At 36.0% G+C, this 72,089-nt stretch overlaps 1 protein-coding gene across 1 annotated transcript; it reads left to right on the top strand.

The window, feature by feature from the left end:
• The first annotated feature begins 17,797 nt into the window (after positions 1-17,797).
• LOC143710383 (uncharacterized) lies at positions 17,798-45,649 on the top strand. The gene is made up of 10 exons (XM_077201335.1): positions 17,798-17,813; positions 18,161-18,244; positions 18,388-18,426; positions 20,070-20,123; positions 22,902-23,285; positions 23,370-23,426; positions 38,148-38,522; positions 38,606-38,662; positions 40,900-41,010; positions 42,893-45,649. Exons 2-10 carry the CDS (start codon positions 18,226-18,228, stop codon positions 42,922-42,924), a joined length of 1,128 nt encoding a protein of 375 aa, XP_077057450.1. The 5' UTR covers positions 17,798-17,813; positions 18,161-18,225; the 3' UTR covers positions 42,925-45,649.
• The last annotated feature ends 26,440 nt before the right edge of the window (positions 45,650-72,089 follow it).

Genomic DNA, 72,089 nt, shown 5'->3' with positions numbered 1-72,089 from the left:
ATTATTATGATCAAATACCTTCATTGTAAAAAAATCGTTAAAAAAGGGTCAAATGACTGGCAGCTACGGCTGCCAAACAAAAACCATAAATTAAAGTAAAATATGCTAATTCAAATAAAGTGTAAAAAACTTTAAAATAAATTTGATGTCACCATGATTGGGATCAGTGTCTGCTTTACTTGGGGTCATGACCCTTGAAATTTAACATGTTTTTCTCTGGCTGCTTTAACTGTGTATTTCATACATGTTTATTATACATGCTGGAGAAAATATCAGATGATCTCGATCATTATTTGATGATGTTGTAGTCATCATATGATGATCTGATTCACTGATATGATAGTCGAATCTCTGTATATGATACATTATTATTCAGAGTATATAGGTGCAGAGTTACCAACTTAGCGACTTTGTCGTTACATTTAGCGAGTATTTAGAACTCTGTAGCGACACAAATAAAAAAAGCGACTAGCGACAAATCTATCGACTTTTTCTGGTACTTCTGGAGACTCTCTGACGGGAAAGCACATATCTTTCTTACTCTTCTCAACGAGCAGCGGGTGTTGCCGTGGGTCCCACCACCATCCCAAAGCACTCAAAGGCGGCCCAGTCCTTGCGCAGCAGCCCCACCCAGCTGCAGTTAGAGCACCCCTCCGCGTACAGACTGCAAAAGAATCGCGCAAATGAGTCGCTATTTTAGCGACTTTTCAAACGTCACTCACTCTAGCTACGTCTACCATGTTCAGTAAATGACTGAGGGGAGCAGCAGCACATTCATCTGTTGAGCGCACGGCCGCTGAGAGACGTGAATGAGCAGTGTTTTTCCACGGATTTATTATCTGCTTTTCTTTTTTATTTTAATTAAATAATTTAGTTTCCTTCCTTTTCTTGTGCTTACGGTATTACTTGTAATACTCACTATCACAAAGCTTTTGTTCATGCGGCTCCCGAACTCTCTCAATTCAGATAATTTTCCACATTGGCCTATAAAAAAAGTTAGTCATTCACTAGGCCTATATCATAGCTACTCGTTCTATTGTCTGACAAAACATGTATAGGAAATGAGAACAGCTTTATTTTACATTCGGCTATATTATATTATAATATATTAAATACAGTATGTGAGCTGAGCATTAATTTATAGAGAAAACACATTAGACAAGCAGAACGCAAGTACAACGCGATGACGTCACGAATATGCTAATTGACGAATGACGTCATCTAGCGACATTTAGCGACTTTTAGGTAAGGCGTTAGCTACTTTACTTTGAAAATAGTTGGCAACACTGTGTAGGTGGAATTTAGCTTTATACAAAGTCTTTAATTAATGTCATTAGTTTTCACATGACCCTTGAATATTGTGGTATCAGTATTATAACAACCTGCATTTAAAAAAAAAAATATATATATACTACACAAAAAAGTTTTGTCATTTTTTTAGTTGTATAGAGACATCAAGTATCAACATATGAATCTCAACAATGGTGACAACCAAAAAAGATTTTTTTTTTCATTGTCACCATTGTTGTGATTCATATGCTGATTCTTGATGTCTGAGTGAGTCTATAGGATCCTGACAAATATTATCTGTATAATAACTTCATAAGATTTGAGTATCATATCCCTGGAGAATGTTTTATAGAAGCTTTGTCATTCAAAATGAATAACTAATATTTAATGACATAATCAGATATTATACTCCAGATGGTATCAATGGAGCCTGACTATACATGATGACTATTCTCACTACAAAGTGACCAACATTATCTGATCTGATTTTCTCTTAGACTCTTACCATAACAAATATGCATCAGAGACACACAGTTAATGCAGCCAGAGAAACATTCAATTTCTGTGAAGCTCGTATCGAGCCGCCTGTACCACGTGACTGCTTCAGGAAGTGGTTCGCGGTTTGGCGGTCTATTTGAAATATAAGGGCCAAGAAAATGCAATGGATTCCCCCTCACATTTTGTGGACTTGGGACTTTGCGAGTTTGTTAGCGATCTTTTGTTTTGCGATGGAACCATGCAATGTCATTATAATCACACTGCACGTTTTACATTTATTGTCCACTTGATGGCACAATAGAGCAAATGAAGCACCATGAAGCTTCGGTACATGAGTGAACCAATTGGATGGAACACTTCAATGCTTTATGAAGCTTCATCTTGCCATCACTACCTTGTGGAACTGTAATATTGGCACCAAAAGCATTAAAATGATAACATTTTTAGAAGTATATTAAATGGATGTGCACACAATGTTTTGAACAATTTTATAATGTAGTCACACACAGACATCAAGAATTTGCATATGATTCACAACAATGGTGGCAATAAAAAAAGCTTCATGCTGCAATGCATGATGGGTAGCTTTCAGAGTACAAAACCCATCCTTGATTACAAAGTTTTTTTTTTGTTTTGATCGTCACCGTTGTTGTGAATCATATCCAAAATCTTGATGTCTGTGTGTGACCAAATGATGCTTCTGCCCAAAACATCATGTGTACATACTTTTTATAAACCTTCAAATAAATTATCAGTTTAATGCTATTGATGCCAATCTTGCAGTTCACTAAGTTGATGGTTATAAATGTCAAATATAAACACAAAACTTTAAACACAACATAAGATACTTTTTGAGATGAGTATCGTTTCTTGGCTTTTCTGCCACAACCATTGTGATTTACAAACACACAGTTAAAGCACCCAAAGAACAGTTAACTTTAAAAAGAAAAGAGGGGATCAAGACCCCAACTAATGCAAACACTGATCACCACAATGGTGACTTCAAATGAAACCAATATCAACATCTAAACCTCTGTTAATTCTCACTAAGATATTCTGTAGATGTCTGACAAACACAAACTGTCTGTGAGTTGCTTTGCAATTACATTGAAATAAACATGAGTTTTAATTTAATGCACCCTGAGAGTGTTTATTTGGTCCAGAAACAGTATAAATTATATATAAATGAGGCCATAAATGATGTTGAAAATATGTCCACAATGGCCACATTTATACTAGTTTTTAACTTGTACGAAGAGGGTCCATGAACGTCTATATCAGACGTGCAGAACACGTCAAAAAAAGTACGTACGACTTTTGTGACAAAGACATTGAAAAGACATCTTTTGGACATAATTTTGCTCAGTGGGTTGCAACATATCCTCTGATGAACACATTTTCTCTTCCTGCATGAAATTCTTGATATTGCATCTTCTTTTTGAAGGGTGGCCATGTGTAGTGATATTTTCTCTTTTTTTAATTTACGTTTCGCACAATCGCTAAGCTGATGCTGCCTATCCATTTTGAATTTAACATTACAAATTGGCGGGCTCGACTTTGACTGGGAGGTGGAGGCAAATACACTGTGACCTGACCCAATCGCAATTCTTTACATGCATATATTTTTTATTCTCTCTGTACATATCGTCTCACTAACTGTTCATTTTGTATCTGCATCTCTTCCAGCAAAATAATATACAAAACATGAAATGTTTTAACAGTCTAGTCATTATCTTAATCAATTCGTGCCCCCCTATTGGCTGGTGCCCAGGGAACTCCCCCAATCCTGTTTATGGATAATCCGGCCTGAGGGAACAGAGATCATTACTCACTGATCTTGTCTAAAGTTAAACAACTTTTGTAGCTTAAATGAGGATTCATCTATATTTCATTTATAATTTATGGAGTGCAGACTGTTTGATAACTCTATTCAATTTCAGTATATTTCCTTCCTGTTAAACAGGTACACAGAAAAAACGCCAGCATTAAATTAACTCTTCTGGGAGTTTATTTGACTCCACAATCAAGAGTCTTAAAGTGTTAAAACATCTAGATGTTCAGTTGGGCTTCACTCTTCACTCACCCTACAGAAGACTATTTGTTTTTTGTGAATTTAAAAATTATTAATTCACATAGTTGGATCAGATGGACAAAGTAATGATACATGACCTACTGTAGAATTTATTGTTTTTAAACTGTTTATATATAGGAGACTTAGTGATATATGTTGTTGTGAATTTATATAAAGTTACATTTAGATATTAACCATATTTAACCCATTACACTACAGTACAGTGTAATCATATGGATCCTCAATGAAATATCTGCTGTACTATTCTCTATTGGTCATCATACAGCTACAAAACAGTGTCCTACACAGCATTTTATGACGATAAACAGAATTGAACCCTTTTCTAAAACTCCAAGGGCCATTTAAAGGAAACAGACAATATTGTTGTTCACAAAAAAGTTATGTATTAACACCATGTATAGGATGACTCACGTAGATGACTCTCTTATGGCTTGCCATTGTTCTTTAACTGTTTTTCTATCCTCCCCAGCAGGCACAGTACGTCAATGTGATGTCAGGAAGACGTTGGACTCCAACTAATCCAACGTCAGCCAGATGTCATATTTTGGTTGAAAATGAAAGTCAGATTGACATCTAAACCCAACGTTTGTTTGGCGTCAAGCTCCAACGTCAGACAGATGGACTCAAGCACTTACATGATGATGACTTCATCATCAATAAACTGCCAACATCACCTGACCTCATTTTCTCTAGTTTTTTTTGCCACAAAAAATTTGCTTTATAAACACACAATTATAGCAGCCAGAGAAAATTTTATAATAAAGAGTCAAGGGTCAAGAGTCCGACTAAAGCAAACGCTAACCACCATCATGGTGAATTTAAAATACCACTATTGATTTCATTAAACCGGAAGTGAAATAAAGTCAGTCTGGTTAGTATTAAGTGAAGCTGGTAATGCTGTTTGAGTTGTTTACTCCTCTTCTGCTGAGATCTTCACAGATTTAATGTGCTGCCATGCATGTCACATTTTTTTGCGGTGCTTATTCCAGCCAAAATTCAACATCTGTCTGACGTTGGACTTGACGCCAAACAAACGTTGGGTTTAGATGTCAACCTGACTTTCATTTTCAACCAAAATATGACGTCTGGCTGACGTTGGATTAGTTGGAGTCCAACGTCTTCCTGACGTCACATTGACGTACTGTGCCTGCTGGGAGAGCACATCTAACACACAAGACCTACCTCTGGAAAAGGAACATCCGTAATGAATTTGATCTTGTCACTGTGGGTGTGTGTGGGTGTGCTGTCCTGGTGAGTGTAGATAACATCAATTTGCTCCTGATCTTCAATGAACAATGGCACAGCCACTGTCTTGATGGAAGACTGTGAAAAAATGTCAAGCCACTTTGTTTTTTGTTTTTTTTGTCCATTTATGGACTGTGCAGAGACAATTGAAAATGACATTAAAAACATTTCCATGTATGTGTAAGTTGTTTGTTTACTAGACAAGCTATTGTTAAAAAATGCATTCTTGCATGTACCTGAATGTGGTTATCAGTTCCTCTTGCCACAATGAAGTCCACCATAGCCTGGTTGGACAACATTTGGTTCCTCTTGGCAACAACATGTTGTGGCAAGTCATGTGTTAATCCTGGAAAACACCTGTAAAGTGGTGTAATGTCCCTTCAGTCAGGCATCTTGGCTCCTGGGTCCAGTGGGTGAATTTTTTCCCTTGCCTTTTAAAAAGAAAGAAAAAAATCTACTTTGTTGGCCCCCAATTGGACAACTCTTGTTATGGACAATAAACAGGCTGCATTGATCATTTAAATGTTTAAATATCATTTAAATTGTTTAAATGTAGGTTTTCGTGAATAGAAATACTATTCTATGCTTCGTCTGTTTTTCATCATTGAAATAAAGTTGATTATTCATCAGGTTTGCACCCTAAAATAATGTTAAGTTTCAACCTTGATTCAATGTAGATTCAATGTTTGTCTGCTATCAGGGAGAGGCTGTTCCGACAGAATTCAGACACTGATGAACACGTGATAAGCAGAATCAATTAATGTTACAATCCTGGTCTGGGTCAAAGGGAGTAACATATATGACACTTCAGAATGTGGGCGGAAGCAGTAGGTGATCCGGAAACTTTTCACCCACTGTTTTATGAATACTGAGTTTTCGGACATACTCTTCACTCAAAAAAATGATGTGTTGGCATTACTAAACTTTTTTATGTAAAAAGGTTTCACCGGTTCCACATAACTGAAAGACATGAAAGGCTAAAAATGGTATGCTTTACATCAGTAGTGCTGCTATAATCCATGAGGTAAACTTAACTCAGAATGGAGTTCTATATGAGATCAGTAATTCAGGTCAAATGATTGTGATATAATGATTATATTAAAACACAACTAACATCTACAGATCACATTATCTATTTGATAATCTGTCTGTTATAACTCATGTACAGCAGCAAAACTTAATTTAAAGTTAATGATATGAGGGTCAAGAGCCCAACTAAAACAAACACTCATCTCCATAATGGTGTCATGAAATTCTGGTTTTCTCCTTGAGTGATTCTGCTTGTTAACATCAGGTGTCTTCAATAATGCTCAATCATCACTCAATTATTCACTTAATTATCTCATTAACTTTAACACTGCTTCAGTGTTCATTTAAGACTCAGCTCAGAGTTTCATTGGGTCGCTTAAAATGACTTCCATGATGTTGAAGTTACATGAACAAATTATGTTTGTTTAACGAAACCCAGTTATGTGGAACCGGTGGAACCTTTTTACATAAAAAGTTTAGTAAAGCCAACACATCATTTTTTGGAGTGTTTTTATTTGTATTATCTTTTTCTCTAAATTGTTTTCATAGTGATATTTGTGGTTTTAACAAAACAATTTCTTAAATAAAAAAGAGAAATTAGAAACAACAACCAAACAGTTTGTAAGCAAAAACTTCATGGTGAGCTAATGCCTAAAACAATAAACCAACAGAAACTAACTTCCCTACAAATACAAAAACAGGACAAAAAAACAATGAACTCAAACCCTAAGGCTTCTCAAATAATGAAGAAGTTATACAGATTGGATCAATAGGGAACTGATGTTATTACATAAACATCAAACTGTAGCAAAAGTGACTAACAGCACTCTGTTAACCCTTTAACTATTAAACACACCTGATTCAACTCATCAGCTCATTAACCGATGTGATAATGAGCTGGTGAGTTGAATCAGGTGTGTTTGATTAGGGAGACAAAGAAAACGTGCAGTGTTGGTGGTCCTCCAGGACAGGTTTGAGAACCACTGGTCTAGACCAGTGGTTCTTAACTCCAGTCCTCGGGATCCGCTGCTCTGCACATTTTGTATGTCTCTCTTATCTGACACACTCAGTTCAGATCAAGGAGTCTCTCCTAACGAGCTGGTGATCTGAATCAGGTGTGTTAAATAAGGAGACATAAAAAATGTGCAGAGCAGTGGGTCCCGAGGACTGGATTTGAGAACCACTGGTCTAGACCATTTGAGATGGGCTCAGGCTTAGAGAACTCGGTGGCATCTCTGTGTTCAACTGATGTATAGCTTTCTCCGTGCGTAACAGAAATTCAAGTGGAATTTCTTGATGCAGTGGCAGAGTTTGTTCAGTGAAAACCCTTTTCCAAAGTACTCCTGAGTAAATGTGACTGTATTTAACAGAGTAGTATGTAGAGGTGGGTAATCCAGGGGCCAAAGAGTAAAAGTCCTGCCATATGCAGAGCTGGATAATCCGGGGCCAAAGAGTAAGTTCATTCCACCCATGAACTCAGTCAGCTGATTTCACTAATTAGTTCTATCTCCTGTCTGAATTAGCAAATCCAGGTGATTGGAACAAAATACTGAGGAGGACTTTTACTTTCTGAACCTGGACTTTACACCTCTGACTACAACTGACTTCAGACACAGCCTTAGATGAAATCAACTGAAGAGAAAAGAAGACATTCAATCTGTGAAGATCTCAGCAGAGGAGTATTAAACAACTCCACAAACAGCATTACCAGCTTCTCTTATTACTAACGAGACTGACTTTATTTCTGTCAGACGTCTACAGAAGTTCTTATTGAGAATTAACAGAGGTTTAACTCTAATGTTTCATTTGAAGTCACCATAACAGTGATTAGTGTTTCTATTAGTTGGCCTCTTAACTCTTAAAGCTTATTTTGTCTTTTTTGGCTGCTGTGACAGTGGCTGCGTTCCAAACCGCATACTCAATGAGTAGGTACTTAATTTCAATGAGTACTTACTTAACGAGCGCTAAAAGAGTAGGTACTTTATAGCCAAATCTCGTTGAGTATGAATGCGATCCGGACATCATCCGCCATGTTGACGTATCATGTGACCTACGACACGTTATCACAAACGCAACAACTTAAAAGATGAACGACACGTTTAATTAATCTATCTGTAAATATCTTGATATTGATGAAACTTGCTCATTTTGTGGTATTGTTGAAGAAACAGCTGCCAATTTATTTTGTGAATACATTTAGGGTTGATTTAAGTTGTTATATTTTAAACCCTTCTAATGTGACCCACAGTTCCTTATAACGATTTTTTAAGAAACCCCAAAATCGTTATCTCTTGAATATGTTGTTAATTTCTTTATTTTATACCCAAAAAGTTTCTCCTTCAAGTTTTCCTCTTTTCTTGATGAATTTACCTCTCGTTTCATCCCTCAGACAATAACAACAAAACTATTTTTTATGTATTATGAAGAACTATTTATATTTAAAGATATTTAGCCTTGTTATTGTTCTTTTTTCCTGTGTATAAATATCATATTATGATGTACACAAACCAATGATCTTTATGTTTTCTGTTTTGTCATTATGATTGTTCATTGTTAGATACAACTAGTATCTTTCCATGATCTTTATGTAATAAGTTTATAAGTTTAAATTATATGAGCGACAGGTGCACTAACACTTCATAACATCAGTAACTCGACAGCACAACCTAGAACAGTTTTCCTCTGCATTTACTGTCTGCAGTGCACAAGGAGACGGGCCGCTGCTCGAAGATCTCCTTTGGAGAAACTGTTGACTTTATACTCAAAAAATGCAAGTATCGCTCATAAAAAATTAATATTACCTCAGAATGAATTGCATTGTTAGCCCACCCCAAAACTTAAACAAAATAATATTAAATGCTGACCAATACTTAATTATATTACTTTTTTTTATATACTAAAAATGATATAATTTAATGAAACAAGCAAAATGTAATTTGTTTTGTCATATGAGTTATGCATGAATACACGTGAACATCTCAATTGTCAGTCAAGCAATGAATTAATGCATACATTAAATAATTATATTTATATACTGACAACAATAAGAAACATGAATAAATGAGTAAAAGAACAAATAAAAGTAACCATCACACAATAAATAAATGCATGCACATAAAACAAATCTTTATTCAAACTAAAAGCATGTATTTGGGCGCTGAAGCCCACATCCTACTGCCATCTCAACACAGCGGTTCCCATTCTGCGGCTTTATTCTGATGAATTCACCAGAGGTGACCGTGCATTCGTGCCGGAGCTTGTTGCTGCGCTGCGCTTCACAATCTGAGGCGATAAGGGCAGATGGAGAGATCTTATGACAGTCTCATCCATGGCACCGTTTCCAGGATTCAGCTCTGGGCTCCTCATCCTCAGTGCTCACACCAGTCTGAATAAAAACATGTTTAGTTACTTTATAGATTTGTTTATTTACCTTATTTACAGCACATGTGTCTAATGTCAACAGTGTTGACAACAGTGAATTAACGTTATCCTATCCTATGATAATGCCACACATAAACGTTACATCACTCAGATGTCTTTTTCATGTTGTGATGTGCTCATCTGCAATATGTCAATACTTACAATATTTTCCTTTCAGATGTAAATAGACATTTTAAATAAGCGTGTTTAAGATGTATATGGTTATGTAAATCCACTTTAGAGACGTTACGTGTGCTTAGAGCTCCCCTGTTAGCTAGTTAAACATGTTTTACAGCAAAATCACAACTATACTATACTGTCTAACTACTTTACACCTTCAACAGTTAAAACGTCTACTCTATTGTAGTTTAACACATAAGGAACCGTGTTTACTCACATTTGAAAACCCCCGGCGTCGCTGATCTCCGTGATGTTTGATAATGACGTATGCTCTCGCGTGGCCTCCTGGGATAGAAGAGTATCCATCGGTTGAGCACTCAAAAATCGGGCCGGAAGCAGTAAGCCATCCGGGAACTTCTCCCCTACTCTTTTATGAATACTGATGTTTCGAACGTACTGCTTCCTTCACGTACTGTTTTCGCCTACTATATAGTAGGAAAGTAGGCACATTCGAACGCACTTAAGTCCAAATCTCGCGATAATTGGTACGTCACCCAGGTAATTCTCGCCTACTCTTTTGGATTAATACATACTTTTTCGCTCGCCTACTCTTTTCCCATACTAAATAGTAGGGAAGTATGCGGTTTGGAACGCAGCAAGAGTGTTTGTCAAATACATTTGCAACAGCAATGGAAGCTAAATTGAAGTGAGATCAGGTGATGACGGTATCCTGTTGATGGATTTATAATCATTGTGAAACAGCCTGATTCACTGAGGTTTTTATAATCTAACAATTATCTTGTTCCACTAATATATTCACATCACAAAACCTGTGTTACTGCAGCATGAGATCCAGCAATATAACACTCGATTTAAATCTTTTAACAAACATGAAAAAAAAAATTGGCCTATGCTGACACACACAGATAACAACAATCAGCACATGAATCTCAACAATGGTGACAATCACAAATATTTAGATAAACATAAAATATTTAGATTAATTCAGAACATCACTGAAAAGTTACTAATTCATAACAAAAACAGCAGCAAAAAATAAAAGCAAATATTTAGAATCAAACAAAATTATAGGACAATTCAGCATGCATTGCAGCATAGTACTTTTAATTGTCACCATTGTTGAGATTCATACGCTGATTGTTGATGTCTGTGTGTGTCATCATCTACGGTGGCACTGACTTTTTTGTGCGCATGTTTGTTGAAGTCTCCTAACTTATTGTTATAATGTTGCTGGGGTGGAAGGCTTTGAGATGAGGATTAGCAGGTTTCTGCGCAGGTGGTTGGGACTGCCTCGAAGCCTGAGCAGCATCGCACTATATGGGCAGAACAACAAGCTGAAGCTTCCCATAAGCAGCCTGAGCGAGGAGTTCATGGTGACACGGTCCAGGGAGGTCCTACAGTATCGGGATTCCAGTGATCCAAAGGTTGCCCAGGCTGGGATTGAGGTCAGGACAGGGCGGAAGTGGAGGGCTGCCGTGGCAGTGGACGACGCAGAGTCAAGGCTACGGCAAAGGGTTTTGGTGGGTGCAGTGGCACATGGTAGAGCTGGCCTGGGAAGCAGAAGAACTCCTCGTTACGACAAGGCAGAAGGGAAAGAGAGGAGGTCCCTGATCCTGGAGAAAGTGCGTGCAGGAGTTGAGGAGAAGTGAGCTTGCCAGATGGCTGGGATGCGGCAACAGGGCGCCTGGACAAGATGGGAGCGAACAGTGGAGTGCAAAGTCACATGGACTGAGCTTTGGAAGGCTGAACCCTACAGGATAAAATTCCTGATCCAGGCGGTCTATGACGTGTTGCCAAGTCCATCCAACCTCTTCTCCTGGGGAAAAGTGGAGACACCAGCATGCCCCCTCTGCCAGAGGAGAGGAACGTTTGAACACATCCTGAGCTGCTGTCCAAAAGCCCTGGGTGAAGGGTGTTACCGCTGGCGGAATGACCAGGTCCTAAAAGCCGTAGCGGATTCTATCTGCAGTGGAATTAGCCACAGCAAGAGCCTTCGCCCAGTGAAGACCACAGCCTTTGTCAGAGCTAGGGAGAAGTCAACACCAGCTGCCTGGGGCACCTCCTCTGGCCTGTTGGTAACAGCGCGCGACTGGGAGCTGGCAGTTGATCTGGGTAAGCAGCTGAAGTTTCCTGAAGCAGTTGCCATAACAACATTAAGGCCTGACATTATACTCACCTAAGAGGCCTCCAAGCAGGTAATCCTCTTAGAGTTAACAGTGCCTTGGGAGGACCGTATGGAGGAGGCCAACGAAATAAAGAGGACTAAGTACTCCCAGCTTGTGGAGGGTTGCCGGAGCAATGGGTGGCAGGCAATATGCCAACCTGTCGAAGTGGGATGTCGAGGGTTTGTGGGCCATTCCCTTTGCAGGGCCTACAAAATGCTTGGCATCACAGGGGCGAGTCAGCGAAGGGCCATCAAGTTGGCCACTGATGCTGCAGAAGTAGCATCAAGGTGGCTGTGGATCAGGAGAGGAGAGGCATGGCGTGTAGGGTAGTAGCGCTACCTGGACATAAGCTGGGAATTGATCACCCCGACTGGGTCGCCTAGGGGAGGGGGTCTGATTGTTGAAAGACCCGAAACCCCCCGTGATCCTAGGTTACATCACTGATGATATGTCCAGGTGCACCAGACGGTGTATCAATAACCTGGATCTCATGTTGCAGTAAAACAGGGTTTGTATTTTGAAAAAAAAATATTAACCTCACAAACTAGATGTTACATTAAAATACCACAGTGAATCAGTCTATTTCATGATGATCATAACACCATCATCACCTGACCTCATTTCACTTATGCTTTCTTTTCTGCTGCAAATGTGCTTAACAGACACACTATCACAGCAGCCAAAAAAGACTAAATATATAATAAGAGTTAAGACCCCAACCAATGGAAACACTAATCACTGTCATGGTGACAGGTAAACCTCTGTTAATTCTCAATAAGAACTTCTGTAGACGTCTGACAGAAATAAAGTCAGTCTGGTTAGTAATAAGTGAAGCTGGTAATGCTGTTTGTGGAGTTGTTTATTCCTCCTCTGCTGAGATCTTCACAGATTTAATGTATTATTTTCTTTGCAGTTGATTTCATCTAAGGCTGTGTATGAAGTCAGTTGTAGTCAGAGGTGTAAAGTCCAGGTTCAGAAAGTAAAAGTCCTCCTCAGTATTTTGTTCCAATCACCTGGATTTGCTAATTCAGACAGGAGATAGAACTAATTAGTGAAATCCGCTGACTGAGTTCATTGGTGGAATAAACATGTGGAATGGACTTTTACTCTTTGGCCCAGATTACCCACCTCTGGTAGTATGATGGTTTCTCATGCAATGCCATCTGAGGGGTCAAAGGTCATGCACAGAGGCCTTGCCTTACACAGACTGAGATTTCTCTGAATTCCCTGAATCTTTTCACAATATTATGTATGGTAGATGGTTAAAGACATAAATTCTTTGCAATCTTGCATTGAGAAATGAGATTTTTTAATTGTTTGACAATTTTCTCATGATATAACCCATATTTGCTTACAAAGACTGAAAAGCTCTTTTACACCCACGACACCCTGTCTGTTTCAAAAACATTTAACGTAGATAATCTTTTCACTTTTATTTTGCCATAGTCCCAACGTTTTTGTAGTGTTGCGGCCATCAAAATTTGTTTATATTTACAAAATACAATAATGTTGGCCAGTGTAAACATTGGAAAACTTTCTTTGCACTTTTGGTAGTTAAAAAAAGGCTCAAGAGAATTAACAAATCTCAGATTCTTGATTTTAATATCATTTTACAAAACATCCCAAATTTTCTGGAAATGGGGTTGCAGCTTCCGGCAGACGGCCGTACACAAGTCAACTTGCACCAAAAGAGTAACACATGACGATGTATGATGTAGATGTAGGAGTATCATAAGCTTTGTTGCCTCTCGCGGTTCAAACAAACACGGCTGGGCAACAAACTCAAGCTCCTTTCAAAAAATTCTTGTTTTGGACTTCTAATTCATGGTATTTTGTTTTGCGTAAATCATGCTTAGGCCGTCTGCTGGAAACTAGTTATTTTAGTCGATAAAGTTTTAAATATGGATATTTTTCTTACAAGAACGCAGACACCCTCTGACCACTTCAGAAGGCCCTTATTAACCCGCCAGAGCCGTGTGGGGCACTTTTATGATGGATACGATGCACTTTTATGGACCCATTCACTCCCATTATAAAGCTTGAAAAAGACATTTACCAACCATTTTGGACATTTTTTAATAGAACTCCGATTGTATTCGTCTGAAAGAAGAATGTCAAATTCAGCTAGGATGGCTTGAGGGTGAGTAAATCATGGGCTAATTTTCATTTTTGGCTGAACTATCCCTTTAACACAAAACAACAATCAATCAAGACCAATTAAAGAGACAGATAGTTCCCTCCAGAGGAATTCCGGGGAATTTATAGCTCAGAACTCTTCTTTGGTCCAATCACCAAAGGCCTCGCATTACATCCAGGTCCTAAAGGAGGAAAAGGAGACGCCAAGAACAACAACAGAAATAACGCACCTGCAATCTGTCACGGCCATTACACTGAAGGACTAGAACTGAATAAAAAAACAGTTTGCAAAACAGTTTAACATTAATTATTTCGTACATGTACAAAAGTTCTTGTTGACAATCAACAGAGATTTATTTAGGTGTTTTTGGGTGCTGTGATGATCCAATAATGATCTCACTGTATGTCTAATCCTAGATTTCCTTAATTGATTCTGCTTGTTAACAGCAGGTGTTCATCGCTAATGCTCAACAATCACTTACATTTTCACATAAGTATCAAATTGCAACACTGCCTTAATGTTAATTTTACTCCTTATAGTGTGGACATTACAGGATTGTCTTTAGGTGTTGAACGGGTTAACACTATAAGATAAAAATACACTCCCACAAAATGTTAACACTGTTGCCAGTAGTTTACTGTAAACTTGAGTATTGTGGGTAACCACTGTAGATGCCTTTGCTTCAGTTCCAGAAGAGAACCAAATAATCTAGTTTATCATTGTAAAAATGTTTTCTGAAAACATCCAGAACAGCTAAATAAAAGTTACTTAAAACTGTCAAGAGTCAATTAACAGGTCACCTCTGTTAATTCTCAATAAGAACTTCTGTAGACGTCTGACAGAAATAAAGTAAATCTGGTAAGTAATAAGTGAAGCTGGTAATGCTGTTTGTGGAGTTGTTTAATCCTCCTCTGCTGAGATCTTCAGATTTAATGTTTTCTTTTCTCTTCAGTGGATTTCATCTAAGGCTGTGGCTGAAGTCAGTTGTAGTTTGTTCTTATTTCTCTTTCTTTCAGTGCTTGTTTACAGCAGGGGTTTGAATGATTGAAAGAATGTTTCAGGAACATCACACTAACCTTTAAATAACTGTCTATTAACATTCAGGAAACTGGAGATTTTTATGTTCTTGGAATGTTATAAAAAAAATGTTCCTAGAATGTTGAATTGTTAATCAAAATTAAGTTGAAAGAACGTTTGAGGAACATCATACCTTCTAAAACACGTTCCTCTAACGTAAATTTTTTTTTTTTTAAATGGACATTTTATACGTTCCCAGAACCAACACTCAATATTTTTACAACATTCTTATAACAAAACTCTAGCTGGGTTAGCTGGGTAGGTAGCCTGGCTCCTCCCTCCTACCATATTGATGTTATCATGTGACCTATTATATTACCACGTAAGCTCAACAACTTAAAAGATATGAGAGATAGGTTTAATTCATCTATCTGTAAATATCTTGATTTTTATGAAACTTGCTCATTTTTGTGGTCTTGTTGAAGAAACAAGTGCCCATTTATTTATTTTTTGATTCTAGTATAATAAATGTTTGGGTTGATTTAAGTTCTTGTATTTTTAACCCTACGAACGTGTTGAATTCAATGAATTCTACATAATAGCACACATACATCATCACTCAGGTGTCTATTTCATGTTGTGATGTGCTCATCTGCAATATCGAAGATTTTCCTGTCAGATGTTAAATAGACATTAGTAAGCGTTTTTAAGGTGTATACTGTTTATGTAAATCCACTTTGGAGACATACGTTTGCTTACTGGAGCTCCCCTGTTACCTATACATAATAAAATGTTTTTTTACAGCAAAATCACAAATATACTGTACAGAGCATCCGTATACAATCCAACAGTTTACAGTAGTTCAACAAATGTATAGTAGTTTTTAACACAAGGAACCATGTTTTTGGTTATAAATGGACAGTACTGTCAGAAATGGACAGTAAAACAAAAAAGCTTGAGTCGGGATGCAAATGTTTAAATAAACTACATCTGTAAAAACCTAATTTTTAAACATTCTGACAGTGCAACTGAGTTTAACCTGGACAGCCATTGCTTCTGTTTTTTAGCCTGGGAAAACCCAGACAACTTCCGGCAAATTTAGATTTGCTCTGAAAGTTAGTCTGGCAAAGAGTTCATTCAAACCCATTTCCAATCCGTCGAAATCGAGGCACCAATCAGAAACGTTGGGGCGGGCTTTACACGATGACGACAGCGCTGGGATTTTGAAGCAGATTTTCTAGCCTACATTACAAAGATGGATGCCGCCATCGAACATCACTCGTTCGAATCAGCTATCGCGTCTGTTTTAAGCGATATAAACGTTTCCTTTTAGTTAAAAACCGAGCAAAGAACAACTCTCTGAGATGTTTCTCCGCCGCTCTGCATACGTCATCTCCTTCATCGCTCTGATTGGTTTTAGGTCTATCCGCGACGTCCGTTGGTGACGCCACCCTCTGAAAATGATTTGTCTATGACGCTTTGCCAGACCCTAACTTAGTTACAACTCTGAATGGTCTGGTTTTAACCAGGCAATCTGTTTTTTATTTGCTCATTAAAATGTACCATTGTTCTTCCATAGTATCATACATTTGTAGATCATGGTAACCCAGGTAACCATACATGGCTCTTCACTGCCACAGTGAAAAAAACAAACAAACAAACAAACAAAACTACTTGTATGTGTAATCAAAAACAGTAGCCCAAAATGATGTATGTAATTTTAATTTATGTAATTTTGTAGAAGCAACAGTGGAAAATTGTAGCCACACCGGCACGAAAAAGGGTTGCAAAATGATACAATTTAGTCGAAGTCTGGAGCCCCGATTTATAATGGGTCACTATTGGCAAGTTGGGGCTATTTATAGAATGAATTAAGAGAACAGCAGGCAACTCACAGGCTCCACACGGGCTACCAGGTGCCCGCTGGCAGCACTTTGGAGACCACTGACATATCCTCTCCCGTTGCTTCCTGGGATAGAAAAGCAGATGTAAGCTTCAGAATGTGGGTGGAAGCAGTAGGTGATCCGAGGACTTTTCACCAACTGTTTTATGAATACTGAGTTTTCGGACATATTACCCTACTATATATTAGGTAAGTATCTGCATATTTGGACGCAACATGTATACACACATGTATATCTCACAGGAAATAGTACAATACCCAGGTATTTCTACAGATTTTCCCCTACTATATAGTCAGTAAGTATGCGGTTTTCCTACGCAGCCATTCTTGTGTTTATCTTTCCTTCATTGCATAAGGTAAACCTAACTCAGAGACTTGACTGCACCAAAACATAACCAACATCACCTGATCATGTTTTCTTATTGGCTTGTCTTGTTGCTTTATTTCTGTTACGACAGTTAAACATAATAGCATTAGAGGTCAAGGGTCAAGAGCCCAACTAAACCAAATAATGTTCATCATAATGGTAACTTAAATGGTGACTCTTTCCTTCTGTTATTCTGCTTGTTAACAGCAGGTGTTCATCACTAATGCTCAATCATCACTTAATGAATCACTTAATTATCTAATTAACTTTATCTCTGTTTCAGTGTTAATTTAACACTCTGTAGAGTGGGACCATATATGCTCTGAACAGTGTTGGTTTAACATCGGGGGTTTTGTTGTGTAACATTGTGTGGAAAGTTGTATTTGAATTTGAGGAAGGAAAACAGTGGATTTGGGTTTTTATTTCCTCATTAAAATGATTGACAGATAACTTCACTATATCATCTCAACACACATTTTTTTTTATCACAGTATATCAGCTTATATCAGGTAAGATCTTCTTTCTCAGTTGAGTAATTTGGGCTTTGACCAGGTCAGGACTCTTACTAACATTGTTAAAGATGCAACTTTATTAATAACTCCAGTGCACTTGTAGATCTACAACAATTTTCAGGTCTGATGTTTTTGGGAAAAAGCTTGTGATTCTAAGATTATTCATACAATTTCTAGGGAAACACAAGATCCTTTATTGCATATGCTTTGACAATTAAAAGTCTCAATTTTAACTCTTAAACAAAACCATAAATGCTGTGGAATGTTTTACATCTGTGTTTGAAACAAACAGAAAACAAAGCTTTTTCTACGTAAATGCAATGGCTAATTTGTTTATTCTCTAGCTCTAAAGGAAACTCGTCCTCTGAACTGCTTTGTGAAACAAAAAACTGGACTGTCAAAACTGACAATGGCTTCCTTTCCTGAAGGTGAGTATTCTTCTTGTGTTTAAAGGTTGGCTCTCATTGCCCCAAAAACCTCATGAACTGTGACCGTATGATGAATGTAGTTTTCTCAGACTTAATCCAATACAATTTCAGTTGTTTTTATTGACTTTTTCTTCATGTTTCAGGTTTTATAAAAACTCATCCTCTCATCTCTGTCTTTCTGTGTAAGTCTAAACAGTGTTTTTTTGCTTTTGTATATGCTGATGTAATGACCAGTGAATCAGATCTTGTTTATCCTTCACGTCACTTCACACAGTAAATTCCCCGGTGTTGAATTACATTGCTAGGTGTTCATAAGGGAAACACTAGCAGAGCTTTCAAAGCAACACAGAAGCTGTGTTAGAGTTAATTTGATAATTAAGTGATTAATTGAGTGATGATTGTTTGTTTATTGAAAAAAACATGATAACACCAGAATCACTGAAGCAAAGAGAATCACAAGAGCTACAACTGACTTCCAGCCACAGCTTTAGATGAAATCAACTGAAAAGACAAGCTAACGCGCAAACATCCCCAAAACATTTAAAAAATGAACGGGTTGATTACTCACAGCAAGAGGTTTACGTCTTCAGGTAGAAGAATGAATTAGGCTGAATGATTTATGACATTTTTGATTATTTCAAACACCATTGTATGAGAAAGGAAATTAAAATGATGTATCAGTATCGTTATCAGTAACATGACAAGACATTTGAACCGATTATTTAAAATCACCTGGTTCATTTTGGTGAATTGAACTGATCTAGAAGATTAAACTTCCCGTAGCTAACAACTTGGTTTTCAAGATCGCTGACAAATGCCTGAAATCATAGGCAAATCACACAAATTATCAAAGTGAATTATCAAAGATGCGATCTGAGAGAATCGCCAATGTCCGTGAGATATTTGACATGCTAAATATCTGGACCTGCATGTCGGCGACTCAAAATCCTGCTGTGTGAAATGTGTTCTGATTGAAAACTACATCGGCGATGAGCAAGATAGAGAGCAGCGGGAAGATCGGAGAGGAGTTATAGACCAGAATATCAGTATTTTAATAGATATATTTACAATTATATCAAACAGAAACATACCACAAACATTTGCTTGACCAGCAGCAACAGCAGCACATAACACACCACTGGTGTTAATTTAACTCAGGGGAGTTAACTGTGATGTGTCTCGATCTGGTTGGGAGCTGGAGTAAAGTTGCTAATGTAACACATAAATTATATTTTTTGGTTTAGAGCTACAGAAACAGACCAGACATTTGATTTGGACACAAGTCACTCAAGAAGAACAAATTCTTTTTTGCATTTTAGGATCTGTTTGGGAGAAATTACTTTTCTTTCTCTTGTAACCTCTAATTACTGAATCCTTTGGTCATTCATGCTTTCATTTATATTGATACAACTACAATGTGATTGAAAGAAATGGTTGTTGTTTTGAGTGGTTTCTCTACACAGATAAATCATTTCATTCTGCTCCTCACATAAAGCCGTTGTTTGACTTCAGAAGATTTGGAATATGACACACAACTCATACTTTATATAGACTACCAGTGCTGCGATGTTGTTTTTTTTTAGTTTGAACAGAAAAGGCATAAGAGTTTCATTATGTGAACAAGATGTGTGAGGATAATACGAATTTCTAGGATAGACAGGAAATAATTCTGTTTCGAAAGAAAGTCATGATGACAGAATTTTCATCTTTGGGTGAACTGTCACTTTAAGTACAAGCTTATATTTATATATGTTTCTTTGACTGCTATTTCATTGTGTAACATGTGTAACATGTTGATTCATTTGTATTCATAATTATTTTTTAGATGTCTTTAGACTTTACTTGGCCTTTTCAACTGTCTCACCGTCGACGACTGCAGGTAATGTACTCTGAATTTCAACTTAGAAAATGTACTTCATGTGGAAACATCTACAATTACTGGTTTTATTGAAATTAAATAAATTAAGATTACTGATTGTAAATTCAAACAACCTGAAAAAAAAACGGTTTTACTGAAGCATAACCGTCAGTTTTATCTGATTTCTTCAGATAGTTAAATTAACTTATCTAGTTTATCTTTTTTTTCACCTTAATGTAAATACACACACAAAAACAATTAATTAGCCTTACTTAATTTAATTGAAGATTTTTTTACATACAATTTAATTTACATTATTTATTACACTTTTGTTCATCCAACCTAATTTTTTAATTAATATACTAAAGCTTCATTTTCCAATTAAAGGAACACTCCACCGTTTTTTGAAATAGGGCTTATTCACATTCTTTCCTACATTTAGATATGTGTGCAAATGCATTTTTGTCTCAGTGCATGCATTGTTTTAGTTTGACAGGGTCGGTGCTAGCTTAGCTTAGCACAATGAATGGAATCCTTTGTTGCCAGCTAGCATGTCCTGAGTAAAAGTGATAAAAAAAATAAACAAACCCACGTAATTACTTCTTGTGGCCTGCGTATTCACAACGAGTACAAATAGCGATGCAGATTAATACTAGGCGATTTCCTAGGCAGATATTGACTTGGGACTATATTAGGGGGAAGCACAGGCGAAGCACTGCTGCTTAGGCGAAGCACTGCTACTTGGGCGCAGAGATATCACGCAACACATGAAATCCCATGACTTCCGTAAACATACCGGCGTGAATAGTAGCTGCCTGACTATTTTCCTTACAGTACACTCTCAGAAAAAAAGGTACGAAAGCTGTCACTGGGGCTGTACCTTTTCAAAAGGTACACTTTAGTACCTAAAGGGTGCATATTGGTACCTTAATGGTACATATTAGCACCTGAAATCAGAGGTGGGTAATCCAGGGGTCAGAAAGTAAAAGTCCTGCCATAGTTTATTCCACCCATGAACTCAGTCAGCTGATTTCACTAATTAGTTATATCTCCTGTCTGAATTAGCAAATCCAGGTCAAGTGATTGGAACAAAATACTAAGGAGGACTTTTACTTTCTGAACCTGGACTTTACACCTCTGCATAGCAATGCCACATGTCAGCCAAGAGCAAAGAAATAAACCAGAACTGGACCTTATCGTAGCCAATAATAAACAACTCCATAAACAGCATTACCAGCTTCACTTATTACTAACCAGACTGACTTTATTTCTGTCAGACGTCTACACAAGTTTTTATTGAGAATTAACAGAGGTTTAACTGTTTTTCATTTGAAGTCACCATAACAGTGATTCGTGTTTCCATTAGTTGGTCTCTTAACTCTTATTGTATATGTTGGTTTTTTTTGGCTGCTGTGATAGTGTGTTTGTCAAACACATTTGGAGCAGCAAAGAAAGCAAAAGTGAAATGAGATCAGGTGATGATGGTTACCTGTTGATGGTTTTATAATCTTCATGAAACAGACTGATTCACTGAGATATTTTAATCTAACAATTATTTTTTCACATCACATACCTTGTGTTACTGCAGCATGAGATCAAGCAATAATATAACAATAAGTTAGAAGACCTTAACGAACATGAGCACAAAAAAGTCAGTTTATAATGACACACACAGACATAAACAATCAGCGTATAAATCTCAACAATGGTGACAATCAAAAGTACAATCCTGCAATGCGTGCTGGATACCACCATAGTACAAAACTCCCAGCATGCATTGCAACATGAATAAATTATGCTGAATTGTCCTATAATTTTGTTTGATTCTAAATATTTTCTATAATTTTTTTCTGTTGTTTTTGTTGTGAATTAGTAGCTTTTCAGTGATGTTCTGAATTAATCTGTTTATCTAAACATTTGTGACTGTCACCATTGTTGAGATTCATGTGCTGATTGTTGATATCTGTGTGTGTCAGCATAAGCCAAAATTTTTAAATTCATTTTTGGTAAAATGTCTAAACTGACTGTTATATTGCTGGACCTCTTGCTGCAGTAATACAGTGTTTGTGATGTGATTATATTAGTGGAACAAGATAATTGTTAGATTATAAAAATCTCAGTAAATCAGTCTACTTCATGATGATTATTAAACCATCACTAGGTAACCATCATCACCTAATCTTATTTCACCTTAGCTTCCTTTGCTGTTGCAAATGTATTTGACAAACACACTGTCACAGCAGCCAAAAAAGACAAAATAAGCTTTAAGAGTTAAGATGCCAACTAATGGAAACACTAGTCACTGTTATGGTGACTTCAAATGAAACAGAGATAAACCTCTGTTAATTCTCAATAAGAACTTCTGTAGGCGTCTGACAGAAATAAAGTCAGTCTGGTTAGTAATAAGTGAAGCTGGTAATGCTGTTTGTGGAGTTGTTTAATACTCCTCTGCTGAGATCTTCACAGATTGAATGTCTTCTTTTCTCTTCAGTTGATTTCATCTAAGGCTGTGTCTGAAGTCAGTTGTAGTCAGAGGTGTAAAGTCCAGGTTCAGAAATGAAAAGTCCTCCACAGTATTTTGTTCCAATTACCTAGATTTGCGAATTCAGACAGGAGATAGAACTAATTAGTGAAATCAGCTGACTGAGTTCATGGGTGGAATAAACATATGGCAGGACTTTTACTCTTTGACCCCGGATTACCCACCTCTGGTCCCTATAGGACCAAAAGAATAAAAAAGAAAAAGAAAGGAAAAACGTAATGTCTCAAAATATATTTCTAAATATATTTTCACAACAGCTAATCTCCCAGCAGACCCCTGCTACAACTACACTGTGCTGGACAATCCATGGAGATCCATCAATAATACACATGCCTCCTCCTACAAGTGTGACACGTCTGTCTCCTGGAGCGGCTGGTATCGTCTCTTCATTAACAACACGAGCGCTCATATCCCAGACACGTGTGTTGCTCAGCTCAGCTGTGGCACTGCTGCCCCACTGTGGATACGAGGTGGGCACCCAACAGTAACAGATGGAGTCGTCACTCGAGATGTCTGCAGTCACTTTTACAATTACTGCTGCTTTTTCGGGTCTTTTCCCATTAAAGTCAAAGCCTGTCTAGGCAATTATTATGTCTATGAGCTGGTTACACCAACTCTCTGTTCTTCAGCATACTGTGCAGGTAATTATATTCTCATGAGCTCTTTCTACACATTCATGATATTTGTGTTTCTGTTCATTAATCATTATTCATCCAAACTTTCAGACACTGGCAGCATTAACACCAGCTCTACAACTGTCACACCAGTGATCATCTCACCTGGTAATGTAACACACTGTGTCTCTATTGGCTTATTTTCTGAATGTTTTCTTAATGTATGTAGGCTACGGATATGCTATGGTAAATTTGAACATACACACTTCATGGTCAAAAACAGTCCTTATTGGGTTTTGATGATAAATAACTATATCCCTAATAGAAGATCAACATTGAATCAAGATTGAAACTTAAAGGGATAGTTCACCCAAAAATGAAAATTCTGTCAGTATTTACTCACCCTCATGTTGTTCCAACCCCGTAAGACTTTCGTTCATCTTCGGAACACAAATTAAGATATTTTTGATTAAATCTGAGAGCTTGATCACTCCTCCATAGGCTTCTTCAGGGATTGACACTTGTTCCCCGAAAAGTTATTGAAGAAATCGTTAAAATAGTCCAAGTGAGTGGCCCAATCTTAAGTTAATCAAGCAACAAAACTTTTTGAGCGCAAAAAAACGAACAAAAATTATGACTTTATTCAAGTATTCATTTCCTTCTCTGTCGGCCTCGAGATATTCACGTAGTGTATAGCATAGTACTTCTGGTTGAACGTCACATGCATCACACACATGACCAGCGTCGGCCAATAGTGAGCCTACGTGTGACATACAACACAGACGCACTACGCTATTACACATGTGAAATCTCAAGGCTGACAGAGAAGGAAATGAATACGTTATTTTTGTTTGTTTTTTTGCGCTCAAAAAGTATTCTCGTCGCTTGATAAACTTAAGATTGAGCCACTGTAGTCACTTGGACTATTTTAACGATTTCTTTAATAACTTTTCAGCAAAATAGACTTAAAATACTCCATCATTTCTGGTCATACAGACTTGTGAAATATGAAAAATGAAAACTGTTAAATGTCTACTTTTTTATGTGTCCACTTACAATCGAAATAAAACATTGTGCTTTTGTAAAATAAAGAAAATTAACAGGGTGTGCTTTCTGTTTCTCCGTCTCTGTGAACTTTTTTTCTGGAGCACGTTTCAAAACTTAAACAAAACTCAGCGAATACTATTCACCCAGGCATGATCTACACTGTAAAAATGAATACGAATGAATATGCTAAATCTAATCAATAAAATTGAGGCAACAGATTACAAGCAATATTATTAATTAAATTTAACAAATTAGAATTGAGTAATAATTAACCAAATTAATTCCTTAAAAGTTAACCATTTAAAATGAGTAAAATTTACACATTTTTTTAACAAAATTATCGGAATAACAGACTGACGTCAAAGATGAATTAAGAACACTTTTTTTATTGCCAACATTGAAGACACCTGATGTTAACAAGCCGAATCACTGAAGGAGAAAACCGTAATTGGTATGTTACCATTATGGAGATTAGTGTTTGCTTAAGTTGGGCTCTTGACTCTTAAATCATTGACTTTAAATTTTGTTTGGTTGTTGTACTTCAGTTATAACAGCCAGATGAACAAATAGAAAAGGTGATCTGATGGTGTTGGTTGTGTTTTAACATAACCATTATTTCACAATCATATGACCTGAGTCATGGAACTCATTTAGCCCAATTTAGGTTTACTTTATTAATTATAGCAGCACTGTCCTTGTACAGCATAATATTTGTAACCTTTACAATGTAATCCTAAGAATTTAAACATATCTCAAATACAATTTTTTTTTTTTTTTTTTAGTTTTAGGACACACAGACATCAAGAATCAGCCTGTGAATCTCAACAATGGTGACAATTATAAAGCATGTTGCAGTGCATTCTGCATGCCACCAATCAACACTCATTCATGGCTCCCATCATGCATTGCTGCATGAATAAATAATGACCTTGTGTTCAGAGTTGATCTGTTTGTCACCATTGTTGAGATTTATACGCTAATTCTTGATGTCTGTGTGTGCCAACATAAAGTACCTTTAAAAATGTCTTATTATTGATTTGGTCTCATTGAAAACGCTAAAAATATGAAGCTGTACAAGGACAGGGCTCCTATAATTATTTACTTTTAAATATAAAGTAAACTTAATTGAGAAATAGGACTCTATATGAGCTCAGTGACTCAGGTCAAATGATTGTGACATTATGATTCTGTTAAAACACAACCAACACCATCAGACCACCTTTTCTAGTTGTTCATCTGGCTGTTATAACTGAAGTACAACAATCAAACAAAATCTAAAGTCAATGATTTAAGAGTCAAGAGCCCAACGTAAGCAAACACTAATCTCCATAATGGTAACATACCAATTACGGTTTTCTCCTTCAGTGATTCGGCTTGTTAACATCAGGTGTCTTCAATGGTCAATCTTCAAAAAAAAGTGTTCTTAAATCATCTTTGACGTCAGTCTGTTATTCCGATATTTTTGTTTAAGAAAATGTGTAAATTTTACTCATTTTAAATGGTTAACTTTTAAGGAATTAATTTGGTTAATTATTACTCAATTCTAATTTGTTAAATTTAATTAATAATATTGCTTGTAATCTGTTGCCTCAATTTTATTGATTAGATTTAGCATATTCATTCGTATTCATTTTTACAGTGTATATATCTTTATTATCATTTAAGTGTGTACTTTTAAATGATCTAATTCAAAACTAAAATAAATATTCTCTGTTTATGTAATCTATATTAAAAGAGAGAGATGTCAGCCGTTCTAATTATCCTTCTCGCAGCTCATTATTCTGCTAATGTGACACGCCCACGGAGAGCGCGCGCTATTCAAGCGCATGACAACACGTGCAAACGTGTCCAACGCCCACACCAGCTCGATAAAACACATCAAGTATAATCAAATTAATGTACATCTTGCAAGGCTGTGAGGAATAATCCTGGGACATTTACCTCAGAACATGTGCTGGTTTATTTTCATTTCGAGGAGCGAGAATCCAGCTGAGAATTGTGCAAGTTTTTCATTCTTGTGCTTTGTTCTAATTGCGATATAGAATAGTGTCTGTAAACGCAAAAAGAGTGTTTAAATATGAATCACGTTTCTGTGTGTGAATGAACGATGCACAGATGTGCACTGTTACAGACGAAATATGAAAGACAACATTTCGTTGACTAATTTTGGATAGATTATAAAGTTTTTACAAATAGACATCAAAAAAGCTTTTGTGAGCAGTTTCTGCTTATATGTTAAATATATATATATATGTTTTGTCAAAAATAAACTAATCAACTAAGATGTTGTAGTGTTTGTTCCAGTGCAAGCTATATCAAACTAATGAATCCTTAACTTTTAAATATGTATGATAAAATCTATTGGCCTACTTTAAAAAAAGAATACTTTATAAACAATTTTTGAATATATGTATATATATATATTTTTTTTCTTGCATTCTTTCTTGTGTGACACACCTGAATGAAAAGTTCATTATGCAGCTCATTGTCATCTCAGGTGTGAATCAGAGCATTATTCATGATGGGGTTGGACCATTCACGCCCATCCGCATATTGCCTTTCCAAACAAAAAATTTTTTACACAATTTAAATCAATCTATTGTTTTATGTGAACATCCATTAGTCAAAAGTCTTGTGGACACATATTTAATATGTGTTTTGTGGCCTTATTTCAGAAACTTTAATTTTTAGTTTTTTTTCAATAACCATGCATAAACATTATTCTCTCAAAAATACAAACAAGTACAAATGTTGCTTACATATGATGGTAGCCCTGTTTGTGCTAAATAGAGTGTTATTACACCTTTGCCATTAATATGTTTATAAGCAACTGAAAAAAGCACAAATGTCAGGGCATGTCAGAACATCTGAAGGACCCCAAAAACACCTTAGAACCCAGAGGGTTAAGTATCCTTGCCCCTTTTTAAGAGGGACGTGTTAGAACTAAAATGATGGTTTGCTCAAGGTTGTTGATCTGTGAATTTAAAACAATGCTACAGCCTCTTGCTTTCCTGTATTCTGCTTCAGCTCTCTTTCCCTTGGTAAACTGTATGTATGTATGTATGTATGTATGTGTGTATGTATGTGTAGTTTAAGTGTTTCGTGTGACATGAACAAGACTTTATTAACTAGACTAAAGTTGTCCGTGTCTCAAGCTCATACCGGAGTCCCTAATCATGTAGATCTGACTACAGGCTCAGAATAGTACTGTACTGTAAGAAAGACATTTCCCATACGCCGGAAATGTACATTTCTATTAATCAATTAATAACCAATATTGATTTGGTAATGTTAGTAATTGGTTGTAATGTTAATGTAGCTGCATCAAGTTAATCCGATTAACTGATCCAAACATTCATAATCAATTATAAGAAGTTATAATTGATTATTAATATTTCTTAGAGCTATTTTGCTACACTCCGGCTGTTGTAACTGTGTGTTATGTGTGTTAAATGATCATTTAATCAATAGTCGAGTACAGAATGCATGTGCACACAAAGTACAAGACAATGTTTCAAGCTCAATGACTGGACAGACTCACTGTACTAAACATTATTCACGCTTCAACCCCTTATAGATAATGCTGCTTTTGACAAAAGTTCATGAAAAAATAACAGTTAACCGAGTTTGCACTTTGCATTAGATTAAAATGTAGCAACTGACAAAATATTGTATATAAATAACTTTTATTTACACAGGCCTGTTTGTTTCAGAAACATAGCAAACACTGCATACCATTCACAGTGATGGTGAGTGTCGACGCACTCATAAAATTATGTGTTGAAAACAACACAACCTGTAAAAAGAGATGTTAAAGATGACACATGTTGTGTAGATTTTAACACATGTAGTGTGTGTGCTCAGGGACAACACATGTTGTGTAGATTTTAACACATGTTATGTAGATTTTAACACATGTAGTGTGTGTGCTCAGGGACAACACATGTTGTGTCAAATTTAACACACAACCTGTGTTGTTTCTTAACACATCTCTGTGTTTATAAGGACTACACGCTTTGTGTTACCTTTAACACAACTAATGTGTTATTCCTCTTAAACAGAAGTGTATTGAAACCTTTTACACACTAATGTGTTATAGTTACACAACTTGTGTCAGATATGTGTCACATGTGACTGTAGTCGGTGTGTATTTGCCAGAGTTACTTCCTGTGTGGATGTAGTGTTTGGATGACCACTGAAACATATTGTTAACTTATGTTTATGTAGTCCAGTGATGTTTAATAAAGAGTTTGTTTGAACATTTGGATGTTTTAGACATCATGAATCTACATAGACGAGCTCTTATTGAGAATTAACAGAGGTTTGATGTTTCATTGAATGTTTTATTTGAAGTCACCAGAATCGTGATTAAAGCTGCTGTAGGTAACTTTTGTAAAAAAAAATATTTTTAACATATTTGTTAAAACTTTCATTATGTACTGACAGTAGAATATGAGATAGATAATCTGTGAAAAAATCAAGCTCCTCTGGCTCCTCCCAGTGGTCCTATTGCCATTTGCAGAAATACACCGCTCCCGGTCAGAAACAACCAATCAGAGCCAGGAGGAATTAGCCTGGCTCCGCCCTCCAACGTACTTCCGCTCAATTTTCATTTTCCTTCAGTACTAGGTCTGGGATTGTGCTGTAGTCTTTGGTTTTCTCCGATAATTTTTTTACCGGGGCAATCAACGAACAGAGGGAGTGGCTGAGAACGATGTCGTTTATGTTGTGCGTTATTTTGAGCTGAAGTTCAGTAATGGCAGCGGAGAAAGATGTGAGTGAAGCCATTCGGTCAATTGTGGCAACGCTGTCGAATATCAAGAGGTTAAAGCTGGAGCAAGAACAATCTTTGTTTAGTTGTGTTGGTGACAATAATGTTGTATGAGCATCGTATGCGCATGACATATGTCACGACCAAACGTTAGCGATTGGTTATGGCAGATCCAGAGTGACTCTGGGCAGATCCAATAGTTTTAGACTTCAATAGAGTACCGGCCTACAAGGAAGTTAACGCTTGTCAATGGAGCGGTGCCAGACTCTATGTACAAATGAAATGTACGAGAGTCTGGTGGGACCAGGCTAAGGAGGAATGTCTTAGCAGTGTCAATCACGCTCGTGTACGCGCTGATCACACCCCTCTCTTGCACAGCACGTACCGTCGTTAAAACTCAAGATTGCCGGTGTGCTGCAGCTGTGCTAATGGCAGAGAAACAATCTAAACTGCCAATTTCTCGAGTGGCACCTGCTCATAAAACAAAGACCGATGGCGATAAACAAGCGAAAAAGAAAGAATTAGACAGAGCCCATTGACTCGGTGTCAAAACTCTAGCCGCATAATATGTAGATAAAATGCCACACACTGTTCTAAGCAACAATTGAAACCTGCTAATTCACTGGCTTGTCATGTTGCTGAAATAATGTACTAGCAAACCTTATCTAGAATAATCCTTATCGCTAGAATAATTACGTACTGTAACCGTTATATTAACGTTACCTTAATAGCTATTTATAACTTATAGAAAGAGTGCAACGTTGTAAAGTTACATGTATTGCAAAATACGTAATTATTTGAGGACCATAGTCAAAGTATGGGCAGGCCATAGTCAATGTAAAGCATATTGTTGATGTTTCGTCCCTATTAGTGAATGTGCCATAACTGTTTATCCGCCGTCATCGGTGGCCCTGCTTACTAGCCTGCGCGTTCACGGCAGGTTCCGCTGTGGGGGAGGACCTGTGGAGGGAGGGCTGTAGCGCAGCAGAGAGCAAGGGGGTGAGACCTGTAAGTTGTGCTTGTTCAAATTTCCAGGCTAATTTTCATGCGCTTCAAGAGGCACACACGCACTTTTGCACACATAAGCAAGGTTTCTCGCTCTCTCCCTCTCTGCCGAGCCAAGCTACTCGGTTTGGAGCTCGCAAGCTCTAGATTCCGGGAGATTTGAACTAATTTACGGGCATCAGGGAGCCGCTATCAATATGCGGGAGAATCCCAGAACTTCCGGGAGAATTGGGATGTCTGTATTTTAATCAAATACATCTGTTGTGGCGAGAGAAAATATGATCAGATGGTTCTTGGTGAAGTCATAATCAACAAGTACTGATCTGATCAAGTTTTTGAGAATATGGATGGTGTGCATTTATTTTATTTATATACTGTTAGTTATACTGGTCTTGTGAAAGTACATCAAGCTATCTAAAAGTGCAGAATGACTTCTTAAAAAAAAGTTCAGAATGATTTGAGTTGCAACAGAAACTAGTCAAACACAGATATCAAGAATCAGCGTATGAATCTCAACAATGGTGACAAACGAAAAGCTTCATGCCGCAATGAATGCTGGGAGTCATGGATTAGCTTTGTACTATGGTGGCACCCAGCATGCATTGCAACATGAAGCTTTGTCACCATTGTTGAGATTCATACGCTGATTCTTGATGTCTGTATTTGACTAACTTCTGCTAAAGCTTAAAATTTTCTGAAAACATATTTTTGAAGAAATATAGGATAAGGTAGCATAGACTGTAAGATCCTGTACACACTACGGGTATTTCAAAGCATACTATAAGCTAATAGCAATATGATAGCTTACTAAACCTTTTAAAAGTCATTTAAAAGATATTAAACTCTTGCTATGCTTAATAAAACTACATGATGATAATATTATCATCTGATGATGTTTTTCCCATTATAATTTCTGCTGTTTCAAATATGTAAAAAAAAATACACTGATACTGCAACAGTAGGGATGGGCGTATCGATACAAAGTATCGATATATCGATACTGACGGCGATGTATCGAAAGTATCGATACTCAAATAAAAATATCGATACTACAGTTTTGTTTTTTTTACCAGTGATTTTGTTTATTTGACAAGAAGTTTAATGCGTAAAATATTCATTGAATTGGATGTATAACCTGTTTAGTAAATAATTGTGTAGTATAACTATTTTCTTGCTTATCTGAACACACCCAAATGCTGCAAGTCAGAAGCAATCAATCACAGAGAGCGTTCACACACTGCCGACAATGCATTCAAACAGGGCTGCGTTTCCCAAAAGTATCACAAGAAACCATTGATGCTTTGGGAAACGCAGCCCAGAACAATGCTTAACAGAAGACAGAAAAACATCATATTTTTGAGCTATTTCACAATAAACTAATTTAAATTGTAGCCTACATAGTTTGTGCAAATAAATTATTTTTTGAATGTTAAAAGTTCATAGTTCTATTCTGTAACTAATTTTAATATAAATCATGCACTGTCAGAATAAAAGGTTGCATTTTATGGGTGCAACAGCCGGTCACTGGTAGTCCCTTATGAAAATTAACATTAAAATGATCATAGTTCAACTAGGCCTATAATATTTTGTAGATTTCCATGGTTACCACTAGAAGTAAACATTGTAACCACGTGTAAATAAAAATATAATCTAATAAATTCCAATTAAGGCGTATTGATTGTTAAAATGCCTTTAAAATAAAATGTTAAGCCATTTTAATCTTAGTAATTCAATAATTTAAGAAATTTTCAAATTTAAAAGTTCAGTAGAAGTATCGATATCGATATCGGCGATACTGGCCTTCAAAGTATCGGTATCGTATCGAAACCAAAATAAGTGGTATCGCCCATCCCCATGCAACAGAGGAAACTAATGTTACAGAGTCAAGGTTCAAGAGCCCAAATAAAGCTGACACTAATCACGATTCTGGTGCCTTCAAATGAAACATTCAATGACTCAACACAAAACCTGGTAATTCTCAATAAGAGCTTCTGTAGATGTCTGACAGAAATAAATAGTTTGTTATAATAAATTGGTTACTAATAACAAGTGACAGCAGCATTTGAAAAAGACATTGCAAAAGAGGCATGATGTTATTGGCTGCCAAAGAACACCAGTTAATCTTTGTTTTTATGAATTAAGATTTTATTTATTTAGTGTATTGTTTTATTTATTTTAGAGCTTTTTATGGGATACCATATAAAATATACCTATAATTATTTTCATAAACACAAACTTCCCTCCACCCAGTGCTATTCTATCCAGTAACATTTTAACACACATTGTGTGTTAAAAATCTACACAACATGTGTCAAAATACCATCAACACATGATGTGTGTTGTTTTTTTAACACATCTCTTTTTAGAGTGTAAATTTTAACACTAATTTTGTGTTAAAAATCTACACAACATGTGTCAAAATGCTATCTACACAGTCACATGTGTTGTTTTTTGACACATCTCTTTCTGCAGTGTATTGCTTTAAGAGCCTGTTACTGATATGTGACTATTTGACAAATGGTTTGGTGGGTTAATGCTGCGCAGTTTTACACGTTTAAAACAATAATACTAAAAATACATTTGAACAAATCCAGAGTATTTGCAAGTAATGTCTAAATTTTTTTGTCCAACACAAAGGCTAACGTTACTGTATTTATTTTAGCTGCTATGGACATTGTCACCAGAAAAAGTGTTACTGAATTACAAACAAATTGCAATATAACTGTATGTGTACAATACAACATACATTTACTTACCTGTCTATTAATACACATGCAAGAGTTATATAGCAAGTTTCATTTTTGACTATAGTTGCTCTGTGACTCTACAGCATAAGATCCAATATAGTTATGGTAACTAGTTATTACAAAAAAAATTTAAATAAAATTATTGCTTCTCCTGTGCATGAATTAGACACACAGACATCAAAAATCAGCTCATGAATCTCAACAATGGTGACAATCAACAAAAATCGTCTTGCCGCAATGGATGCTGGGTTCCAGAAGAGAAAAAACACATAGATGACTCCCAGCATGCAATGCGGCATGAATAAATTATGCAGTTGAATAGTCTTACTATTTTTGTTTATTTGTGCTTTTGTTGTGATTTTTAGTAGCCTGTGTTAGGATGTTTAGAGTTGATCTGTTTATCTGAATATTTTATTGTATCTATTGTTGAGATTCATATGCTGATTGTTGATGTCTAAGTTATGCTACACTCTCAGAAAAAAAGTACGAAAGCTGTCACTGGGGCTGTACCTTTTCAAAAGGAACACTTTAGTACCTAAAGAGTGCATATTGGTACCTTAATGGTACATATTAGTACCTGAACTCAGAGGTGGGTAATCCAGGGGTCAGAAAGTAAAAGTCCTGCCATAGTTTATTTTACCCATGAACTCAGTCAGCTGATTTCACTAATTAGTTATATCTCCTGTCTGAATTAGCAAATCCAGGTCAAGTGATTGGAACAAAATACTAAGGAGGAATTTTACTTTCTGAACCTGGACTTTACACCTCTGCATAGCAATGCCACATGTCAGCCAAGAGCAAAGAAATAAACCAGAACTGGACCTTATCGTAGCTAATAATAAACAACTCCACAAACAGCATTACCAGCTTCACTTATTACTAACCAGACTGACTTTATTTCTGTCAGACGTCTACACAAGTTTTTATTGAGAATTAACAGAGGTTTAACTCTGTTTTTCATTTGAAGTCACCATAACAGTGATTCGTGTTTCCATTAGTTGAGCTCTTAACTCTTATTGTATATTTGGGGGTTTTTTGGCTGCTGTGACAGTGTGTTTGTCAAACACATTTGGAGCAGCAAAGAAAGCAAAAGTGAAATGAGATCAGGTGATGATGGTTACCTGTTGATGGTTTTATAATCTTCATGAAACAGACTGATTCACTGAGATATTTTAATCGAACAATTATTTTTTTCACATCACATAACTTGTGTTACTGCAGCATGAGATCAAGCAATAATATAACAATAAGTTAGAAGACCTTAACGAACATGAGCACAAAAAAAGTCAGTTTATAATGACACACACAGACATAAACAATCAGCGTATAAATCTCAACAATGGTGACAATCAAAAGTACTATGCTGCAATGCGTGCTGGATACCACCATAGTACAAAACTCCCAGCATGCATTGCAACATGAATAAATTATGCTGAATTGTCCTATAATTTTGTTTGATTCTAAATATTTGCTATTATTTTTTTCTGTTGTTTTTGTTGTGAATTAGTAGCTTTTCAGTGATGTTTTGAATTAATCTGTTTATCTAAATATTTGTGACTGTCACCATTGTTGAGATTCATGTGCTGATTGTTGATATCTGTGTGTGTCAGCATAAGCCAAATTTTTTTTAATTCATTTTTGGTAAAAATGTCTAAACTGACTGTTACATTGCTGGACCTCTTGCTGCAGTAATACAGGGTTTGTGATGTGATTATATTAGTCGAACAAGATAATTGTTAGATTATAAAAATCTCAGTAAATCAGTCTACTTCATGATGATTATTAAACCATTACTAGGTAACCATCATCACTTGATATTATTTCACTTTAGCTTCCTTTGCTGTTGCAGATGTGTTTAACAAACACACTGTCACAGCATCCAAAAAAGACAAAATATATAAAAAGAGTTAAGAGGCCAACTAATGGAAACACTAATCACTGTTATGGTGACTTCAAATGAAACAGAGTTAAACCTCTGTTGATTCTCATTAAAACTTCTGTAGAAGTCTGACAGAAATAAAGTAAATCCGGTTAGTAATAAGGGAAGCTGGTAATGCTGTTTGTGTAGTTGTTTAATCCTCCTCTGCTGAGATCTTCACAGATTTAATGTCTTCTTTTCTCTTCCAGTTGATTTCATCTAAGGCTGTAGCTGAAATTACTCCACATTTAATATACACATATGTTTTGGATACGATAAGGTCCAGTTCTGGTTTATTTCTTTGCTCTTGGCTGACATGTGGCATTGCTATGCAGAGGTGTAAAGTCCAGGTTTAGAAAGTAAAGTAGTATTAGTATTTTATTCCAATCACCTGGATTTGCTTATTAATACAGGAGATGGAACTAATTAGTGAAATCAGATCATGGGTGGAATAAACATATGGCAGGACTTTTACTTTCTGACCCCTGGATTACCCACCTCTGATTTCAGGTGCTAATATGTACCATTAAGGTACCAATATGCACCCTTTAGGTACTAAAATGTACCTTTTTAAAAGGTACAGCCCCAGTGACAGCTTCCGTACCTTTTTTTCTGAGAGTGTATAATGCTTTTTTGTACATCACTCATAACTGATTGCTGAAATGTGTATTAATAATATAACACACTTTCTATATGGAATTAAACTGTGCTTATATAATTCATGCTTATATCATAACTCATAATATGAAATATCATAATTAGGTAATCATTAGTATAGCCAGCATGACCTGATCACACTGTCCCTCGGCTTTTCTTGCTATAACAATAATAATGGTAAAAAGTGCAATTATGGAAGTAAAATAATGTCAAATGTTTTTGAAATAAAAAGCCTGTTGAATTGCACTACTTGAAAAAAATAGGCATTGCATTAACCATGCTTGCATTTTAATGCATTGTATTTTTAGGGCTTGCCTTTTTAATGGGCTGAAATTGAACATGGTTGAATATTCAAGCTGTGAATATTTCAATTAAAAACATTTCAAACACATTTTCATTATTAAAAATTCAATAATCCATATTCACCCTTCATATTTCATTTCCAAAATATTCAAACTGTTTAAAAATACAACCTATAATATTCAACAGGCAATTTTCGGTCCATTTTATTTCGCTTTGCAAATTCGCTTCCACAAATTCAGTGGTTCAAATTCGACAGTAAATTCAACATTGACGTCCAGGAACTGCAGGAAAAGCAGAAGATTGCCGAGCATACTCTCCATCTGCTGTTAGTCGACCTCACCATCAGATGGTGCAAAAGCGCTTGTTGTTGACGAAGACATTCATTCATAAAATGGAAATGATTATCTGTGACAGTATGCAGAAAAGATGACAAACGCACAAAAGCTGTGTTTGTTTCATTCAATAACTTCATTGTTACTTTCCCTGTGTATTCTACATGTCATCAGCTATCAGCTTTCTCTACCATGGATTATAATCGGTTTCCCTCAATACCTCATACTCAAGGATTCCCTTTCCGTTGGGACAAAACGCTTAACACATACAATGATATGAAAGACCATTCTTGTACCTTATTGGGGATGTAGGCTTTAGGCTACTATATAGGCTTGGTTATATATATAGGTTGTTATATATATATATATATATATATATATATATATATATATATATATATATATATATATATATATATATATATATATATATCCTAAAGTCCTAAAATGCCTACGTGTATTGCATTAGCTTAAACTGGGATCATAGCACTTGCATATTGTTGTCCTCCTATTGTTAGTTTAACTGTAAATCGCTTTGGATAAAAACGTCTGCTAAATGACTAAATGTAAAATTGGCTTGACATTGGACATTCGCACATTTAGGGACCGTCTCTAAAGTTGCATACAACATTGGCATGTACGTTTCTAACTTCAATAGCAAACTTACATTTATTTGAATAAATATCAAAAATCCAAAGGGTGCACATTATGCCTGACACTACATGAACACTTTACAGTTGGTTTTATGACTGTAAGTCGTTCTATTCAAATGCTATTGAAGTTAGAAACGGGTATACCAAAGTCGTATAAACTTTAGAGACGGTCCCTAAATGCGCGAATGTCCAACATCAAGCCATCTTTATGCCAGTCTATCTCTGGGAAACGCTCAGCTGTGTGCGTTATTCTGAGTTCTTCTGCTTGCCTGTGAGTTTGGACTTTTACATCACTAGTCCATTAAGCTACGTTAAGCGTTGTACAGGTCCAGCAGGGGAATCCTGAAGTATTGAGGGAAACCCTGATAGCCTGCATGCAGCACATCGCCATAATAAAAAGTTAAGGCAACTAAACAACCAAGAGAAATATATGTCAACCTCAAAAATGTAACGTTAACATTGGATCTGTATATCCGCATCGGGGAATTACATTATGATCTTGTTCATGGTAGAGAAATATGCATGTAGGCTACACAGGAAAAGTAACCGTGAAGGCACCGAATTTAATAAAAACAGCCGTCATAATAATCACAAATAAACTTACATTACTGTAAATTAGTTTTATGAATGAATGACTTGCTCTAATTTTGCTGGTCTTCGTCAACAACACGCGCTTGCACCCCCTGCTGGTGAGGTCGACTAACAGCAGATGGAGAGTATGCTCGGCAATCTTCTGCTTCCTGCAGTTCCTGGACGTCAATGTTGAATTTACTGTCGAATTTGAACCACTGAATTTGTAGAAGCGAATTTGCAAAGTGAAATAAAATGGACCGAAAATTTTCTGCTGAATATTATAGGTTGTATTTTTAATCAGTTTGAATATTTTGGAAGTGAAATATGGAGGGTGAATATGGATTATTGAATTTTGAATAATGCAAATGTGTTTGAAATGTTTTTAATTGAAATATTCACAGCTTAAATATTCAACCATGTTGAATTTCAGCCCATAAAAATGCAAGCCCTAAAAATACAATGCATTAAAATGCAAGCATGGTTAATGCAATGCCTATTTTTTTTCAAGTAGTGCAATTCAACAGGCTTTTTATTTCAAAAACATTTGACATTATTTTACTTCCATACGCAATAAATGTGCTTTAAAAACACACAGATACAGCAGTCAAAGATAAAGTGAGGTTATAAAGTAAGGGGGCAAGAGCTCAACTAAAGCAAACACTGATTACCATAATGGTGAATTCAAATGAAACAAAAACCATAAACATCTAACCCTCTGTTAATTTTCAGTAAGAACTTTTGTTGTCGTCTGACAGAAATAAAATCAAACTGACTAGAAGCTGCACCAGAGTCTGCAATTATGGTTACATTTTATAATAACATATGTTTTTCAGAAACTTGTTAATTTCTTAATATATTTTCATAACACCCAATCTCTCTACAGACCCCTGCTACAACTACACTGTGATGGACAATCCATGGAGATCCATCAATAATGGATATGGCTTACATACATACGACAATTGTGACACGTCTGTCTCCTGGAGCGGCTGGTATCGTCTCTTCATTAACAACATGAGCGCTCATATCCCAGACACGTGTGTTGCTCTGCTCAGCTGTGGCACTGCTGCCCCACTGTGGATACGTGGTGGACACCCAACAGTAACAGATGGAGTCGTCACTCGAGATGTCTGCGGTCACTGGAGCAATTACTGCTGCTTTTTCGGGTCTTTTCCCATTAAAGTCAAAGCCTGTCAAGGCGATTATTATGTCTATGAGCTGGTTAGACCATCTCTCTGTTATTCAGCATACTGTGCAGGTAATTATTCACATGAGTTCTTTTCTACACATTCTCGATATTTGTGTTTCTGTTGATTAATCACTATTCATCTAAACTTTCAGACACTGACAGCATTAACACCTGCCCTACAACTGTCACACCAGTGACCATCTCACCTGGTAATGTAAAACACTGTCTCTATTGGCTTATTTTCTGAATGTTTTATAATGCATGTAGGCTACATATATGGTATGGTAAATTTGAACATGGAAATATATTTGTAGAAATGCATGAAACCTGTAGATTGTTCTCAGGTGTGGCTGGCTGCATTCACACTGTACAGTACACTGTAAAAAAAAAAAAAAGGTTATTTTACAGACCTTTACCGCTAACTCTACCTCTAGCCCTCTATACAGCTCTGCTTTTTTACAGTATGTTACTGTAAAAATACCATGGCAGGTAACTCATATCATTTGGGAAACCGATTGCTTCAAACAGTTCAAGTTTAAAAACTAGTATTTATACTGATAGTACTGTAAATATACTTCATTAGAGTCCACTGAAAATTAATATCTCTAAAACTGCAAAGACCTAATGTGTAATAGTGAATTAACTAAAAACATGAATTAATATAAAATCTTTACAGTTATTTGCAGTTAGAGAACATTAGCATACATCTAGAAAAGAGATTGTCACTGCATCAGCATCTAAACAGTTACTGCTTTTAAATAAAGCAACAGGCCGCATAAAATCAGTGTTTCTCTGCTCATCTCTGACTGAAGCACAGGCTCTACTCTTCAGCACAATGGTGACACACAAAACTCATTCATTAAACTAACAGATCTCTCCTATATAATCATGTGCAAAACACATAAAACATTTTAGTTTAATATTTAAAACTTATCAGTTATTGACTTTGCATAAGTTTTTTCTACAGTGTCTGAATTAACTAACTTGTTTTTAATCACTCAGTCAAGTGGACTATATTAGTGAACTAATGTAGGGAATAGGGTGTGGAACACAGTCTCCGAGTGATGACTTTGAGCACTGTTAATTCACAGTAGCTGTGTCCCAATGCGAAGGTTGCATCCTTCGAAGGCTGCGGACTTTGAAGGATGCAGCCTATGCGTCCTTCGAAGGACGTACCATGTAGCCTTCGTAGGATTTCCTTATTTCACAACCAGGTGTTCCCGATTACTGCTCCTGGCACCAAGAAATGGCGTGACAGTACAGCTGCCATACAGCTGTCATTATATAATTGAGAAAAGAGCTATGGAGCCAGAATTGGCTATTGTCATTTTTATGTTTTATATTTTACTGGAGGACATGGTTGAGGATGTTGATGTCATTTCAGCCACAGCCTTAGATGAAATCAGCTGAAGAGAACAGAAGGCATTAAATCTGTGAAGATCTCAGCAGAGGAGGATTAAACAACTCCACAAACAGCATTAGCAGCTTCACTTATTACTAACCAGACTGACTTTATTTCTGTCAGATGTCTACAGTAGTTTTAAGTGAGAATTAACAGAGGTTTAACTCTGTTTCATTTGAAGTCACCATAACAGTGATTAGTGTTTCCATTAGTTGGACTCTTTACTCATATCATACCTGTTGTCTTTTTCAGCTTGACAAACTTGTCATACAATTGTTAATTTTATGTACTAGCTTGTCATTATTTAAACAAATGTTTTCATTGTTAATCTTCTGATTTGACTAGATTCAAATCTGAATATACAAGGTCTAAGATCCCAAGCACATGTAATAATACAGCAACAGTAATCACCATGGTGACTTCAAATCAATTACAAATCAATTAAACCATATCATTTCTTACAGTGGCATAGATAAAGACAGCTGTATGTCAGTTTACATGATACAGAAAAAAAAATTGAATTAGATTCACAGTAATTTGTCCCAAAAGTGATTCTCCTGGTTTCAAGGTCAGTGCTGTTAGATCTGATATCTATGGTTTATAACCGAGAACTCTGCGCCGAATCGGGATGTTTCTCACTGGATCTCGCAGCGATGATGTTATTAATTCTGAGGCGAAGTGAATGGATTTCTTCACTGGATCTCCTAGTAACAATGTCACGTGATCGAGATCGGCCCGCGACTGGCAAGTTCGGGGCGCTGCGCTGTCTATTATTTGTCCGAACTAATAAAAGGTCCATGTAGCATAAATGAGTAGCACATTTTCGTTCCACTTTCATTTAGTTTGCATTCACTGCTTACCAAGATTGTGGTCGCGCCAGCGAGACCTAAATACATATTTGGTCACACCGGCAGGAAAAATGGTCGCAGTCTGGAGCCCTGTCAATGCTCCTTTAATTGGAGGGAAATGATGCAGATGACGACTATCTGAATGACTTTAATGACAGAAAAATAAATATAAAATATCTTTCTATCTCTTCCTCAGCATCCTCGAACACAGCAGTATACATACTATATGCTGTCGTTGGTCTGGTCATAGCAGGGATCATACTTGTAGTTGGATTGATCGCTGTTCGCAAGACATCAGCAAAGACAGGTATAAATAAACAACCCAGCCAGCACAGCCATGTGTGACCCACATGGGTTTGACCTGGGCTATCTAACTGGGACCCAGCCAGTTTTGTCCACGGTTTCCATGTAGGTCCCACATGGGTTTGCCCAGATGAAATGAACACTGCTCAGTGTGCACACTACATGCTGTTAAATGTAACACTGATCAGTGTTGGAGTTAATGAGATAATTAAGTGATTGAATAAAGATTGAGCATTATTGATGAACACCTGTTGTTAACAAGCAGAATCACTGAAGAAAAGAGAAACACAATAACTACTTCCAGCCACAGCCTTAGATGAAATCAACTGAAGATACAATACATAACATCTCTCAATATCTGATTAAACAACTCCACAAACAGCATTACCAGCTTCACTTATTACTAACCAGGTTGACTTTATTGCTGGTAGACGTCTACAGTTGTTCTTATTGAGAATCAACAGAGGTTAAGATGTTGATGATTTATTGAAAATAAGAGTTTGGTTTGATGTCACCATTATGGTGATCAGTGTTTGCTTTAGTTTGGCTCTTGATTTTGTAACATTTGTTTTTCTCTGCTCAGTTGTATCTGACTGTTATGTTGATAACAGCAAAATAAAATGCAATCAGATGCTATAAACTGATTGATGATAAAAATAAAATCATTGTGTGTGAGCTTTATACAGGTGATATGTTATTCATTTTGTTTTATTGTTGTGATTTTTCAGCAAGAGATCCAGCACACTTTCATCAGAATATCAAATGATTTTTAAACCACCATTTACACATAGTGGACTTCTGTGATTTTTACTCACACAGACATCAAGAATCAGCATATGAATCTCAACAATGGTGACATGCCTTATGGTGCAATGCATTCTGGGTGCATCATACGAAACTTATCCATGGCTCCCAGAATGCATTGCACCATGAAGCATGTCACCATTGTAGCGATTCATATGCTGATTCTTGATGTATGTGTGTGAGTATAAATCGCAGAAGTCCAAAATGTGGAAATGGTGTTTTAAAAATCATTTGATGTTCTGATAAAAAATGTGCTGGATCTCTTGCTGTAGAATCACAACTATACAACAAAATGAATAACATATCACCTGTATAAATCTCACATACAATATTAGTGAGGTAAGCCACTACATGATGACTACATTCTAATCATCAATCAGTTTATAGAATCTGATTGCATTTTCTCTTGCTGTTCTCAACATAACAATCAGATACAACTGAGCAGGGAAAAAACTAATGTAAAAAAGTCAAGAGCCCAACTAAAGCAAACACTTATCACCATAAAGGTGACACCAAACCAAACTATTATTTTCAATAAATAATCAACATCTTAACCTCTGTTAATTTTCAATAAGCACTTCTGTAGACGTCTACCAGAAATAAAGTAAACCTGGTTAGTAATAAGTGAAGCTGGTAATGCTATTTGTGGAGTTGTTTAATCAGATATTGAGAGATGTTATGTATTTTATCTTCAGTTGTTTTCATCTAAGGCTGTGGCTGGAAGTAGTTATTGTGTTTCTCTTTTCTTCAGTGATTCTGCTTGTTAACAGCAGGTGTTCATATATAATGCTCAATCATTATTCAATCAATTAATTATCTCATTAACTCCAACACTGATATGTGTTACATTTAACAGCCTGTAGTGTGCACACTGAGCAGTGTTCATTTCATCTGGGCAAACCCATGTGGGGCCTACATGGAAACCATGGACAAAACTATCTGGGTCCCAATTAGATAGCCCAGGTCAAACCCATGTGGGCCCCACATGGCTGTGCTGGCTGGGAAGCCATGTCTACTATCAGCTTAATTAAAAGAATATAAAGATTTGACCAATGTATTTCTTTGTTTTGATATTTCCATAGGCAGTGTGACGCCTGTCAACAAGCAAAATTAAAGCAGAGATGAACAGAAGAGAAATGTCAAAGATTTTGGAAGTCGCTCACTGACCTTAAAAAATAACCTTAAAACCTAACTTAAAATTCTGTATGCAATATGACCCAGCAGACATATTACCAGTGCACTTTTGTTTTCTTGATGCAGGAAGAGAATATGTACGAGAATTATGACATTCCTAACACAGACAAGAGCTCTCCGATGAAACCTTTCAACAGACCTGAAGTCCCAAAGAGCCAAACACATGCAGTCTAAGGGAATGTACAGCTCAGTGTGGGCTAGTCAAATTTTAATGTTCTCTGAAGTACACTTATAATGTTTTCAATATTTTTACATCACAAAACATCCTAATGTAGAAGTATAATCTATTTTCTATCCTGTTTTGACCTTCTCTTTAAAACTTTAAAACTCTTTTTATTATAGACGTTACAGTCAAGACTTGGAAGTAAACGCCCACTGCTATGAATGGATAACAGTTTTGCATATTAAAATATTTTTCATCATCCCACTAAATTTGTAAATACTACAAATATTTAGTTAAAAATAAAGTTAATCTACGATTACTTAATTTTAGGATCACAAGGATCACAAACATCTTGTAATCCTCAGAGGCGAGTAATCCTGTTTTAACATCTCTTGTATTTACTACTGTATTACATGCGTGAATTGCTGGGCGGAGCTAAAGAGGCAATGATGTAGAAGTTATTTTTCTTCTGCAGAGGGGGTCTTTCGTCGCACTATTACATCATATTGTCACAAATTTCAAAACAAGTTGTTTTCTGAGCTTAGTTTCAATAACAAATTACAGGTTTTTAATGACCTCGTATATGTCAAAAGATTAAAAAAATTTTACTTCTCAATTCATGACCCCTTTAAGCAAGGGTATTCTTACAACCATAGAAAACCTGATATGTACACTGTAAAATGAATACGAATGAATACGCTAAATCTAATCAATAAAATTGAGGCAACAGATTACAAGCAATATTATTAATTAAATTTAACAAATTAGAATTGAGTAATAATTAACCAAATTAATTCCTTAAAAGTTAACCATTTAAAATGAGTAAAATTTACACATTTTCTTAAACAAAAATATCGGAATAACAGACTGACGTCAAAGATGATTTAAGAACACTTTTTTTGAAGATTGAACATTGAAGACACCTGATGTTAACAAGCCGAATCACTGAAGGAGAAAACCGTAATTGGTATGTTACCATTATGGAGATTAGTGTTTGCTTAAGTTGGGCTCTTGACTCTTAATTCATTGACTTTAGATTTTGTTTGGTTGTTGTACTTCAGTTATAACAGCCAGATGAACAAATAGAAAAGGTGATCTGATGGTGTTGGTTGTGTTTTAACATAATCATTATTTCACAATCAGTTGACTTGAGTCACTAAGCTTATATAGAGTCCTATTTCTCAGTTAAGTTTACTTTATATTTAAAAGTAAATAATTATAGGAGCCCTGTCCTTGTACAGCTTCATATTTTTATCGTTTTCAATGAGACCAAATCAATAATAAGACATTTTTAAAGGAACTTTATGTTGGCACACACAGACATCAAGAATTAGCGTATAAATCTCAACAATGGTGACAAACAGATCAACTCTGAACACAAGCTCATTATTTATTCATGCAGCAATGTATGATGGGTGCCATGAATGAGTTTTGATTGGTGGCATGCAGAATGCACTGCAACATGCTTTATAATTGTCACCATTGTTGAGATTCACAGGCTGATTCTTGATGTCTGTGTGTCTAAAAACTAAAAAAAAAAAAAAATTGTATTTGAGATATGTTTAAAAAATTCTTAGGATTACATTGTAAAGGTTACAAATATTATGCTGTACAAGGACAGTGCTGCTATAATTAATAAAGTAAACCTAAATTGGGCTCTATATGAGTTCTATGACTCAGGTCAAATGATTGTGAATAATGGTTATGTTAAAACACAACCAACAACATCAGATCACCTTTTCTATTTGTTCATCTGGCTGTTATAACTGAAGTACAACAACCAAACAAAATTTAAAGTCAATGATTTAAGAGTCAAGAGCCCAACTAAAGCAAACATTAATCTCCATAATGGTACCATACCAATTACGGTTTTCTCCTTCAGTGATTCGGCTTGTTAACATCAGGTGTCTTCAATGTTGGCAATAAAAAAAAAGTGTTCTTAATTCATCTTTGACGTCAGTCTGTTATTCCGATATTTTTGTTTAAAAAAATGTGTCAATTTTACTAATTTTAAATGGTTAACTTTTAAGGAATTAATTTGGTTAATTATTACTCAATTCTAATTTGTTAAATTTAATTAATAATATTGCTTGTAATCTGTTGCCTCAATTTTATTGATTAGATTTAGCATATTCATTCGTATTCATTTTTACAGTGTATAAGATCAAAAGTGACACGTATTTGTTACTTCCTCATATGACCACAAGGGGCACCAGGTTGGATTTTGTTTATCTCCTTTTATGTTAATTTTGCTAGCTTTTTGTTTAGCTAAAGTTTGTATAATCATATTTTGAATGGCTATTCTAAAATATTTTTTCTTGTATCTTGGACAATGTCACTACTCTTAGACATCAGTTCAACTTCTATCAATATGCAAACATTGCCAGTGTGCCACTTAATTTGTAAGGATGGATTTCCACTAAGACTGATTTCGAGAATCATAACTTGTAAAAAAAAAAACAATAAAGCTTGCTAATATGAATCTACTCCATCTGGCTCATTCTTATTCTTATATTCTTCTCGAGAGTCTCTGTCTCCCCACTCTCTCTCGTTTCCCTCAGGTCTTAGCAATAAAGCAACATCTTCTTGTGTGGTCAATACCAGGTAAAAGTATTCCATTTTGCTTATGCAAATGAGCGGCCGGATCGCATTAAAGATTTTCTGTTAACGGTGTCGTGTTAGCGCCCCCTAAGTTAATAATTAATGATCGTTGCGATGGAAGTGAATCAATCAAAACTAATTTTAGCTGGACAATAACTTTATTCTAGAGCGGCTGTAAAGCCATAACAATCTCTGTTACTTTCATTTTCTATTATCACTCTAAAGCTGCTTTGAAACAGTCCATATTGTCTATAAATGAAGGTGACTTGACTTAAAGGGTAACTAAACCCTAAAACAACTTTTTTTAGTTAATGATCTGTAAAACTGGGGCTTTATTAATGTTGTTCATTGATTCAAGTAATTTATTTGACATTTGGGTATAAAGTGTTTTAATTCTACAATATACTGTATGGTGTAAAAAACGTCTGAGTGCTGCCCTCTTCAGGTTGAACGGTGGCTACTGCAGTTGAATTTTCCTATTGGAAGTTGTGGTGCCCTGTGACGTAAGAGGGTACCAGCTAATCACGCCCTTGCCTACAGAGAGACGCGTCTCAGGTGCACTAATAAAAGTTGTTTTAGTGTTTAGTTACCCTTTAAAGCCACACAGCAAAATCCCCAGTGTTAAATTAACACTCCTGGTGTACATATAGCTCCAACTACAGGGTGTTAAAAATGAACACTGAAGCAGTGTTGAAGTTAATGAGATAATTAAGTGATTCATTAAGTGATGATTGGCCATTAGTGGTGACACCTGATGTTAATAAGCAAAATCATTGAAGGAAAGAGAAACAACAAGAATGGAAAAAAGAGAAACACAAGAACTACTGACTTCAAACCTTTACACATTATTGCACTTATTATTACCAGTGTGACTTTATTTCTGTCATACATCTACAAAAAGTTATTGAGAATCAACAGAAGTTTTATGGAATTTTTCATTTCAAGCCACCATTATGGTGGTCAGTGTTTGTTTTAGTTGGGCTCTTGAACCTTTTTATTTTTTATTGTTAGTTTTTCTCTATCTGCTCCAACATTGTGTTAATAAAGCACATTAGTTATTGCATAAGAAAACCTGCTAACAATATGTTGTGATGATGACATTATCAACATGTAGTGATGATGACATTATCATCATGTAGTGACCTGATTCACTGATGTCATTCAGAGTCTAAATTTTAGACCATATGATTGATGTTTAGTTTTAGTATTGGTAATTGTAGCTGTGAGATTCTAGAGCAATATAAACAATTTTGAAAAATCTTTGTGCACTGGAGCTCTTGTGTTTAGACGCACAAACATCAAGAATCAGCATATGAATCACAACAATGGTGACAATAAACAAACTAGTGAGACACAGATCAACTCTGAACATCACAAAACAAGCTATTAAAGTCATAACAAAACAATAGCAAAAAAAACATGCAAACAAGAAACACAATGAAAATTACAGGACAATTCAGCTGTATAATTTATTCATACTGCAATGCATGATGGGAGCCATGGATGCATTTTGATTGGTGGCTCCCATCATGCACTGCAATATGAATATTTCATGTGATTGTCACCATTGTTGAGATTCATATGTAGATTCTTGATATCTGTGTGAGATTTTAAAACCTTAAAATTATTAAGCACTGCTGGAGTTAGCTACTGTAATGAATAGAATCTTTGTCTAATCAGTTTATAATCCTGGTTGAGCTAATCAGGACACTACAGGAGTGTAATTTCATAATTTAAACATAACCATCATGACCTGGGCTCTGTTTCCCAAAATCAATTTAAGTCTAACTTGTAACAATAGCAAGAACAGGTCTGTACGATTAAATTAGGCTTACGATGCTTTCGGGAAACACAGCCCATGTCATGGTCACTTTTACAGTAACTCATGTGCTTCATAAACACAGAGTTGGAGCAGCCAGAGAAAATTAATGTTAAAAAGCAAAGAGTCCAGAGCCCAACTAAAGCAAACACTGATCACCATAATGGTGACATGAAACTAAACATTCCATAAAGCATTACCATCTAAACTTCTGTTCAATATAAATAAGAATGTGTGTAGATGTATGACAGAAATACACTGGTAATAATAAGTACAATAATGTTTAATGGCTCGAAGTCAGTATTTCTTGTGTTTCTCTTTTTTCTGTTCTTGTTGTTTCTCTTTCCTTTATTGATTCTTCTTATTAACATTAGGTGTCACCACTAATGGCCAATCATCACTTAATTAATCACTTAATTATCTCATTAACTTCAACACTGCTTCAGTGTTCATTTTTAACACCCTGTAGTTGGACCTATGTGTACACCGAGAGTGTACATATGTACACTGGGGATTTTGCTGTGCAGGTGTGACCCTTTGGGGCACAAAGGTAGGTCCAACAAATCTAAAAAATATTTGCGTTGTAAGTAAATATTTACAACTTCCCAGAATGTGTCTGTGAAATTTCAGCTCAAAATACCCCCCAGATTATTTATCATAGCTTGTAAAAGTTGCCTGTTTTTTGGGTGTGAGCAAAAACAATCCATTTTTGTGTGTCTCTTTAAATGCAAATGAGCTGCTCCTTCCCATCCCCGTTCAGAAGAGAGCCAATCCTTTACATGAGCCTCAGATACTCTGCAATAACAAACCACATGATTTTTCAGTCATCCAAAATCTCAGAAATAACCAGTAGTGGAGTGCAGATAAAGTGTTGTTGAAATTCCGGTTTGCGTACCTACCTGAAGTGATAAAATAAAATAAAATTCTGCATCCAAATTAAAGGCAAGACAAGTAGTATGTTTAGGCATGATTTGTAAGGAATTACAAACCTGCGCACATATATTCAAACGCACATAACTATAGAATCAATTCTTAATGCGCATGTGAACGCCGTCAGCGTCTATCACAGGTTCACGTTTAAAGTCTGTTTAGAGAGAACGGTGTCGTCTTAGCGGCCCCTAATTTAATAACAAATGATCATTTCGGAAGTGAATCATTCAAAACTAACTTTAGCTGAAAATAACATTATTCAAGAACCACTATAAAACCAAACCAATCTCTGTTACCTTAAATTATATGTTTATCTCTGTAAAGCTGCTTTGAAACAATCTACATTGTTAAAAGCGCTATAGAAATGAGGATGACTTGGCTTGACTTGACTTTAAGGAGAGACTCCAAGAGGTTGCAACTTTTAGACGCACATGGACGTTTCTGAATGGTTAGTGGATACATTTATGTATTTGTTGTGGAGTTACATTGATTTATCTGTTTCTGGGGGATTTGAAAATACAATGTATCCACTGCTCTCTTGTCTCATCTGAGGCTGAGACCCTAAATAGTGACAGAACAGTTTGCATGCACGGAATGCATGGAACTTTTGCCATTGCGTTAGAACAGGTTACACTGTTGTCGCTTGTGAAAACAAATGTTGGTGCCGTGGGTGGAAACATGCAGATTAAGGGGTGGTAATATTATAATAAGATCCTCTTTCTATGTCTTATTTTTTGACATGGTTGCAGAGAAAGGCTTACCAAAACAACGTTACTGGGTTGTTACTTTTCACGATTATTTTATTATAAATTTGGTTCATCTGAGTAAGAGGATCCTTTTAAATTACTATTAAGATTGTAGAATTGTAGTTTATTGCACTCATAACGTATTTTTCTTTTCTTTTTTTGTGTGATTTTAAAAAATATATTATGTATTTACTTTATTTTCGTAAAGTTCATTTGTTGTTGTTTTTGTTATGTACTGTTAAACCTTACCAGTTTTTTTACAGTAAAATACTAGTGTTGCCAGTAATTTACTGTTAATTGTACAGTTCTTTACTGTAATCTACAGTATGTTACTACACTGTAAAAAAAACGTTAAAAAAACGGTCAATGACTGGCAGCTGCAGCTGCCAAACAAAAACCATAAAAATAAAGTAAAATATCTAATTTAAATGAAATGCTAAAAACTTTTACAGAAATTTTCCTTACATTTTTTTACAGAAAAACACTGTTATTTTACAGCTATTTCCTGAATTATTACGATCAAACACCTTCATTGTAAAAAAATCCCATAAAAAAACAGTCAAATGACTGTCACCAACGGCTGCCATACAAAAACCATAAAATTAATGTAAAATATCCTAATTTAAATAAGTGCAAAATACTTTTACAGAAATCTTCATTAATCTTTTTTAACAGAAACACACAGTTGAAACACACAGTTAAAACAGTTATTTCATATTTATTTTCTGATTTATTTACTGAAAAACATGCAGTTAATTACATGAATGATTTGCTTTGACTATATACGTCACTGCATCAGCAACTACACAATTATTGTCAGTTAAATAAAGAAACATGCAGCATTTCATCTGTGTTGCTCTGCTCTCTTCAACACAATGGTGACACACGAAACACCATACAGAAACACTTTAAACCCCAACAGAACATTAAACACTACCAGATCTCTCAGGATCGCAGCATCTTCGCTTATTACAATCCAGACTTTATTTCTTTCATACTAACATTATTATTGAGAATTAACAGAGGTTTAGAAGTTGAAGTTTTATTGAAAAGAATAAAGTTTGATGTCACCATGATGGAGATCAGTGTTTGCTTTAGTTGGGCTCTTGAACTTTCACTGTTAAACTTTAATGTTTCTCTGGCCGCTATAATTGTTTGTCTCTGATGCACATTTGTTATTGTAAGGGTCCAAGAGAAATTCTGATCAGATGATGGTAGTCACTTTGTAGTAATAATTGTCATCATCATGTCCTGCTTCATTGATACTATCTGAAGCATTATATCTGATTGAGTCATTAAATAATAGTTAATATTTATGCATGACAAAACTACTACATAAGATCCTGCAGTGCAGTGATAGACTGTATGAAGTCATTATACAGAAAATGTTTTGACTGGATCATATAGACTAGGGCTGCACGATTAATCGCACGATGTTGTTATGCGCATCTCATCAGTAAAGCCGGTTCCTTGATTAGTAGTAAATCGCCTTCACCTGCTTTCAGATGGAGCGGCATTTACTACAAAGAGCCGTAGTTCATTGACAAGCTGAGCCATATCGCATCAATATCGCGGACGTATCGCCAGCGATAATTAATGCGATATGGCTCAGCTTGTCAGTTAACTACGGCTCTTTGTACACAGCAAAAACTCCAGTGTTAAATTAACACTCCTGCGAGTGTATATGAGTCCACACTCAAGAGTGTTGAAGTTAATGAGATAATTAAGTGATTAATTTAGTGATGATTGAGCATAATTATTATTGAAGACACCTGAAGAATCACTGAAGGAGAAAATCTCAAATTGTAAGCCACCGTTATGGCGATCATTGTTTGCTTTAGTTGGGATCTTGACCCTTATATTATTAACTTTAGATTTCGTTTGGCTGCTTTATCTGAGTTATAACTGCCAGATGAACAAAGAAAAAAGTGATCTGATGGTGTTGGTTGTATTATGACAATCATCATTTGAACTTTATGATTTTGATTTATGTTGTTGGTAACAGCATAACTGTGATTCTGAATAAATATCCAGAATTTTAGCTATAATAAAAAGGATTTCTTAAAAGTTGTTTCTAAAAAAAAAATTGTTTCATATAGGCACTCACAGAGTTCAAGATTCAGTCTATACATCTCAACAATGGTGACGAGCAGAATATTCAATTAGGAAAAGTAAATTACATAGAAAATTCAGATCATAATTTATTCATATCGCAATGCATGATGGGAGCCATTAATGAGTTGTGATTGGTGGCAGCCACTGCAACATGCTTTATTATTGTCACCATTGTTGAGATTCACAGGCTGATTATTGATGTCTGTGTTTCTAAAAAAATTTATTTGAAAGTGTTTTGATCAGCACAATGTTTATTAAATATTTTTGATTATAAGAAACATACCTATATTCATATATGCTGTAGATTCAAAAAGTTGTTTCCAAAAAGTTAAATCAAACTATCGCATTAAGATACATTTTCAGATCACAGCATGATTATGCCAGAACACAACCAACACTATCAGATCACGCTTTTTTTTGTTCATTTGACTGTTATAAATAAATAACAGTAGACAAACAAATTAAAAGTGAATGTATAAAGTTTATGAGCCCAACTAAAGCAAACAATTATCGCCATAACGGTGGCTTACAATTTGAGATTTTCTTCTTCAGTGATTCTGCTTGTTAAGTGTACATCTCTTAGCGGTGGATCACTCGGCTCGTGAGTTGATGAAGAACGCAGCCAGCTGCGAGAACTTAACATCAGGTGTCTTCAATAATGCTCAAACATCACTAAATTAATCACTTAATTATCTCATTATCTTTAACACTCTTGAGTGTTAATTTAACACTGGAGTTTGTGCTGTGTAGTAAATGCCACTCCATCTGAAAGCAGGTGAAGGTGATTTACTACTAATCAAGCAACCGGCTTTACTGACGAGATGCGCATAACAATATCGTGCGATATATCGCCCAGCCCTAAGTCACAGCATAAAAGATTGGTACTTACACTTTTCTGAGTTCGCAGATGCTGACGCTGCCATTCACCTCCATCCTCCCCAACCACCACCAAGATGGTACCTTGCCCTCCATCCTCCCCATCACCACCACCAGGATGGTCCCTTCCTTACCTCCAGGGGGTCGGCTGCGCCCCCGCCTTCATCTCAGGCGGTACATGCAGATTCGGCTAACCTCGCTTTGCTCGCTAAGGACAGGGCCTACGCCAAAGAACTCATAAATTTATGCTTGCTGAGCTGTCAATAAATGTATACAGCTGTTCAATTTATCTCCCGAGTCTTTCTGGTAGAACTGGTAAATGTTGTGGAAGTGTTCGGCTGTAAAGGAACTGAAACAATAACATATGAAAACACATGATAAATCAGACTCAGATGCTGGATTAGTGTGTTCTTCAAGAAGACACAAATTATGGAGAAAGGATTATGGATAAAGTATTGTGTTCTTATTAAGACATTATGGAGGGTTGACTTTCAATATAACCCAGCCAGCACAGCCATGTGGGGCCCACATGGGTTTGACCTGGGCTATCTAACTGGGACCCAGACAGTTTTGTCCATGGTTTCCATGTAGGCCCCACATGGGTTTGCCTTCTGTGATTTTTATATGTGTGTGAGTAAAAAAGGAAGTCCAAAATGTGTAAATGGTGTTTTAAAAATAATTTGATGTTCTGATAAAAAATGTGCTGGATCTCTTGCTGTAGAATCACAACAATAAAACAAAATGAATAACATATCAACCGTATAAAACTCACACACAATATTAGTAAGTTAAGCCACTACATGATGATTATGTTCTAATCATCAATCAGTTTATAGCATCTGATTGCATTTCTTCTTGCTGTTTTCAACATAACAATCAGATACAACTGAGCAGAAAAAAGCTAATACTAAAAAGTCAAGAGCCCAACTAAAACAAACACTGATCACCATAATGGTGACATCAAACCAAACTATTATTTTCAATAAATAATCAACATCTTAACCTCTGTTCATTTTCAATAAGAACTTCTGTAGACGTCTACCAGAAATAAAGTAAACCTGGTTAGTAATAAGTGAAGCTGGTAATGCTGTTTGTGGAGTTGTTTAATCAGATCTTGAGAGATTTCGTGTATTTTATCTTCAGTTGATTTCATCTAAGGCTGTGGCTGGAAGTAGTTCTTGTGTTTCTCTTTTCTTCAGTGATTCTGCTTGTTAACAGCAGGTGTTCATCAATAATGCTCAATCATTATTCAATCAAATAATTATCTCATTAACTCCAAAACTGATATGTGTTACATTTAACAGCCTGTAGTGTGCACACTGAGCAGTGTTCATTTCATCTGGGCAAACCCATGTGGGGCCTACATGGAAACCATGGACAAAACTGTCTGGGTCCCAGTTAGATAGCCCAGGTCAAACCCATGTGGGCCCCACATGGCTGTGCTGGCTGGGAACAGTCCAGTCTAAAATCATCCTCACCTGTAGATTTAAAACTATTAGATGTTGTGGAAGTGACCGGCTGTAAAGGAACTGAAACAAAAAATAGCAGATGGAAATCTATGTTAAATCAGACACGGATAATGAACTACTGTGTTCTTCACGAAGAAAACCATCTTGATGGATTTCTTTTAAAAGGCCAGATTGAGTCCAAAATCATCCTTACCTGTAGATGGTGAACTGGTAGACGTTGTGGAAGTGTTTGGCTGTAAAGGAACTGAAACAATAACATATGAAAAGAGATGATAAATCAGACTCAGATGCTGGATTACTGTGTTTTTCAAGAAGACAAGTTATGGAGGAACGTCTTTTGAAAGTCACATTCAGCTTAGAATCATGATCACCTTCAGTAGTGGGACTGGTAGATGTTGTGGAAGTGACTGACAGTAAATGTTCTGTAACATTTACACGATGAAAAGAGATGCCAAGTCAGATTTAGATGAAGTGCTGAGTTCTTCATGAATATATTAATTATGGAAGGCATTTCAATACAGTCCAGTCTAACATCATCCTCACCTGTAGATGTAAAACTCGTTGATGTTGTGGAAGTGTCCGGATGTAAAGGAACTGAAACAATAACATGTAAAATCAGACTCAGATGACAAACTACTACTGTGTTCTTTAATAAGACATTGGTTATGGAGGGTCGCGTTTCAATATTACAGTGCAATCAACCATCATCCTCACCTGTAGATGTAGAACTGGTAGATGTTGTGGAAGTGATCGACTGTAAAGGAACTGAAACAATAACAGATGGAAACAGATAAATCAGATATCAGATACTGAATTACGGTGTTCCTCATAAAAACAAAGGAGCTTCTGTTACACTTTATTTCGATAGTCCACTTTAGACTTTCTACTAATTATTAGTAACTTTTCAACTACATGTCGACTAACTCTCATTAGATTATTAGTAGAGTGTTGTAGACTGTCAGTAGACTGTTAGGTTATGGTTAGGTGTTAGGGTTCAGGTTAAGAGAATAAGTTGACATGTAGTTGAAAATTTGCTTATAGTCAGTAAATGTCTGTTGGGGGACCATCAAAATAAAGTTTTAGCTGATATTAAGCAGACAGTCTACTAATCCTCTAATGACAGTTAGTTGATATGTAGCTGCAAAGTTACTTATAGTTAGTAGAATGTCTAAAGTGTACTGTCGAAATAAAGTGTTATCGGAGCTTCTTTTGAAAGTCAAATTCAGAAACATGCTCACCTTCAGTAGTGGGACTGGTAGATGTTGTGGAAGTGACTGTCAGTAAATGATCTGTAACATTTACACGATGAAAAGAGATATCAAGTCAGATTTAGATGAAGTGCTGAGTTCTTCATGAAGATATTAATTATGGAGGGTTGCATTTCAATATATATATATAGTCCAGTCTAACATCATCCTCACCTGTAGAAGTAAAACTCGTAGATGTTGTGGAAGTGATCGGCTGAAAGGGAACTGAAACAATAACGTAAAATCAGACTCAGATGATGAACTACTACTGTGTTCTTCACTGGGGTCTATATGACCCCAATCGACTTTTCCTTAGTAAAAAAAAATGGTTCCCTTCATCTCAGTGGAATACGATTTTGTGACTTTGCCTACATTATCTATCTATACACAAAAAAAAAAAAAAACTGGGCTTGATTCGGTTGTTCTATAGGTATGTAAAAAAAAAAATTACACTCATGGTCTTCTGGTCATTGAAATGAATGGGAAAATCGAAAAAAAATGTTTTTTATTTTTCATTTATCAAAACAAATCAATAAATCCAGATTAAATCTGAAAATTTCCACACCACAATGAAGTCCTGGTACCAGAGCACAAATGCAATGTGGAACGAACATGATCACTTGCACACACACACGTGTACACGCACACAAACACACACACTCCAATAGAAAGCATTTTTATTGAAAGTGGCAAATAAAATCAATAATTCCTGCATAAATCTGAAAATTCTCACACATAAATGAAGGCCTGGTACTAGATCACTAATACAACGTGGAATGAACATTATCACACACACATGTGCGCCCACACACACACAGACACAAATACACACACAGATATAGAGAGGTGTGACTGCAATAGAGAGCATTTTTATAGAAATTGGGAAATAAAATCAATAATTTCTGCATAAATCTAAACATTTTCACACACAAATGAAGGTATGGTATGAGAGCACAAATGTAATATGGAAAGAATGTGACTACACACACATAACATTCACACAGAGAGACACACATACAAACAAACAGGTGTGAAAGCAAAAGAGAATTTTTATAGAAATTGGGAAATAAAATCAATAATTCCAGCATGAATCTAAAAATGTTCAAACATAAATGAAGGCCTGGCATTAGAGAAAAAAACAATGTGGAATGAGCATGATTGCACACACACACACATGCACGGTGGAGCACACAAACACACACAGACACACAGGTGTGTTTACTCTTCACTCCTGTTCATATCCGCCTATAGCTGTTTGTTTTTTGTTTTTATTTACTTTTTAAAAATTAATTTCTTATTCTAAAGTTAATAATTTTATACATTTTGATTATTGAAATAATATGTAATTGCAATCAAGTATTTTCTTTTAGTGGCAACTTATGTGGCATTATTGCAAATTTATTTGGCATTACTGCAAATTTATATAGCATTATTGCAATAACAAGATACTTCAAAAGACCTCAAACAACAACAAAAATAATTCTAAACTTTGACAAAATACTGATTTAATGTATTTTAAACGTTTATATATATAAACAAAAGCTGTTATAAGAGCAGTAAGTCACATCCAGAAAAAATAATGGATCTCTATGGGGCCTCTGCTGGAAGTATATGGTACAGTAATTACACTTTCAGGCTAAAAAAAATATTATCTACAAAAAAACATCTAACCAGCAGATGGCAGAATTATGCATCTAACACCTATATCAATATCCAGAAACAATTCCTATTTAAATTTGATCATCATTAATGTGTTTTTTTTTTCATAAAAATTTAATATTTCATACGTATGCTAATGGTGTAGTGGAGGAATTCTGCAGTAAATAGGTAAAAAAGTACTTAATATCTCCCAAAACACAGCATTAATGAATAGATGAGAAGTAAACAAAAAAAGTATATATTATTTGTATGATTAAAAATGTATATTTTTTGTACAATTACTCTATCAATTGTTGGGGTCATATGGACCCCAAAGCCCTGAAGTGTAAACAGGAAACGAAGACCTTTTGAAGGTTATGACATTGATTATGGAGGGTCGCGTTTCAATATTACAGTGCAATCCACCATCATCCTCACCTGTAGATGTAGAACTGGTAGATGTTGTGGAAGTGTTCGACTTGTAAAGGAACTGAAACAATAACACATGAAAACACATGATAAATCAGACTCAGATGCTGAATTACTGTGTTCTTCAAGAAGACACAAATTATGGAGGAACATCTTTTAAATGTCACATTCAGCCTAGAAACATGCTCACCTTCAGTAGTGGGACTGGTAGATGTTGTGGAAGTGACTGACAGTAAATTATCTGTAACATTTACAAGATGAAAAGAGATGCCAAGTCAGATTTAGATGAAGTACTGTTCTTATTAAGACATTATGGAGGGTTGCATTTCAATATAACAGTCCAGTCTAACATCATCCTCACCTGTAGATGTAAAACTGGTAGATGTTGTGGAAGTGTTCGACAGTAAAGGAACTGAAATAATAACACGTAAAATCAGACTCAGATGATGAACTACTACTGTGTTCTTCATTAAGACAGACATTGATTATGGAGGGTCACGTTTCAATATTACAGTGCAATCCACCATCATCCTCACCTGTAGATGTAGAACTGGTAAAGGTTGTGGAAGTGTTCGACTGTAAAGAAACTGAAACAATAACATATGGAAATATATGATAAATCAGACTCAGATGTTGAATTAATGTTTTTTTCAAGAAGACACTAATTATGCAGGTAGATCTTTTGAAAGTCACATTCAGCCTAGAAACATGCGCACCTTCAGTAGTGGGACTGGTAGATGTTGTGGAAGTGACTGACAGTAAATGATCTGTAACATTTACACAAAGAAAAGAGAATATAGATGAAATGCTGAGTTCTTCATGAAGACATTACTTTTTGAGGGCATTTCAATATATGCAGTCCAGTCTAACATCATCCTCACCTATAGATGTAGAACTGGTAGATGTTGCGAAAGTGATCGGCTGTAAAGAAACTGGAAAAAAAAAAACAGGTAAAATTAGACTCGGATGACGAACTACCGAGTTCTTTAATAAGGCACTAATTATGGAGGGTCGCGTTTAAATTTTACAGTGTATCATCATCCTCACCTGTAAATGTAGAACTGTTAGATGTTGTGGAATTGACTGGCTGAAAAGGAACTGAAACAATAACGGATTGAAACAGATGTTTCCATTTTTATCTATAGACACAAACACACTCACACACCTGTTCAATTCAATCGTCCACAAACATTCAGACAAAACACAATCCAACAAAGGAATCATCAGAGTACATTACCAGCTGAGGTCGTCTCTGGTGTGACTGTTGTATCAGTGCTGCTGATGTTAACAGCTGAAAAAATAATGGCAGAGGAATATCAATGAATAAACAAACATACAATAAAAAGAGCTAATGTAGATATGTGAATTATTACTAAATGACATTTATTGGATGCTTTCAGTGCCATTTTCTTCTCTTTAGATGCACCATTTGAGATACACTTTGTCATGGATTGTTTTCTTGTGATTTTCAAAATGTATCATTCAGACCGGTTTGACATTCAAAAGAACCAAAGTCATCACAAATTTTTATTCAAATTATGGTTCAAACAGAAAATAGAAATATCTAAAAAAAACAAAACTATTTCAGTGACAGAGTATTTTATATACACATCTGAAGTTCATATGGCTTTAGAACGACACCAGGGTGAGTAAATAATGACTTATTTTTCATGTTTGTGTGAATTCTTCCTTTAAACACATATCCTATTTTAACTTTCATAACTTAAATGACCTTATCACATGGTCTTTAGAAGACACAGTGTGCTATATTACCAGTTGAGATGGTCTCTGGTTTGACATTGAGTTTACACACACAGTAAAAAAAAATCCTGTAAAATTTACAGGGATTTACTGTAAGAAATACAGACATTTTATGTGTATTTAAACAAAAAATCCTGTTGTTTTTACAAAAATAATTTGGCAGCTGTGGTTGCCAGCAAAGTACTGCTAGCTAAGTTTAAAAACGAGTATTTACACTGATAGTACTGTGAAGTTACGTTCCTGTCAGTCCACTCAAAATGAATACCTCTTAATATAAAACCACAAACACCTAATGTGTAATAGTGAATTAATTAAAAACATGACTTTAACTAAAATCTTTGCAGTTTGCAGTGAACATTAGCACACATGTTTGTGCTAAAATACTTATCAAAGAGATTGTCACTGCATACACAGTCACTGCTTATAAATAAAGCAACAGGCAGCAAAACATCAGTGTTTCTTTGCTCATCTCTGACTGAAGCACAGGCTCTACTCTCCAGCACAATGGTGACCCACAAAACTCATTAATTAAACTAAAAGATCTCTCCTATATCATCTTGTGCAAAACACATAAAACACTTCAGTTCCATATTTACTCTCCTTATCAGTTATTGACTTTGCATAACTTTTTTCTATGAACTTTTACTAATATTTCAGTAAAATTAACTTCTTTTGTTTACACTGTAAAAAATGTTTGTAATTTTAACAGTAAAAAACTGTAAAAGAGCAACGGAAAAGACATGTTAATTGCTTAACAGTATTTATCCTTACTGAATACAGTGAAAAACTGTAATAGCTCTTACGGGACATTTCACGTTTTCCATTCAAACCGTAGAAAAATGCATTCTGGGTGATATTTGTCCTTTTAGAGAAAGTAGCTATACTGTGAATTAACAGCGCTCAAAGTCGGCACTCAAAGGCTGTGTTCCAAATCATATCCTACACCCTCATTCACTATTCCCTACATTAGTTCACTAATATAGTCCACTTGACTGAGTGAATAATTACATAATTACAGTTAATTCAGTTAATTTTCACCTGCTGAACACCTGCTGTTAACAAGCAGAATCACTGAAGGAAAGAGGAACATGAAGAACGGAAAAAATATGAAATCAACTGAATATTAAATTAAATCTCAGAGGAGGATTAAACAACTCCACAAACAGCATTACCAGCTTCACTTATTACTAACCAGACTGACTTTATTTCTGTCAGATGTCTACAGAAGTTCTTATTAAAAAGTGACAGAGGTTTAGATGTCATTTTATTTTCATTTGATGTCACCACGACGGTGATCAGTCTTTGCTTTAGTTGGGCTCTTGACCCTTCACTTTTGAACATTCGTTTTTCTTTGGCTGTTATAGCTGTGTTATTCAGTACTATTGCAAAAAGCTAGGAAAAAACTTGAACTCATGGCATTTTGCTAATAGTCACAAGCATCACCTAGATGCTCAGTTTTCTGATCTCTTTTATCAAGAATGTTTTTTTGAACAAAAAGAGTATTTCTTTTCAAGAATATGAGTATTTTTTTTATTGTGGTATCACCGTGATTTTACTGATAAAGCCTATCTGAGTTTTGACACCAGAAAATATGAAGGATTTTACAAAGTTTATGCACAGGACATTTTGATCTTCTATAACGACCAGACATCAAGAATTGGCATATGAATCTCAACAATGGTGACAATCAAAAGTTTGATGCTGCAAGGCATGTTGGGTACTAGTGATGGGATTTATGGCTCTTTGAGGGGATCCGGATCTTGGCGATCCGTTCCTTACAAAGAGCCGTTCAAAAGAACGGCTCTTTTGGCTCTTTTTAATTATTTAATCAGTTTTAAGAAGCCAGCTTGAGGGCATCTCAGTTTATCCTGGAAATAATCACTGGGAGGAATGATGAGGTGAGATTTGTAGTCAAATAATTTAAACTCAGATATCACACACCAATATCTGAGTTTGAATTTTTCTGAAATATAGATTATTACCTCATTTGTCATGTGTGGACTATATACCATAGGGTTGCACAACATCCCTCTGTTTAGAAAGTGACATCACTATTTTGGATTCACCTTTAGTACAAAGTGTGTGTATGTGTAAAGCTATGTTGACTTATGTTATTCATACAATACCTACTCACAAATAAACATAAAAAACAAAGCCGGCTGCAATGAATTTCTGTGCAAAACAGCTTTTACTACAAACAGTAACACTTCCACACAAGAACATTGTTATCACACAAGAACATTTTGATTAAAAAATCTCTTTTGGCTCTTTTTAAATATTTAGTCAGTTTTAAGAAGCCAGCTTGACGGCAGCGCGCACAAGTCATTGGCTCCGCTCCTACCCAATGACAAAGGCACGTAGGTTTTTTTTTCCATTGGAGTACTCACGTAAAGGATGGGCGCGCATGCACAACTACTATCATCATGCTGTTAGGCAGTAGTACCCCTGCGCTGGGTGCGCCCCTTCCCCTATAACTGAGGAGCTAATTTGTGTGCATCTGTGTGAAACACGCATAGGAAAAAAAGAACGACAGAAAGAACGGCTCCCCTCCAGCCGTGACTCGGCTCCCATCGTTCATGTTTATGAGCCGTTCAAAAGAATCGGTTCGTTCACGAACGTCACAACTCTATTGGGTACCAGCATAGTACGAAAAAATTGTCCCAGACTCCCAGCATGCATTGCAGCATAATAAATTATGCAGTTGAATTGTCTGGTTATTTTCTCATTGTCTTATTTGCTTTTATTTTTGCTGTTGGTTTTGTGTTGACTTTTAGTAGCGTGTTTTATGATGTTCCAATTTGATGTTATCTTTTTTGTTGATTGTCACCATTATTGAGATTCATTGGCTGATTCTTGATGTCTGTGTGTGTCTGCTTGAAGTTGTAGTAACATTTTTTTTAGTGAATGATGAGTTTAAAAAATTGCACAGCACTGTTAGATCTTTTGCAGCAATTTCACAGTGTAATATTAAATTAAGCTGTATTAAAAACACATTTTGATGAATTAGACACTTAATGAAATCGGTGAGCCAAATATTAAGTGATGACATAATGTCCAAAACATAACCAGCAACACCTCATCTCATTTCACATTTATTGGCTTTGTTTTTGCCACAACTAATGTGTCTTATAAACACACAGTTACAGCAGCCACAGAAAAAACTAATTTAAAGTCAAGGGTCAAGAGCACAACTAAAGCAAACACTGATCTCCATAATGGTAATGTAAAATGAAACAAAACAACATCTACACCTCTGTTAAATCTCAATAGGAATTTCTGTAGACGTATGAAAAAATAAATAAAGCCAATCTGGTTAGTAATAAGTGAAGGTAGTAATGCTATTTTTTTAGATTCGTTTAATCCTCCTCTGCTGAGATCTTCAGAGATGTAATGTCTTCTGTGGCTGAAGTCAGTTGTAGTTCTTATGTTTCGCTTTTTTATCTTTTTGTGTTTCTCTTTCCTTTAGTGATTCTGCTTGTTAACATCAGGTGTTCATCACTAATGATCAATCATCACTTAATTAATCACTGAATTATATAATTAACTTCAACACTGCTTCAGTGTTACTCCAACTCTCTGTAGTGTGGACACACAAGTGTTCAAGACTGAAGATTTTGCAGTAGGGTTTAAATGGTTAAATGTGTCAAAAAAAAAACAGAGTGAAGTGTAATTTAACGGTAATCAAGTGTAAATTAATTTACATCATAAAACTGAAGAAAAACAGCATTTTACCGGCAACCAAGCTGCCAGTAGATTACCGTAAAATCAAGGAAAAACAGTAATATTCTGTAAAACTCAACAGTCAGATTTACTAAACAAAAGAAGTTAATTTTACTGAAATATTAGTAAAAGTTCATAGAAAAAAGTTATGCAAAGTCAATAACTGATAAGGAGAGTAAATATGAAACTGAAGTGTTTTATGTGTTTTGCACAAGATGATATAGGAGAGATCTTTTAGTTTAATGAATGAGTGTTGTTGGTCACCATTGTGCTGGAGAGTAGAGCCTGTGCTTCAGTCAGAGATGAGCAGTGTTGCTGCCTGTTGCTTTATTTAAAAGCAGTGACTGTGTATGCAGTGACAATCTCCTTGTTAAGTACTTAAGCACAAACATGTGTGCTAATGTTCACTGCAAACTGCAAAGATTTTAGTTAAAGTCATGTTTTTAATTAATACTATTACACATTACGTGTTTGTGGTTTTATATTAAGAGATATTCATTATGAGTGGACTGACAGGAAAGTAAGTTCACAGTACTATCAGTGTAAATACTCGTTTTTAAACTTAGCTAGCAGTACTTTGCTGGTAACCACAGCTGCCAAATTATTTTTGTAAAAACAACAGGATTTTTTGTTTAAATGCACATAAAATGTCTGTATTTCTTACAGTAAATCCCTGTGAATTTTACAGGATTTGTTTTTTTACAGTGACTGTAATTTTTACAAAATTATTCTGGTAACCCAGCTGCCAATTTTTTTTTGTAAAAACGACAGAATTTTTTTTACAGTGTAGTAAATCTGACTGTTGAGTTTAACAGGACATTACTGTTTTTCCTTAATTTTAAAGTAATCTACTGGCAGCTTGGTTGCCAGTAAAATGCTGTTTTCTATAATAATAATAATAATAATAATACATTTATTTTGTATAGCGCCTTTAAAATTTGCTTTCTCAAAGCGCTTTACAGACAAACATAACAACAGAAAAGAAAAGCAACACACTTTAAACACAAAAATAAGCAGGTAAAATAAATAAGCAGGTAAAATAAGTAATCAGATAAAAGCAATCCTAAAATAAAATGTTTTAAGAAGAGATTTAAAAGTCACTAATGTATTTGCTTCCCTAATGTCAGCCGGGAGAGAATTCCAGAGCTTGGGAGCAGCGAAGGAAAATGCTCTATCACCCCTAGAACGAAGCCGCGTCTTGGGAACAACCAACAGACCACTCTGAGAGGAACGCAGATTACGACATGGTGTATAAGGCAATAAAAGATCAGTCAAGTATTGAGGAGCCAGATTATGCAAAGCCTTATATGCCAGCATAAGGATTTTAAAATCAATACGGTACCTGACAGGGAGCCAGTGCAAAGACTCCAAGACAGGGGTAATATGATCCCTAGCCCTGACCCCAGTCAATACTCTGGCAGCCGAATTTTGCAGATATTGCAGTTTGTCGATTGATGATTTAGATACACCAACTAGGAGACCATTACAATAGTCAGCACGTGAAAAGATAAAAGAGTTTATCAACCTCTCAGCAACTGTAAAGGACAGCATAGGACGTAAACGTGCTATATTTCTGAGGTGATAAAAGGATGTCTTAACCGTATTCTGCACAAAAGGCTCAAAAGACAGTGTTGCATCAAATATGACACCAAGGTTTTTTAGTTTGCTTTGAAACTCCAGGGCAACACCATCAACTGACAGAGTGAGAGACCCAGCCTTTCGCAGTTGATGAGGAGAGCCAAGGAGCATAATTTCGGTTTTAGAGCCATTTAAAGACAGGAAACTATTAGACATCCAACTCTTGATCTCAGTAATACAATTGGAAAGATGCGCAGCATCCACTTGCTGACCCGGTCTTGAATGGATATAAATCTGCGTATCATCAGCATAAAAGTGATAGTTAAGGTCAAGAGATCTTAATAGTTGACCAAGTGGATAGATATACATACTAAAAAGTAAGGGACCCAATACTGACCCCTGTGGGACACCAGTATGAACAGCACCAACTTTGGACTATAGCCACCCATAAAAACAAATTGACTGCGGTCAGTAAAATATGACTTGAACCAGCCAAGAACTGTCTCTGACAAACCAAATACTTTTTCAAGACGATAAAGTAACAGTGCATGGTCAATTGTATCAAATGCTTAACTAAGATCCAAGAGAATGAGAAGGGACAGGGAGCCAGAGTCGGAGGCTATAAGTAAGTCATTAGTGACTTTAACTAATGCAGTCTCAGTGCTGTGTAATTTCCGAAACCCAGATTGATGAGGCTCAAATAGATTATTTTCAATTAAGTGTATGTTTAATTGAGACGCAACCACACCCTCCAGGATTTTAGCCAGGAATGAAAGATTTGAAATCGGACGATAATTTGTAAGAATTTTCAGATCAGAATTTTGCTTTTTTAAGATGGGAGTGACAGCACCAGTTTTAAGTGCTGCTGGTACCACCCCAGATGACAAAGAGTCATTGATTATAGCAAGAACTGAGGGACACAGAGGACCAATGCAAGATTTAAACAGGCTACAAGGCAGGGGATCAAGTATGCAAGTGGAAGTTTTCATACGAGAAACCTGCTTGCAGAGCATCTCAGATTGTAAAGTAGTAAATTTGGAAAAAGGAGTGCCAGAGAAACTTAGTGTATCAGCTGTACGATCAGCAGACCCAAAAGAAGTGCAGATATTTTTGCGAACATTGTTCATTTTTTCACTGAAAAATTAGAGAAACTCGTTGCACATCCAATCAGATGAAGTCAGAGAACTGACACCATCTGCATTAAGAAGACTAATAATTGTATGAAAGAGCTGTCTAGGATTGTTTTGATTATTTTCAATAATATTTGAAAAATGTGCAGATCGAGCAGTTTCAATAGCTACTCTATATTGTGTCAAGCAATTTTTCCATGCTTGGTGAAACACAATTAAACCAGAGCAACGCCATTTACGCTCCAATTTCTGACATGCAGCCTTCTGTAATCGCAAATCATCATTATACCAGGGGGCTGACTGAACAAATGAGACGTTACGTGTTTTTATGGGTGCGAAGATGTCCAAGTTGGCTGTAAGAGCATTGTTAAAAACTACGATTTTATCCTCAAGAGGTGCAGAGGACAAAACATCTAATGAACTGATAATCGAATTTACAAAAGTAGTGTGATCAATTGATTGCCATTCGCGGAATGAAATGGTTCGTGTGGTCTCTCTACTAGAATGGAGTATCTTAATATTAAAGAAGATAGCTAGATGGTCAGAGAGTCCAACATCCGTAACAGAGAAATTAGAGAGAAAAGAATCATTTGCAATAACTAAATCCAATGTATGACCTTTACAATGAGTAGGGACGTTTACAAACTGAGAAAGATTAAAACAGTCCAGGAGTGATAGGAAATCCTTGGCCAAGGTACAGGCTTTCTGATCTACATGTATATTAAAGTCGCCCAGAATCTAAATTCTCTTAAATTTGACACACAATATAGACAGTAGATCAGCAAATTCAGACAAAAAATCCTTATTCGATTTAGGAGGTCTGTAGATAGTAACCACAGCAGCATGGGGAGCAGCATGAGAAGCAGATTAGGGCTGCACGATTAATCGCACGATGTTGTTATGCGCATCTACTCAGTAAAGCCGGTTCCTTGATTAGTAGTAAATCACCTTCACCTGCTTTCAGATGGACGATATGATGCAGATATGAGTGTTAAATTAACACTCAAGAGTGTTAAAGTTAATGAGATAATTAAGTGATACATTTAGTGATCATTGAGCATTATTGAAGACACCTGATGATAACAAGCAGAATCACTGAAGGAGAAAATCTAAAATTGTAAGCCACCGTTATGGCGATAAGTGTTTGCTTAAGATGGGGTCTTGATCCTTCTACTTTAAGTTTATAGTTTGTTTGTCGGCTGTTATTGATTTATTACAGTCAAAAGAACAAACACAATTGTGATCTGATAGCGTTGGTTATGTTATGACATAATCATTCTGTGATATGAAAAATTAAACTCATTCAGATGATCTGGTTTAACTTGATAGCAACAGCTTAGTAGTTATACAGCATATGATAATTGTATTTTTCTTATAAACCAAAACATTTAATAATCATTGTCCTGATCCTGTCACTTTCAGATGCATTGATATAGAAACACAGACATCAAAAATCAGCCTGTGAATCTCAACAATGGTGACAATAATAAAGCATGTTGCAGTGGCTGCCACCAATCACAACTCATTAATGGCTCCCATCATGCATTGCGGTATGAATAAATTATGATCTGAATTGTCTATGTAATTTACATTTCCTAATTGAATATTCTGCTCGTCACCATTGTTGAGATGCATTGACTGAATTTTGATATCTGTGTGTGCCTAAAAGACATTTTTTTTTTTTTTTTACAACTTTTAAGAACTCCTTTATATTACATCTAAAATTTCTGGATATTTATGCAGAATCTCAGATATGCTGTAATCAACAACATAAATCAAAATCATAAAGTTCAAATAATGACTATCATAATATAACCAACATCATCAAATTACTTATTTCTTTGTTCATCTGGCAGTTATAACTCAGATACATCAGCCTAACAAATATTCAAGTTAATATTGTAAGGGTCAAGAGCCCAACTAAAGCAACCACTCATCTCCATAATGGTGATCTGAAATTCCGGTTTTCTCCTTCAGTGATTCTGCTTTAGGTGTCTTCAATAATGCTCAATCATCACTCAATTAATCACTTAAATATTTCATTAACTTTAACACTCTTGAGTGTGGACTCATATACACTCCCAGGTGTGTTAATTTAACACTGAGTTTTTGCTTAGTACAATGAGCCGTAGTTAACTGACAAGCTGAGCCACATCGCATTAAATATCGTTGGCGATATGTCCTCGATTTTAACGCGATTTGGCTCAGCTTGTCAGTGAACTACGGCTCTTTGTAGTAAATGCCGCTCCATCTGAAAGCAGGTGAAGGCGATTTACTACTAATCAAGGAGCCGGCTTTGCTGATGCGCATAACAATATCGTGCGATATATCGCCCAGCCCTACCTCAAAGTATTTAATTACAAATTACATTTGATTTGTTTTTGTTAAGAATACAAATTACATGTATTTGAAATATACATTTAATTACTTTTTGAGTATTTTGTAATTAAAATACTGCCCACCTCTGGTAAATGGTCACAAACCTGCCTGTTCCTGACTCTATTGTAAGTTAAATTGATCAGAGCATTTAGACTTTCACCTTTTGTCTTTATGCACTGCCTGGTCATTAAGCTCTATGATAATGTGAAGGTATGGGTGAGGCTGATCCAGAATGACACCGGTCACAGTCTGGGTCAATACACTCAAAAAAATGATGTGTTGGCTTTACTTAACTTTTTTATGTAAACAGGTTCCACTGGTTCCACATAACTGGGTTTCGTTAAACAAACATAATTTGTTCATGTAACTTCAACATCATGGAAGTCATTTTAAGCGATCCAATTAAACTCTGAGCTGAGTGTTAAATGAACAATGAAGCAGTGTTAAAGTTAATGAGATAATTAAGTGAATAAATGAGTGATGATTGAGCATTATTGAAGACACCTGATGTCAACAAACAGAGTTTCACTGAAGGGGTGGTGATGGCGCAGTGGATAAGACACATGCCTTTGGTGTGAGAGACCCGGGTTAGAATCCACTGTGAGACACCAATGTGTCCCTGAGCAAGACACTTAACCCCTAGTTGCTCCAGAGGCGTGCGACCTCTGAAATATAGCAATTGTAAGTCGCTTTGGATAAAAGCGTCAGCTAAATGAATAAATGTAAATGTAATGGAGAAAAACAGAATTTCATGTCACCGTTATGGTGATCATTGTTTGTTTTAGTTGGACTCTTGACCCCCACATTATTAACTCTAGATTATGTTTGGCTGCTGTACTTGAGTTATAAAAGCCAGATGATCAATTAGAAAAGGTGATCTGATGATGTTGGTTGTGTTTTAACATAATAAATCTATCACAATCATTTGACCTGAATTATTGAACTCATATAGAACCAAAATTCTGAGTTAAGTTTACCTTATGGGTTATAGCAGCACTGCCATTGTCGAGCAGAACATTTTTAGCCTTTCAATGGAATCCAAATGATCAAATCAATAAAAAAGAAACTTTAAAATAATTAGTTTATGTAGGCACACACAGACATCAAGTATCAGCCTGCATGTGAATCTCAACAATGGTGACAATTATAAAGCATGTTGCAGTGTATTCTGGGTGCCACCAATCAAAACGCATTAATGGCTCCCATCATGCATTGCTGCATGAATAAATAATGAGCTTATGTTCAGAACTGATCTGTTTGTCACCATTGGTGAGATTCATACGCTAAATATTGATGTCTGTGTGTGCCTGCAAACAAATGTCTTTTTGATGAAGCTTTTTTTTTTTGGTCATTTGGATTTCTTTGAAAAGGCTACAAAAATGATATGCTCTTCAACATCAGTGCTGCAAAAATTCATAAATTTAACATAACTCAGAAATTGGCTTCTATATGAGTTCAGTGATTCAGGTCAAATGATTGTGATATAATGATTGTGTTAAAACACAACCAACATCTAAAGATCACATTTTCTATTTGATTATCTTACTGTTATAACTGAGATACAGTAGCCAGACAAAACATAAAGTTAATAAGGTGGGGGTCAAGAGCCCAACTAAAACAAACACTCATCTCCATAATGGTGACCTGAAATTCCGGTTTTCTCCTTCAGTGATTCTGCTTGTTAACATCAGGTGTCTTCAATAATGCTCAATCATAACTCAATTATTCACTTAATTATCTCATTAACTTAAACACTGCTTCAGTGTTCATTTAACACTCAGCTCAGAGTTTAATTGGATCGCTTAAAATGATGTTGAAGTTACATGAACAAATTATGTTTGTTTAACGACATGTGGAACCAGTGGAACCTGTTTAGATAAAAAAGTTAAGTAAAGCCAACACATCATTTTTTTGAGCGTAGAGGGTTTTTTAAACATATTTTCTCCCCTCCATGTCAGTGGGAAAAAATGAACTATACATTCATACTGTTTTCTCTGAGCGACTGTATCCTTATGCAGTGCTGCAAACCATAGTGGAGACTACAATTTAAAACTTAAATTTATGCAATAGCATACATGTAGTTTTTAATTGTTTATTTTTAAGACACTATTTTAAATAGTTGCTTAGTCTGTACATTTGTGCAGAAAGTTGCATAACCTGACATTTTGGGGGTTTAAGATAACCAAACATAAAATAATATATAGGCACTATTTAAATGTACTAAAAAATAAATTCAATCTAAATAGGGTTTAAAGTTATATGTCATGAATTTATCAAATTATGTTAAAAGGAAATAATGCACTTGGACACAATTATATATATATGTAACATATATATGTGTATTGGGCATATTCCCCAAAAGAAAAAAGCTGCGCTTGGCCTGGGCAATCTGGTTGTCCTTTGGAAAAGAAACAAATTCATTGACCAGGCTGGCCAGTGCGATTGACACATTTCTCACCACATCACACACAGCTGATTTCACCACTCCCATATAGTCACCAACAACTTGATAGAAAGTCCCACATGCATAAAATCGGAAAGCAAGGAGGATCTGGTCTTCCACAGACAGACCGTGACTCCTTTGGGTTCTGTGTTGAAGTTTTGGCCTGAGAAGGTTCACAAGGTACTCTATATCAGCCTTCCCAAAGCAAAACCAGACATACAGCTCCTCAGTGGTGTATTGCTCCAGTGGCTTGGTACGTTCAACATACACCCTTTGACGATATCCTCTCCTGGCAAAGTGGTGGTGGCGGTGGACAACACCTGCCATTTCACTGTCTCTCTGTGAATCCTCTGAGAAAGGCTGAATTATATGGCTGTGTAGTTGGTCTTTTCAAACACACCTATTACAACTGATTAGTTTTGGCTTGTGTTCAATTGAGGGCAATTGGACCCAAGGCCTATAATTGATGAACAATGTTCACTATAGTAAAGCAACGGAACCATGGACTCAAGAAGCTGTAACTTCACTGCTGCTGAAACCAATGCACTACTAGAGGGTGTTCGGTGCCATAATGGACCAATAGTGGGAAGTTTTAATTCTGCTAAGGATACCAACAAAAAGAAAAATGATGTTTGGATTTTAATCACAGAAAATGTGAATGCCATAGAGTCTGGCGAGAGGACCACAGACCAAATCAAATTGCGGTGGAAGAATCTTAAGGCCAGGGCAACAAAGGACCATGCTGAAGCCAAAAACCCACAAACAGGCAACAAGCTATTTAAGAGGGGAGATTACACAGATGTGGTCATCGACATCATTGGAGGTGAGAAGTCGAATGCTCCCCATGGTTTTCAAGGTGTTGTAGGGGATGGCGAGCCTTGGATTGAGGAGGAGGAGGAGAATCTGCCAGTTCCTCCTGAGGCTGATCCAGAGAGCGTATTTATATTGAATCTCAGCTCTGTTCCTGAGGAAGAAGCTGTATCCTAATTGGTTGAGCCAGTGGTAGTTGCCACAGGATCTCAGAGGAAAGGATTGAAGCGCCCTTCATCAAACAAAGATGATGATTACAAGGCACTTCTGCAAAAAGAAACTGAAAGGGCAGAAGCACAGCTTCGTCTGGCAGAGGAACAACTGACTCTGACCAAACTGCAGCAAACCAAAGCCAGACTTGAGATCCGCCTCCTAAAGGCTACGCTCAGACAAGCTGGTCTCTCCACATCAGATGAGAAAGTCTGAAATTATTGTGGAGTATTTGACATTAAGACTTTTTTTTTTAATTCAATACATCTATATTTGAAACTTGATATAAATATCCTCAATGTACAGTGTTTGTGTTGTAGGTCTCAGATGAGCGGACTGCTGGAAGAGGATGGGGTGGGGTTTTTCTTGTTTTTAGTTTTTTTTAAATGTGTGTGTTTTCATTTCAAATAAAAATAAACTTCTATTGACCCCACACTGGCTATTCTACTTGTTGCTCTTTACATATCTATAGTTCTACATCGTGATTTCCTATCCTGTTTGAGCACTGGTTATCCAGATTTGGTGATCCTGGAAAGTTCCTATCCGGATCAGATTGATCCAATCCGATGTTGCTTTGAAAAACTGGCTCAAAAGTAAGCTGGATTACGTGATCACGGATCGCAAAAAAAAGGATAACTAAATCCGGATCAATTTTATCCGGATTAAACCTTTTGAAAAAACGGGCCATACATATCAGGTTTTCACAGGTTGTCTGAATTGTCATGAATTGAGAAATCAAATTTTCCAAAATTATCTTTTGACATATAAGAGTTCATTGTACTGTAAAACATCTTGTTTTTTTTTTTTAAACTAAGCTCATAAAACGGCTCATTTTGGAATTTGTGACATTATGATGTAATAGTGCGATGAAAGACCGCCTCTGCAGAAGAAAATCAACTTCTACATCATTAGGCTTGTTTGAGATGCGCCTTGCCTCGCCTGAAATATAGTCGAGAGTAGGCGGTGAGTGGAGGGGTGAAAAAAGCGCAGGCAACCCGGACATTTCTCTCCCCTTGTAGTG

The sequence above is a fragment of the Siphateles boraxobius genome, unplaced genomic scaffold (assembly GCF_051911475.1).
Source record: "Siphateles boraxobius isolate OS27281-9 unplaced genomic scaffold, OSU_SipBor_1 47, whole genome shotgun sequence".
In the NCBI taxonomy this organism is placed as follows: domain Eukaryota; kingdom Metazoa; phylum Chordata; class Actinopteri; order Cypriniformes; family Leuciscidae; genus Siphateles; species Siphateles boraxobius.
This window is presented reverse-complemented; position numbering and strand designations above follow the sequence as displayed.

Coding starts and splice junctions, on each gene's coding strand:
- LOC143710383 (XM_077201335.1), top strand. Junction 23,286..23,369: donor TTCTTCAGCATACTGTGCAG/GTAATTATATTC, acceptor CCAAACTTTCAG/ACACTGGCAGCATTAACACC. Junction 23,427..38,147: donor ACCAGTGATCATCTCACCTG/GTAATGTAACAC, acceptor ATCTCTCTACAG/ACCCCTGCTACAACTACACT.